This window comes from Hemiscyllium ocellatum, chromosome 24, assembly GCF_020745735.1.
Source record: "Hemiscyllium ocellatum isolate sHemOce1 chromosome 24, sHemOce1.pat.X.cur, whole genome shotgun sequence".
NCBI classification, from domain to species: Eukaryota; Metazoa; Chordata; class Chondrichthyes; order Orectolobiformes; family Hemiscylliidae; genus Hemiscyllium; species Hemiscyllium ocellatum.
Genome location: NC_083424.1, coordinates 29,299,567 through 29,371,655, shown reverse-complemented (window position 1 = coordinate 29,371,655; position 72,089 = coordinate 29,299,567). Strand labels below are relative to the sequence as shown.

General features: G+C 41.2%; 1 protein-coding gene across 1 annotated transcript; it reads right to left on the bottom strand.

The window, feature by feature from the left end:
* Positions 1 to 24,911: 24,911 nt before the first annotated feature.
* On the bottom strand, positions 24,912 to 63,131 carry LOC132827457 (leucine-rich repeat-containing protein 43-like). Its single transcript, XM_060844144.1, has 12 exons — positions 63,045 to 63,131; positions 60,126 to 60,395; positions 59,368 to 59,478; positions 59,041 to 59,180; positions 57,583 to 57,821; positions 51,678 to 51,877; positions 45,144 to 45,279; positions 40,544 to 40,683; positions 39,890 to 39,973; positions 39,272 to 39,496; positions 37,630 to 37,714; positions 24,912 to 25,090 (listed from the first exon to the last, which is right to left on the bottom strand). Exons 1-12 carry the CDS (start codon positions 63,129 to 63,131, stop codon positions 24,912 to 24,914), a joined length of 1,896 nt encoding a protein of 631 aa, XP_060700127.1.
* Positions 63,132 to 72,089: the final 8,958 nt, after the last annotated feature.

Genomic DNA, 72,089 nt, shown 5'->3' with positions numbered 1-72,089 from the left:
AGAGTTAATTGAGCTGATTGTTCAATCTTGGATTGATTACATGTCCCATAGTCTTCAGTATACCCTGGACACCAGGAAGGAGAAGATTTTTTACACTGTGGTAGCGTCCCTATTTCTGAACTACAGAGCCTGAGATCAATACCCACCTGCACTAAAGATATGTTATAATATGTCTGAACAGGCTTTTTTCAAGCTACTGTTTATTGAGCTTCCCGAGTTGCTCATGAGAAGAGGGGGGTGAGCTGCCTTCTTGAATCACTGCAATCCATATGCTGTAGATAGGTCCATAATGCCCTTTGGGATGGAATTATAGGATTTTGATCCAGCAACAGTGAAGGAACAACAGTATATCTCCAAGTCAGGATAGTGAGTGGCTTGGAGAGGAACTTGCAGGTTGTGATATTCCCAGGTGTTTGCAGCTCTTATTCTTTCTGGTGGAGGTGGTTGTGGGTTTGCAATGTGCTGTCTAAAGATCTCTGTGAACTTCTGCAGTGCATCTTGTAGATAGTACACACTGCTGTCACTGAGTATCAGTGATGGAGGGAGTGAATGTGGTACCAGTTAAGCAGGCTGCTTTGTCATAGAATCTCTACAGTGTGGAAGCAGGCCATTCAGCCCATCAAATCCATACTGATCCTCTGAAGAGCATCTCACCCAGACCCATCCCCCTACCCTATCCCTGTAACATTGCATTTCCCATGATTAATCCACCTAGCCTGTACATCCTAGGCACTATGGGCAATTTAGCATCACCAATCCACCTAACGTGTCAGCAGAAAACAGAGCACCCAGAGGAAACCTGCGTAGACACAGAGAGAACATGTAAACTCCACCCAGACAGTTGCCCGAGGCTGGAATCGAACCCAGATCTCCGATGCTGTGAGACAGGAGTGCTAACTACTGAGCCGCTGTGCTACCATGCTGCCTTAAGGTACCGAAAAGCATAGAAGAACAGAAGGACCTTGATGTACAAACTTATACATAAAGTCCTGAAATGATTGGGAGAGCTGGATAAGGTGGTTAAGAAGGGATATGGTGTGCTTTTCTTTATCAACTAAATGCAGTGTATAAGAACACAGTGGATATGTATTAACTACATAAAAAACTGATTCAACCACAGCTAGAGTACTGCAGACAGTTTGGATCACCACCACAAAGGAAGGATGTGACCACAGTGGAGCGGGTACGAAGGAAATTTAGAACAAAGAAGTATAGCACAGGAACAGGCCCCTCAGCCCTCCAAACCTGGGCCGATCATCATGGCCGAAATAAACTCAAATACAAACCTTCTGCCCTTATTCAGTCCCTATCCCTCTATTCTCACCCTTTCCAGATGCCCCTTAAATGTCGCCAATGTGCCTATTTCCACTACATCTTCTGGCAGTGCGTTCTGTGTGAAAAACGTGTTTGCACATCTCCCCTAACCTTTTCCCCCTCACCCTAAACTTGGGCACCCTTGTAATTGAAACTTCAACCCTGGGATAAAGCCTCTGACTATCCATCTTATCTATGCCCCTCATAATTTTGTATACCTCTATCAGATCTCCTCTCAGCCATTGTCTTTCCAATGAGACCAAGCAACATCCTGGTGAACCCGCTCTACACTTTCTCCAAAGATTCCACATCTTTCTGGAAATGTGGTGACCAAAACTGCACATAATACTCCAAAGGTGGACTAACAAGGATTTTATATCGCTGCAACATGGTTTGTCAACTCATGTACTCCATGCCCTGGCCGATGAAGGCAAGCATACTATATGCCTTCTAAATCACCTTTGCCACCTGTGTTGTTACTTTTAGGGAACTGTGGACCTGCCCACCCAGACAGTCTGTATGTTAATGTTCCTAAGTGTTCTGCCATTTACAGTATAATTCACACCTAAGTTTGATCCTCCAAAATGCATCACCTCAGCATTTCTCTGGATAAAACTCCATCCACCATTTCTGTGCCAAGTCACCAATCTATCTATATCCTGTTGTATCATTTCACAATTATCAGCATATCCACCAATCTTCATGTCATACGCAAACTTATAAGGATGTTGCCGAAAATGAAGAATTTTAACTATGAACGGAGATCATTTACTGTTTGAACACAGGAGGCTGTGGCAAGGTTTAATTGAAGAATCTATTTCCTTTAATGATGAGAGATTATGGATTTAAACTAATTGGTAGAAGGATTAGAGCTGAGTTCAGAGGAATTATTTTCTCACAAAAAGCATTGGGAATCTGAAAACTGAAAAGATTGTATAGGCAGAAATCCTCATCACATTTTGTAAAAGAAAATGTTGATAGACCGAGAGTAGGTAAGTGGAATTTGAATGGAATGCTGTTTCGGAGTCAGGATAGCTATAATGAGCCGACTAGACTCCTTTTGTGTCACAATGTTTGTAGGTTTGGCACAGTGAACATACAAAATTGTGATTATTTCCTTTACAAACTATTTAAAGATGTAGTTATCATTTCCTACGTTAAGAAAACTTTTTTCTTTTCCTTTTCATTATATTTGATGAAGCTCTTTAATAATTGAGCTGGATGAGGAATTGACTCTCGGCCAGAAGTTGCTGAGTTTGAATTCTGTCAATGCTCACTTAGCCTTGAATTATTCCTAGAAGCATAAGATCAATAGTCTGTCTCAGGATGTGATATATGTATGAAAACACTTACTGTACTTACCACAATATCACAATCTTCTTGCCTGGGCACCCTTGATCGATTGGCAATGAAACATCAAGCAGTCGTGTACACATTGGAGAAGATGTATGAGGGTATTTTCTCTTTGTTTGCTCATTTGATCAGGTTCAATGTTGTGGTCCTGAATTAAAACCAGTTCCAATAAAAACATTGTTAGCCCATCGTTGAGAGCTTTGAATGCTCCTGGAGTCTACATCAGTCGGGCAATAGGAAAATGCAATGGAGATGTCTTTGTAATCATGCCCCAGATGTTCCACAGTATCTCATATAATGCTTCTGGTCTCAAAGGAGCTGCAAGAGGGCTCAAGCAGAAATAAGTGGAAATGACGTGTATCCTACAGTGAGAGGAAGAAAAATATCATAATGCTAATTGGAAGTGGGAAGAGAAGATTGTATAATCTGAAAACATATATTTAAATGATACACCATAAATGATATAAATAATTACTTTGTAATTGACTTATCAAGCAAATTTCAAATATGTTTAAAAGGTAATCCACTAACAGAACTCATCCAACTGTTAATGCGTTGATCCTGTCTGATTTTGTGAGATCTGCTTCCTTGATCTGATATGACTGATCCTTTGACCACATTGAACCTGATGTTGAAAGCTCATCAAAGGACAGCAGAGGTTAAAGTGCAGATTGTGCACGAGATAAGGTTAATCTTGGCAGCATTTACCCATCTTCTGGACTGCTGGGGTCAGGCAGCGTCAATTTAACATGGGCAGCTTATCAGCTGTTTAACTGAATGAGCAATACCCAGTGGTGAATCTGGGAAATGAGATACAGAGAACGGCCAAAAGGATTGAGAATCTACTAACAGTGAAGATGAGCTGTTGCAAAGATAACATGAAAACAAAACTAAAGATTCTATATCAGAATGTGCATAAGCTAATGAATTGGAAGGGCACGTTGAAATAAATAAATATGATTCGATAGCTATTTAAGAAACATGGCTGCACAATGACAGGATTGGACCTGATGGTTAAGTATATGATATTCAAGGCACAATAGCAAGCTAAATAAAGGCGGAGGGGTAACACTATTAATCAATGATAGCATTGGTTAAATAGTTAGAGATGACCTTAGTTCAGGAGATTAAGTTTGGATGGAGATGATGAATAGTAGGGGAAAGAAATCATCAATGGCAGTGGTGTACTGGCCTTCTAACAGTAACTCCAATATAAACAAAGCATATGTAAATAAATTGCTGCTCACAATGTGGTATCCTTCACAATGAGGAGACAAAACACAAGACTGGGTGACCACTTTGTGGAATACCTCCATTTTGTTTGTAAAAATGACCCCGAGCTTTCAGTTGCTTGTCACTTCAACACACCACTGTGTCCTCATGTCAACATTTCTGTCTCAGGCCTGCTGCAGTGTTCCAGTGAAAATCAACACAAGCTGGAGCAACATCACCAGATCTTGCACTGAGGCACTTTACAGCCTTTAGGACTCAACATCAAATTTAACAATTTCAGAACATGAACACTTCTTTCCTTGTCTATTACCTACCCTCACAACTCCAGCTCCTGCCATGAAATGGGTTACTTTCAGCACAGTCATCCCATTTTCAGCTACTCCTGTTATCACCTATCTAGCTTCTGTTCTTCCCTGGGTGAAAATCAACAACCTCAATCTAACCCCGTCCCATTTGCCAGCATTTGACCCATATCCCTCTAAACCCTTCCTATTCACATACTCATTCAGATGTCTTTGAAATTCTGCAATTTTACCAGCCTCCACCACTTCCTCTGGCAGCTCATTCTATACATGCACCACCCTCTGCGTGAAAAACTTACCCCTGAGGTCCTTTTTAAATCTTTCCCCTCTCACTTTAAACCTATGCGCTCCAGTTTTAGACTCTGCCATCCTCAGAAAAAGACCTTAGTTATTAACCCTATCCATGCCTCATATGATTCTAAAAGGTTATCCATCAGCCTCTGATGTCCCAGGGAAAAAAAGCCCCAACCTATTCAGCCTCTCCCAAGAACTCAAACCTTCCAGCCCTAGCAACACCTTTGTAAATCTTTTCTGTTACATCTCAAGCTTAACAGCATCCTTCCGATAGAAAGGTGACCAAAATCACACACAGCATTCCAAAAGTGGCCTAACCAGTGTCCTGTACAGCCAGAACATGAGCTCCCAACTCCTATACTCAAAGTTCTGACCAATGAAGGCAAGCGTGTTAAAGGTCTTCTTCACCACCCTGTCTATCTGCGACTCCACTTTCAAGTAACCTGCACCCCTACGTCTCTTTATTTGGCAACACTCCCCAGAGGCCTAACATTAACTGTATAAGTCCTGCCCTGGTTTACCTGACCAAAATGCAACATCTCACATTTATCCAAATTAAACTCCTCCAACTCCTCGGCTGATTGGCCCAGCTGATCAAGGACCCATTATACTCTGATTTTATCTTCTTCACTGTCCACTACACTTCCAATTTTGGTGTCATCTGCACTCTTGCTAACCATATCTTCTATATTCACATCCAAATCATGCAGTATTCTGCTGGTCACAGGCCTCCAGACCAAAAAGCTACCCTCTACCATCACCCTCTGCTTCTTACCTTCCAGCCAAATTTGAGTCCAATTGGCGAGCTCCGCCCCCAGCCCCAGGATCTGATGTGATCTAACCTTAATACCCAGTTTACCATGCAGAACCTTGTTGAACGCTTTGCTGAAGTCCATTTGGATAGCATCTACCACTCTGCCTTCATCAATCTATTTTGTCATTTCTTCAAAACTCAATCAAGTTAGTGAGACATGATTTCCCATCCTCAAAGCCATGTTGACCATCTCTAATAAATCCTTGTCTTCCCAAATGCATGTAAATCCTATCTCTCAGAATCCCCTCCAAATCGTGCCCACCAGTGATGTCAACCTCACCAGTCTATAGTTCCCTAGATTTTCCTTACCACCTTTCTTAAATAATGGCACCACATTAGCCAACCTCCAGTCTTCCAGCACCTCATCCATGCCTATCAATGATGCAAGTATCTCAGCAAGGGACCCAGCAATCTCTTCCCTAGCTTCCCACAAATGGAAACACCTGATTAGGTTTTAGGAATTTATCTCCCTTTATATGTTTTAAGACCACCAGCAACTTCTCATCTGTAATAGGAACTCTTTTCAGGACATCACTATTTATTCCCCTAAATTCCTCTGTCCTTATCCACAGAAAGTATTAATGTGAAAAACTCATTTAATATCTTATCCATCTCCTGTGGTTCCACACATCGACAGCCTTGCCGATCTTTAAGGGGCCCTATTCTCTCCCTAGTTACTCTTTTCTCCTTAATGTACTTAAAGAATCTCAGCAGGTTTTGAGAAGATTTGTAGCTCAGGTTGTGGTTCTGCCTGTAGGTTTACTTGCTGAGCTGCAAGGTTTGTTTTCAGAGACTTTGTCACCATATTAGGTGACATCATCAGTGAGCCTCCAGATGAAACACTGGTGCCATGGCCCATTTTCTATTTATGTGTTTAGGTTTCCTTGGTGATGTCATTTCCTATTCCTTACCAAATCTTTTTGGGTTATCCTTAACCCTATTTGCTAAAGTTATCTTATTTCCCCTTTTTGCCCTCCTGATTTCCTTCTTAAATACGCTCCCACTGCTGTAGGGATCCACTAGATCCCAGCTATCTATACCTGACATGTGCTTCCTTCATTTTCTTGAAGAGAGCCTCAATTTCTCCATTCATTCAGCATTCCCTACACTTACCAGCTTTCCCCTTCACACTAACAGGAATGTACTGTCTCTAAACTCTGGTTATCTCATTTCCAAGGCCTTCTACTTCCCAACAGTCCCTTTCTTTGTGAATAATCTCTCCCAATCAATCTCCCTGTTGAATACCATGAAAATTGGCTTTACTCCAATTTAGAACTTTAACTTGTGGACCAGTTTAATCCTTTTCCATAATTTAAAAAAAAACTAATAGAATTATGATCATGTGCCCCACAGTGCTCCCACACTGACACCTCAGTCACTTGTCCTGCCTTATTTCGCAAAAGAAGATCCATATGCTCCAATCAGTTTGCCTTCTGGTTGCCAGCCATTTCAACTCTCCCTCCCACTCCCCCAACAGCATTGTCCACCATCAAAATAAGGCCAGACTCAAACTGGAGGAAGAATACCTTATTTTCCACCTCGGGAGCTTACAATCATATGGCCTTAACACAGAATTCACAAGCTTTCAAATCTCCCAATCTCTCCCTCACCTCATCCCAAGACCAGCCCTCCATCTCCACCCCTGCCCCTTGACCTGACCTACCTGACCTTCCTTCTCACCTTTCTCCTTCATCCTTCCCACTGACCAATTGCTATCTAATGTCATTCCGTCTAGTTTTCCGCCAGCCTCACACCCCTCTCTCTAATTATTCCTCAACCCTTTTCCCCTTCCCCAGTCCTGATGAAAGGTTCCAACCTGAAACATCAACTCCCCTGCCTCTCTGATGCTGCTTAACCTGCTGTGCTTTTCCCAGCTCCACACTTTATCGACTCTGACTTTCCAGCATCTGCAGTCCTCACTATCTCCTTCTCAAGTAAGTATGTCTACACATTGAATAAGAAAGTTTTCTTGTACACACTTAACAGATTCCTCCTCAACAAAGCTCTTAACACTATGACATTCCCAGTCTATGTTTGGAAAGTTAAACTGCCTTCCCATTAAAGCCCTATCATTCTTACAGATGTCTGAGATCCTCTTACATATTTGCTTCTCAGTTTCCCGCTGTCACCTGGGGGATGGAGGGGCCTATAAGACAATACAAACAAGGAGATCATTCCTTTCTTGTTTCCCAGTTTTACCCATGTATCTTCATCGGACAATATCCCAGGAATATCCTCCCTAAATACAGCTGTAATGTTATCGCTCATCAAAAACACCACTCCTTCTTCTTTCCTGCCTCCCTCTCAATCCTTCCTACAGCATCTATACTCCTGGAACATTAAGCTGCCAGTCCTGTCCATCCCTGAGCCACATTTCTGTAATAGCTAAGATATAGTCCCAAAGATCAAGTGAGCTTTCGCCCTTCTGCTCGACAGGAGGTTTCTGTCCCCCCTGAGCTTGCCTTAGGCATACTGTGTGGCAGGTGTACCACCCAATCAAACTCCCCACCTGTCACTGTCCCCAGAGTGGGTCCCCTCCCAGAAGTGAGAGCCCCTTGGGGTTTGCCTCCCTGCCTGAGCAGGTAAGTGAAAAACAATAAGAGCAGCCGAAACCTCCCACTTATTCCACACCTAGGGAGGCACGGTGGCACAGTGGTTAGCACTGCTGCCTCACAGCGCCAGAGACCTGGGTTCAATTCCCGACTCAGGCGACTGACTGTGTGGAGTTTGCACGTTCTCCCCATGTCTGCATGGGTTTCCTCTGGGTGCTCCGGTTTCCCCCCACAGTCCAAAGATGTGCAGGCCAGGTGAATTGGCCATGCTAAATTGTCCGTAGTGTTAGGTAAGGGGTAAATGTAGGGGTATGGGTGGGTTGCGCTTCAGCGGGTCGGTGTGGACTTGTTGGGCCGAAGGGCCTGTTTCCACACTGTAAGTAATCTAATCTAATCTAACCTCTCATGTCTCTGCATAGTGCCAGATTAGAGTCAGGCTCGACAGAGTCTTGCTCTCAATCATACCTGCATGGGCAGCACACTGGCTCAGTGGTTAGCACTGCTGCCTCATAGCGCCAGGGACCCAATTCCGTGGGCGACTGTCCGTGTGGAGTTTTCACATTCACCCCGTATCTGTGTGGGCTTCCTCCGGGTGCTCTGATTTCGTCCCACAGTCCAAAGGTGTGCAGGTCAGGTGAATTGGCCATGGTAAATTGCCCATATTGTTAGTTGCATTAGTCAGATGTGGGTGGGTTACTCTTCAGATGGTTAGTGTGGACTTTTTGGGCCGAAGGGCCTCTTTTCACACTGTAGAGAATCTAACCTAATCTAAGTTCATCTGCCTCATCTGTCAGGCCTCTTGCTTTGAAGTAAATGCAGTTTAATTGATCAGTCTTACCTAATTTTCTATGAGTAAGTGGGGGTGGGGGGGGGGGGTGAGTGCAAAAGAGGCTGAGAGATAACTGGGATGGTGGTGGGAAGGTAGCTGGGAATGCCATAGGTAGATGAAGGTGGGTGTGATGGTGATAGGTCAGAATGGAAAGTGAAGCAGATAGGTGGGAAGGAAGATGGACAGATAGGACAGGTCAACAGGGCGGTCCTGTGTTGGAGGGTTGGATCTGGGATAAGGTGGAGGCAGGGGAGATGAGGAAACTGGTGAAATTGGCATTGATCCCGTGAGGGTAGAGAGTCCCAATGCGGAAGATGAGCTGTTTTTCCACCAGTCGTCAGGTGGCTAGAGTTTGATGGTGGTGGAGGCCCAGGACTTGCATATTCTTGGGAGGGGGAATTCGGTCACAGGGTGGTGGGGTTGTTTAGTGCATATGTCCTGGAGATGTGCTCTGAAACATTCCACAAGTTGATCTCCTGTCTCCCCAATGTAGAGGAGACCACATTGAGAGCAATGGACATAGCAGATGAGACGTTTGGATAAGCAGGAAAATCTCTTACCTCATTTTCAGCCAAGCTCTTGTCTGTCCTGATGATTTGACTTACTCTCCTTATCGATTGCACCTGCTTCAGCCTTTTCTCTTTCTCACAATTGCTTTGGGTGGTTCCCCACTGTCCTTATCAGTTTAAAGCCTCCTGAGTAACATTCGTATATCTCCCTGCAATGATATTGGTCCACTTGCAATTCAAAGGAACTCCTCCCTCTTAAACAGGTAATTTTTAGCCCTAATGAGTTCCCAGTGGTCCAAAAATATGAATCCTTGCCCCCGGCATCAGCTCCTCAGCCACACGTTCATCTGCTCAATCTTCCCAGTCCTACTGTCACTAGAACATGGCAGCAGTTGTAGTCCAGCTATTACTGCCCTCGAGGACCTACTTTTTAATCTCTTGCCTAGTTTCCTATATTCTCTCTGCAGAACCTCATCCTTTTCCCTATCTATGTCATTGGTACCAATGTGCACAATAACCTTCTGATAGTCATTCACCCCTTTCAGAATATTCGGCATCCTCTCTGAGACATCCTTGACTATGGCACCAAACAGGCAACACACCATCCTGATCTCTCACTGGCAGCTGCAAAAACATCTGTTTGTGCCCCAGACTAGAGAGTCCCCTATTCAATTGATTGCTTGGAACCTGACATACCCCTCACTACAGTAGAGACAGTCACAGTTCCAGAAACCTTGCTGTCAGTGCAATACTTCACTGCAAGGCATATCTGTTATCTGTTTGAGATGGGGGTAGCCATAGAAGATTCGTGCACTACTTGGCTACCTCTCCTACCTTTCCTAGCAGTAAACCATCTACCTGACTGTATCCGCCGTGTCTCCACCTTCCTGAAACTGTCGCCCATCACATCCCTTTGCCCTTGTAAACTCTTCATTGAGTGGAGAGAAATCAAAGGCTGCAGGTGCTGGAGATCAGAGCCAAAAAGTGTGGTGCTGGAAAAGCGCAGCCAGTCAGGCAGCATCCAAAGAGCCGGAGAGTCGATGTTTCAAACATAAGCTCTTCATCACATTCCTGATGAAAGGCTTATGCCTGAAATGTCGATTCTCCTGCTCCTCAAATGCTGCCTGACCAGCTGTACTTTCCAGCACCACACGTTTTAAACTCCTTGTTGCCTCTAATTACTGCTCCAGATTGTTTCACATCTGCAGCATTCACACTTCTTTGTTTTATTATATTAATAAATAAAGGGTGTTTGTGATAAAGAAATGGCGTAATCATGGGGGCTTTACTTATGCATAAACCAGAAAATTCAGTTTGACACTGATAGTCTGGACGAGGAGTTAATGAAATGCTTTTGAAATAATTACTTAGAGTAGCATGTTCTGAAACCAATTATAAAGCATGCTATATTTGACTTGGCATTGTGTAATGAGAAAGGATTAATGAATAGCTTGATAGAATTGACCATAGCATGATTGAATTTCACATCTGTTAGGAAGGGGCAAGAGTGCGTCTACAACAAATATTTAAACTTAGATAAGGACATGAAAATTTAGTTAGCTAAAGTGAACTGTTAGGTAGGGGATTCACAGGTTAGCAGGTGTAGGTGGGAATGTGAAATTCAAACCAGTAACATATCACCCACAATCTAATTGAACAACATGGCAGACGTCAGGGCTGAACGATTTACTCTGTCCCTAAATGGCATGTTTGTATGACTCAGAATTTCTCAAGTTGAACCTGATAAAGACGACTCTCAGTGGAATCCTCAGTATTAAACTGTATTTCAAACTCTGTATCTAATCCGTCACCAAGACTATCTACTCCTTTGGAATATTACCCTGTTCAATGTCAAATCTTTGAAGCATGATGAAACATTTCACTGCATGAAAGGAGCTTTATGTAAACCATTGTGATTTTGAATAAGTGACTCTTTAACTGTGCTTTTTTAAAAGTAGAAAACAAGACATTTATTTTGCACAGACCTTCAAAATGAACTTACAAGACTTAATTCCTGTCCTGAACTGTTAACCTTGTACCTGTTGCCCCTTCACCAACCTAACAATCTTATTGTAACATAAAGCAAACATTTTTTCCCAAAACGTAGGATATAGCATTGGTTTATGTTAAGAAGAAGACATTGATGCGTATTTAAAATTCGAATACCTTGAGTGAGATTAATATTTCCGGTGCTGTTTCTGATTACAATGAGTTAGTAATCGGTAACCACAGGCATTACACCACTATACTCTTGAGAACAATGCTGTGCCCTTTATAAATCTGCGATTCTGGCTCCAGTCTTCTGAGACTATGATCATTAAATGGCACCTCTCCATTGGTATTATGCACTATTTATGTAAAGTGAATCTAATTTTGCAGAATAGGAATTTCACAACTGTAAAGTTACTTTCACTGTCCCCACCCAAGAACATGCAAGTACACTGTAACTACCTAGAGATCTTGTACACAGAAGTATTGTTTAAGTCACAGAGATGTGTTTTTTTAAAATTGGGAACTTTGATAGGAAATCAGATTCAAAAGGCATTTTCATTCTGCAGACTTCTAAGAACTTGGGCCTGTTTTAACATTTTGGTAATGTTTTCCTTTTTATGGTAGGCAATCTTTATTTTACACTGATACTAAATGTATCCCCTCACAGTAACAAAATGCTTCCCTTTCCTCCACATTATGAGGGGAAACATTGATAATGTTAGCACATCACAAGATTATGACTGAATTATGCACTTCCTTGTACATTTATATATTTTAACTGCCATATCCACTTTTCAACAGTAGGCTCAAGTCAGTCGTTGATATAAACACATGTTATACAGTAAACATGTTTTCCTTTAAACATTAGTGGGTGGAAGGAACTTATTTTCAAATGTAAATATAGATCTCCAATCTTACAGATTAAGTATGCTTGCTTTTGCAGATTTATTGTAATATATTATCAATGAACAATGAGGAAAATTAAAAGTAACCTATATGTTTTAGATTGATAAATTATTCTTTCATCTTAATTGATGCAGCAGCCAGTAAAAAAGAACAAAGGCTGTAGCCAGACACACAGACATCTTAAACACATTACCTATACCTACATTTACAATGGTGTTTTTAATCTAACAGTGAATGAAATGTGTCAAACATTACCAAAAATGCATTCAGGCCTTACCTGGTCACTTATTTATCTTGGTTTGGTTTGATACACTGTTGCTGTAACCTGATAATCATAAATGAAAATACTTGAGGTAGGAGGTACTGAAAGGTGTCAGTGCTGTTTACTCACACTCCTTATAAAAGGAGCTGTAACGTCAATGTATCATAAGGAAATGCACTAAGTGGCCATTCCTCAGGGATACTGAGAGTGTGTAACTATGGAGACCTGGGATGAAGATACATACACAGAAAAGGTACTGATGAATTAATGAAGAGAGACAAACACTAGGAAATGTAACATTTTAGTCTGGCTAATCATCCACACAAGGAATTAAGATATTCATACATCTTCTGGAGAGGGTGTGGTTTGTGTTTTCCATCAGCAGTAACATACTGATTACAATTTAATCTATTGAAAATCAGTGCTTCTTTTCTCCATTTGTTCCTTTATTGATATTTAATTCCAAATAAAAAATTCCTGAGCTTAATACAGAAACTGTAAATACTTTGGAAAATAAGAGGAGCAGTGAGATCTAAGAACAAATTATTAAAAGTTGCAACAAGGATTAATAAAGCAAATAAAGCACTGAGGTTCATTTCTATCAAGGGTTAGAATTGTATTATCGAAATGTAACACAAATGAAATCTATGATTCTGTTTACTTGAGGATTTCTGATAGGCTTATTTAGGGATCCACATATTTACTGACAAAGTGATCTCCAGATATAGTATGTGCTTAGATTACTACATTGTAGAAACTGTGATCTTATGATTACATACAGTTATCTGGCTCATTCGCACACTGAGCATTTAAAGAAACATCACTCCAAAGGAGATAACAACAGAAATCAGGAGAATCTCTTTAATCAGAGAATGAAAAAAATTTGAACTCACTATCACAAAGAATAGTTGTGGCAAAGAACATAGGTGCATCACCAGGAAGCTGTTTAAGTAGGAGCAAGTTACTGCTAAGGCTGGAATCTGTACTGAAAACAACAAATGCTGGAGGTCACAGAGGGTCAGACAGCATCCATGGAGAGAGAGCAAGCTAATGTTCGATTGTAGATGACTGTTCATCAGAGCTGTATAATTACATGCAGGAGAAAGGCAAAGAAAGATGTGCTGAAGGAGTTAGATGAGAATAGAAGAACATAAGGACTAGGAGCAGGAGTAGGCCGTCTGGCCCTTCGAGCCTGCTCCACTATTTAATAAGATCATGGCTGATCTTTTTGTGGTCTCAGCTCCCCTTACCTGCCCTCTCATCATAACCCTTCATTCATTTACTGTTCAAAACATTATCTATTTTAGCTTTGAAAGCATTTACTGAGGAAGCCTCAACTACTTCACTGGGAATTCCATAGATTCACAACCCTCTGGGTGAAGTTCCTCCTCAATTCAATCCTAAATCATCTCCCCCTAGTTTTGAGGCTATGTCCTCTTGTCCTAGTTTCACCCACCAGTGGAAACATCCTCTTTACATCTATCATATCTATTCCATTTATAATTTTATATGTTTCTATAAGGTCTCCCCTCACTCTTCTAAATTCCGATGAATATAAACCCAGTCTACTCAGTCTCTCCACATAAGCCAATCCCCTCAACCCCGGAATCAACCTAGTGAACCTCCTCTGCACCCCTTCCAGTACCAGTCTATCCTTTTTCAAGTAAGGAGACCAAAACTGTACACAGTACCACAGGTGTGGCCTCACCAGCACCCTTCGCTGCTCGTTGGATGCTGCCTGAACTGCTGTGCTCTTTCACCACCACTGATCCAGAATCTGGTTTCCAGCATCTGCAGTCATTGTTTTTACCTACAACATAACCTTGCTGCTTTTAAGCTCAATCCCTTTAGCAATGAAGAACAAAATTCCATTTGCCTTCCTAATTACCTGTTGTAGCTACAGCCCGTTCTTCTGTGATTCATGCACAAGGACACCGTAATTTTTTTTAACCATTCAAGTAATACTCCTTTTTACTGTTACTCCTACCAAAATGGATGACTTCACATTTATTAACATTGTATTCCACCTGCCCAATCTTTGCCCACTCATTTAAATGATGTCCCTTTGCAAAGTTTCACAGTCCTCTGCACACTTTGCTTTCTCACTCATCTCAGTATCATCTGCAAACTTTGACAAACTACACATGGGCCCAACTTCAAATCATCTATGTAAATTGTGAATAATTGTGGTCCCAACACTGGTCACTGATTTCCAACCTGAAAGGCAATTATTTATCCCCACTCTTTGCTTCCTATTAGTTAACCAATCCTCTATCCATGCACCCCTCTGTCCAGGGGTGAGGTACGTAATTCCTTGAAAGTGGTGTCACAGAGAGGCAGGGTGGTGAAGAAGGCAATTAGCACATTTATATTCGTCGGTCAGAGCTTTGAGTACAGAAGTTGGCGTGTCATGTTCTGCCTGTACAGGACACTGGTAAGGCCACATTTGGAATATTGGATACAATTCTGGTCACCCTACAATTGGAAGGATGTTATTAAACGAAAAAAGGATGGACACAACCACCTGATGAAGGAGCAGTGCTCTGAAAGCTAGTGCTTCCAAATAAACCAGTTGGATTATAACCTGGTGTTGAGGGATCATCAAATTTGTGCCAATTTGTATATTTGCTAAGGATTTAGATGGAGAGGAATTTGTTAAGTGTGTACAAGAAAATTTTCTGATTCGGAATATGGATGTACCTACTAGAGAAGGTGCAAAACTTGACCTACTCTTGGGAAATAAGGCAGGGCAGGTGACTGAGGTGTCAGTAGGAGAGTACTTTGGAGCCAGCAACCATAATTCTATTAGTTTTAAAATAGTGGTGGAAAAGGATAGATCAGATCTAAAAGTTGAAGTTCTAAATTAGAGAAAGACCAATTTTGACAGTATTAGGCAAGAACATTCAAAAGCTGATTGGGGCAGATGTTCGCAGGTGAAAGGATGGCTGAAAAATGGGAAGCCTTCAGAAATGAGACAACGAGAGCCAGAGAAAATATATTCCTGTTAGAGTGAAAGGAAAGGTAGGCTTAGGGAATGCTAGATGACTAAAGAAATTGAGAGTTTGATTATTGAGAAGGAAGCATATCAGGTATAGACAGGATAGATCGAATGAATCCTTAGAAGAGTATAAAGGAAGTAGGATTATACTTAAGAGACAAATCAGGAGTGCAAAAAGGGAACATGTGATAGCGTTGGCAAATAGGGTTAAGGAGAATCCAAAGGGTTTTTACAAATACATTAAGGACAAAAGGGTGACTAGGGAGAGAATAGGCCCCTCAAAGGTCAGCAAGACAGCCTTTGTGTGGAACCGCAGGAGATGGGGGAGATACTAAACAAGTATTTTGCATCAGTATTTACTGTGGAAAAGGTCCTGGAAGATGTAGAATGTGGCAAAATAAGGTGACAGTTTGAAAAATATCCATATTATAGAGGAGGAGGAAGTGCTGAATGTCTTGAAAGGCACAAAAGTGGATTAATCCTCAGGACCTGATGAGGTATACCCTAGAACTCTCTGGAAAGCTAGGAAAGTGATTGCAGGATCTCTTACTGAGATATTTGTATCATCAATAGTTACAGGTGAGGTGCTGGAAGACTGGAGGTTGGCTAATGTGGTGCCACTCTTTAAGAAAGGTGTAAGGACAAGCCAGAATACTATAGACGGTGTGTATAGTAATGAAGGCGTTTGGTATGCTTTCTTTTATTGGTCAGAGTATTGAGTACAGGAGTTGGGAGGTCATGTTCCGGCTGTACTAGACATTGTATAGGCTACTGTTGGAATATTGCTTGCAATTCTGGTCTCCTTCCTATCGGAAAGTTGAAAGGGTTCAGAAAAGATTTACAAGGATGTTGTCAGGGTTGGAGGATTTGAGCTATAGGGAGAGGTTGAACAGGCTGTTTTGCCTGGAGCGTTGGAGGCTGAGGGGTGACCTTATAGAAGTTTATAAAATCATGAGGAGCATGGATAGGATAAATAGACAAGGTATTTTCCCTGAGATGGGGAAGTCCAGAACTAAAGGGCATAGGTTTAGGGTGAGAATGGAAAGAGACCTAAGGGGCAACTTTTTCACACAAAAGGCGGCGTGTATGGAATGCGCTGCCAGAGGAACTGGTGGAGGTTGATACAATTGTAACATTTAAAAGGTATCTGGATGGGTATATGAATAGGAAGGGTTCGGAGGAATATGGGCAGGTGCTGGCAGGTGGGACTAGATTGGGTTGGGGTATCTGGTCGGCGTGGATGAGTTGGACCGTGCTGTTTCTGTGCTGTACATCTCTATGACTCTATGACTTGGCCTCCACAGCACTGCATGGCAATGAGTTCCACCCTTTTTATGACTTCCTCAATAAATTCTCAGTCTACTCTCAATCATCAGTAAAGATATGGAAGGTGTCATCAACAGCACTATCAAGCAGCATGTCCTCAGCAATAATTTGCTCAGTGATGCCCAGCTTGGGTTCCGCCAAGGCCACTCAGCTGCTAATGTTATTACAGCCTTCGAGTCTAACCTTAGCTTCTGCCTCAAAGCTAGTGAACAGCACAAAGAGTTGACTGCCAGCTACTTATTATGGTCAGTTCAATGAAATAATTATTTGTAACTACTTGTTTGTGCTTAAGGGTTTGGGGTGTTGAGTCATCTCCAACAAGCATTCTCTCCAATTAAACATTCAGATTCTCTGTGTTGGAGAGATGTTCTAATCAAGCTGTTCAGAGACACACCTCCAGAGCTGATGAGACTTGAACTCAGGCCAACTGGCTAAAAGGTAGGGTCACTACCACTGCACCACAAGAGCCCTCCTCTTTATTGGATAAGTTAGTTAATATTTAAAAAATGTTAAATGACATTATAAGATTAGCTGCACCCATCAGAATATAAAGGACTGCTCCTTGTAAGAGCTTCCCAGTTACCAGTTCCTGACTTATAAGGAGAAAGTGAGGACTGCAGATGCTGGAGATCAGAGTCGAGAGTGTGATGCTGGAAAAGCACAGGAGGTCAGACAGCATCTGAGGTGCAGAAGAATTGATGTTTCAAGGCATAAGCCATTCCTGATGAAGGGAGTATGCCCAAAACATCGATTCTTCTGCTCCTGGGATGCTGCCTGACCTGCTGTGTTTTTCCAGCACCACACTAGACTTAAAGTTGTTCTAAGACAGAGCTCCAAAGTGGGGATCGGGACCCAAAGCTATCCCCTGGACAGTAAATGCACACCTTGCCTTAATAGGCCTTCACCTCTCCTTCCCACAGCTGACTGAGGCAATGGGTCAGTTCCCAAGCTTCAAATTTGGATCACATGAGGTTAAAATATTTAAGAAACATTGTTTGAATAGTTAGCATTTAACTAAGCTGTAATGTATGTTTTCTCTTAATTTCAGCCTCCCATCACATGAAAGATTATCGTGACCTTCAGCTGAAATATAATCTATTCTGTTTTATCAAGAGTAAGCTCCTTCTTCTGCCACAGATTTTGTCTGGGCATCCTTACCCATTTGACGTCAGTAACTTAGACTAACAACAAGCAGAAAGATTACTAGGAATGAAGCTGCCCAAGGCAACCCAACCAGCACACTGAGTGGACAGAGAGCTCCTTTGCTGAATTCTGAACTTATCCCAGTAATCGCTTCCTTACATGCTTTTGGTTCAACTTAATACTCTCATTAACTTCCTTGGTTAGCCATTCTTTTAGAATCCTTCCACCTTTCTATGTTGTATTTTTGCTGAGGGTCATGAATCACCTCTGTACATGTCTGCTATTGCTTGCTTATTGTCATTCCTGCTAATCTATCCACCTAGTCCACTTTAGCCAGCTCTATCCTCACTTCATTGTAATTCCCTCTGAAGTCAAAGATTCAATTGTTTGTGACAGATGAGTGATGTTTGGAGGTTCCCACATCTTACATTGTTGGGTAGGATAAAGAGGTTGAAAGCAGTGGATACTGGAAAGAAAATGGATTTTGACAACAAGCGGCAATGGTACTAAAGACTTGTGCTCCAGAACTTGCCGCTCCCCTAGCCAAGATGGTCCTTCTAAGGATCAATCCTGTCCACAATAAGATGGTGGCTGTGGTAGTATTTCTCATGCATGAGTGGTCTTGTGAACAAATCTTCAGCTCTCCTAAAACTACAGGTATCCAAGGAGAACAAAGAAGAAAACATTACAGCAAAAAACTGTTATTGTATCTTTAAATACTCAGGACCTCAAAAGCCCAGAATCTGACAGCTTCTGTGAATGTGGTAGTCAGCAGTTAACAAACACTGCAGACAGGTACCAGAACTCAGTGTGCCTGTAAAAGTTCAAAGGCTCCAGGGGTAATGAAAACATTTGTGTAGATCACTGAAAGTCTTATTAGAGTGACAGTAATAAAAATTCAAATAATAAACCCAGGAAAAATATCAAACATCCAAAATAATTTAAATTCTTAAGAGGCAGGTTGAAAACGTTTACACGTAAGGGAAAACTCTAGGATTAGAAGTGAAAGCCTAAAGTACTTTATTTAATAAACTAGCAGTGTTAAAATCACTTGCAAAATAAAATGCATGTTCAATTTTCTAAAAATTAAAAGAATCATTAAATTGGCAATGTAATTTGACTGATTAGAGTGAAGTAGTTGATGGCAGAAGATAGGTTTATGAAGATAATTTTGAGTGGTAAAATAATTTTTGTTTTTCAATTAAAATATTCTTAAAGACTCAATAACAGAGCATAATTTTTTTTTTCTCAACTTAAAATGGTGTGCATATCTGAAAGAAGTTGAAAGGGTGTGAATTGTTCATATTACCATGAAAGGAAAACGGAGCAGATTTTCGGCCTTGCTCCATCTTGGGGAAAAAATTACAGCACTTTTTCAATTAAAGTACTTCAGTTATCTTTAAACATTTGAAAGCCATTATTCCTTCAAAAGGCTTGGTGGTTCAGTGGTTAGCATTGCTGTCTCATAGTGCCAGGGTCTCAGGTTCAATTCCAGCTGTGGGCAACTGTGTGGAATTTACACATTCTCCTCATGTCTGCAAGGGTTTCCTCTAGGTGCTCCCACAATCCAAAGGTGTGCAGGTCAGGTGAATTGGCCGTGTTAAATTGCCCATAGTGGTAGGTGCATTAGTCAAAGGGGAAATGGGTCTGGGTGGGTTACTCTTCAGAGGGTTGGTGTGGACTGGTTGGGCTGAAGGGCCTGTTTCCACACTGTAGGGAATCTAATATAATTCTGAAACATTCAGCATTTTTTTTAGTTGAAATTACAGAAAATTTCTGAAAAGGAAAATGAAAAGATAGAAGGAAAAAAACGTTTACTAAAACAACAAAACTTATTTATGACAAATATTCAGATTTCACTTTGTGAAAGATAATTAAACTTTTTTAAATAGGTTTTTTATTGAAAATTTAACATATTTTTACAAATTTACAAATAAGAAAAAATCCCAAGTATAAACATTAATATACAATTAAATCTTAACTAAATAATAACTCAAATCTATCAAACAGAAAAAAGAGATACCAAGAGAAAAAAAACAAAACTCAACTAACTACTAATCTAACCTACAACTAACCAGAGTGTCTAATTAAGTCTCTTACTTTATTCAGGGGGAGAAAACACAGAAATTGAGTAGTGAGATACATGCTCGGAATGTGTTAACATCAAATCATAACAAAACCCGTATTCATGTGGGATTCCTCTCCCTAGGGGCCCTAGACTAGGCAGGTTCACCATCTCAATTAAATAAAAGTCTTTGTTAGGATGGCCGAAATATCTGTATTTATATAATTCAAGAAGGGCTGACGTATTTTATGGAATAATTCGGTCTTTTGGTGCACCATATTTGTAAGGAAGTCAAGGGGAATATATTCCATAATTAATCTGTGCCAATCTGAAAGTCCAGGGGAGGGGCCCTCAGCCACCCAGTTCACCAAAATATTTTCCCTTGCACAGAAAGGGAGAATAGAAAATAATCTCTTCCCGCGTACATCCAGGGAGGGTAAGTTCGAAAAGCCCAAAAGGAGAGATACTGGATCCACTCTAATTTCCGTTCCTAAGATTTTTGTCAGAGCATTTGCGACTTTAATCCAATATCTAAGGATCTTATGACAGGTCAATAAGCAATGTACAAGAGTGCCCACCTCTATTTTGCATTTGGGACACATTGGAGATGCTCCTGCCTTAAATTTCGCCAATCGGTACTGTGCTATATGGGCCCTATGAAGTATCTTCAACTGAATAGCCTGAGTTCTGTTGCAAATGGAGATTTTTCTGGCATTTTCCCAAATGTCATTCCACATTTTTATAGAGATTTCCAGTCCCAAATCTTGATCCCAAATTTTAAGCAGATTGTCCATATCTCCCGATACTTCATCATGTAATAAATGATAAAGAGTGCTAACAGAAGATACCCCCATTGGCCATAATACTCTACGTTCTCTGTCTGATTTATAAAGACTATCTAATAGCGTAGTCTTCTTCTGTATGTAATCTCGAATTTGGAAGTATCGAAAGAGATCACCATTATGTAATCCAAATTTCTGATGCAGCTGTTCAAAAGACATCAGGACCCTTTCTTTAAACAGATCCCCTAAACATGAGATACCCCTGGATCTCCAGAGTTTAAAATTACATCTGTAAGCCCCGGTTGAAAACCCCATGCTCCCACTATTGGGGCGTGGGGGATGTTTTTATGTGAGTTGCCCTCATTTTGCCGCATTATATTCCAAGCTTTAATTGTATTTAGTATTATAGGGTTTTTACATTGATCTGTGATGATTTTCCTCTTGTCTGAAGACAAGAGGTTAATAAGTGGGCATTTTACTTGAGAAGCCTCGATGTCCAGCCAGATTGATTGCGGGTCAGGTAAGACCCAATCAGCTATGTAACTTAATAGGGAACTTAACTGATATTCCCTAAAATCTGGGATATCCAGTCCTCCCCTTGCCTGTGGAAGCTGGAGCTTCTTCAGTTTAAGAAGGGGCTGTCTATGATTCCAGATAAAATAACCCAACCAGCCATATAATTTACGTAGTGCCATCCTCGGCAGCATCACCGGAAGCATTCTCATAGGGTATAGGAGACGGGAAAGGACATTCATTTTAATTAGTGCTATTCTACCCAGCCAGGAAATTGGAAGGTCTCCCCGTTGCTGGAGGTCCTGCCTTATCCTTTCCAGTAAATGCACAAAGTTAGCCTTGTATAACTGGCCAAATACTGGGGTAATAAAAATGCCTAAATATAAGAAACCCTCCAGGGACCACCGAAAGGGAAAGTGGGATCCGTCCAATAAGTGGGATAGCTAGCAAGACCGCTCATTGGCATAGCCTCCGATTTTGAAAAATTAATTTTATAGCTTGAAAATGCACTAAATGTGTTAATAACTTGGATTAAACAAGGCACAGACATCAAAGGATTACTGAGAAATAGAAGAACATTATCGGGGCCATTATATTAGGGTCAACCCATATAGCTTCTGCTAGTGGCTCAATTATTAGTGTAAATAGCAATGGCGAGAGAGGACATCCCTGACAGCAGCCCCTACCCACACTGAAGCTTTCCGAGCCTAATCCATTGGTAATCACAACTGCTTTGGGATCACTATACAGTGTTGAGACCCATTTGCCAAACCTTTCCAATGTGTAAAATAGATATGACCATTCAACCCTGTCGAATGCCTTTTCCGCCTCTAATGAGACTACTACTCCTGGTATCTTTCCCTGATGGCAGACTTGAATCACATTCAAAATCCTTCTAACATTATTGGATGATCTACAGCCCTTAATAAACCCCGCTTGATCCTCCTTTATGATGTGTGGCAATACCCTTTCTAGCCTCAATGCTAACATTTTAGAGAGGATTTTAAAATCTACATTTAGCAAGGATATTGGTCTGTATGACACACAATCTTCTGGGTCCTTTCCTTTTTGAGAATAAGAGAGATATTCGCCTCTTTCAGCGAAGGTGGGAGATAGCCCTGACTGTATGAATAGTTATACATGTCCATAAGTGGACCAGCCAATATTCCTGTAAACTCTTTATAGAATTCAGCTTGAAAGCCATCTCGGCCTTACTGCTCTGAAGTTGCCTGATTGCATCAAGCATTTCTTGGATTGTTAGGGGAACATTCAGGTCCAATACCTGTTCCGGAGTTAGGTCCGGAAAGGTCAGATTTTCAAAAAAATGACTGTATCCTCCTAGCTCTGTCATCGTAATCCTGTGATTTACATCAATCAGAATAAAATTTTCTAAAGATTGCATTAATCCTTTTATGATCATGAGTCAGAATACCCATACTTTCCCTGATAGACATGATAGTTTGAGAGGCCTTTTATTTCTTTGCGAGAAATGCTAAGTATCCAACAGGTTTATCGCCAAATTCATATAAGCTTTGTTTTGCAAATCATATTTCCCTCTTAGCCATTTGGGTAAGCGTGGTGTTCAGAGCTGTCCTAAGGCCGTAATCCTTTGCAGTTTGACAATAGAAGGTCTGTCAGCGAATGCTGTTTCAGCCGCTTTTAAGCGAGCTTCGAGCAGACGCTGTTGTTCTCCATTTAATTTTTTTCTGGGTCGCTGAATATGAGATGATCAAACCTCACGTGTAAGCTTTGATGGTCTCCCACATCATTGATGAGTTGCTAGCCGTACCTGAATTAATTTCTAAAAAAGTTTTAAATTCTTGAGAAAGGTACTTTACAAATTTACTATCTTTCATCAGGAAAGAATCCATACATCAATGCTGGGGGATGTCCCATTATTCCTCGCCTTGATTTCCATATATACAGCAGCGTGATCGGAAATTGCTATACTACCTATTTTACAGGATGATATGGAATTTTAAAAAATCAAGGGAGCAAAAAACATTTCGATTCTGGTATGGCATTTATGTGGATTGGGGTAAAAAGAAAAATCTCTGCTCTGTGGATGAAGGCATCTCCATACATCTACTAATCCTAATTCTTTGTTCAAATCCATCAATTGTCTGGATCTGGGAGATACTCCTGCAGTACTCTTGGGAATGCTATCTATTTCCGGATCCATAATACAATTAAAGTCTCCCCCTATAATTGTACAATGAGCACCGAGAGCCATCAATTTTGAGAAGGCTTCCGTTAATTTAAAAGGATATGTTGGGGGGGGCAATACAAATTTAAAATCCCATATTCCTCTCCATTTATAAGGGCTTTAATCAGAATATATCGTCCAGATTCGTCTTTTATCTGGTTTAGGATTTTGAAAGAGAAATTCTTCCGAATAAATAAACATATATAACTATAAAATTACACAATCTCAACAAGTAATAATTAAATATAGTAATACAAAGTAACAGGGGAAAACAACCCCGCTCCTAAAGACAGAGATAAAACAGGATAAGGTAACCATGTCCCCCCACCTACATTAACTACACCCCCCTGCCTATATATATTAAAAAAAGAGGGGGGGAAAGAAAATCGCTATGTTGAGAACAAATAAATAAACCTCTCTCTTCACTCCCCAAAGATAATGTTAAACAGGAAGGTAATGAAAGGGATTAATGTAAAAAAGGGGGGGGATGTAAACCGGAATGGGGGGAGAGCAAAACAACATCAATTATCTCTTACAATTTATCTAAGAGAGTCCAAAAAATTCCTTGGCCTTCTCCAGCGATCCAAAGTTATACATGGGCCCTTCATGGTTAAGTTCTGGATTAGTGGTGCTGGAAGAGCACAGCAGTTCAGGCAGCATCCGAGGAGCAGTAAAATCGACATTTCGGGCAAAAGCCCTTCATCAGGAATAAAGCCAGAATCTGGTTTCCAGCATCTGCAGTCATTGTTTTTACCGCGTTGATTTTAACCCTACTGCGAATCCTCTTGCAAGGATGCCTGCCTTGAAGAAGTTTTCCTCCTCTCTCTACAAGCTTTATTCCTGATGAAGGGCTTTTGCCCGAAACGTCGATTTTACTGCTCCTCGGATGCTGCCTGAACTGCTGTGCTCTTCCAGCACCACTAATCCAGAATCTGGTTTCCAGTGTCTGCAGTCATTGTTTTTACCTTCATGGTTAAAGTGTAGCGTCGCTGGGTAGTGCAAGGATTACTGAATATTTAAGTCCCTTAAACATTTCTTTGCTTCATCAAACACTTTCTTCTTTCGGACCACAACTGGAGAAAAGTCCTGGAATAACATAATCTTGCATCCTTTATAAATCATAGCTTTGGGATCTTTCCCAAGATTTCTGGAAATTTCTAAGAGTATCTGCCTCTCCTTGTAGCTCTGCAACCGGAACAGGGCCAGGTGGGGGCGCTGGTTTGAGCCGGGCCCGCGTATTACAACCCGGTCGGCCCATTCCACCCTTACCTGGCCTGATCCAACCTCTAGATTTAAAAGCTGTGGAAGCCACTGTTCGAGAAACGCTGTAAGCTGGCCTTCCTCTTCACGTTTGGGAAGGCACAGTAAACGAATATTTTTTCGACTGCCTCAATTCTCGAGGTCGTCAATATGATTCTCTAAAGTCCGGACTCGCTGCTCGAGAGTCCGGACCCGATCCACAGCCGATTCTGTGATGGCCTCGGAGGTCGTGGTCTTCAGCTCCACCCCTCCGATGCGTCACTTGATTTCTTCGATGTCTCGGTCGTGCTTTTGTAACGTGGCCGAGAGTGAATTCCATCGGCTCCCGGACTCTTCAATGAAGGCATCAATCTTCGCATCAAGTTTGGAGATTATTTTCGCGAGGATCGCCACAGTAGGTAAGTCCCCCGGGGCGGCTGCGGGCGCCTCTGCTGCGGCTGGGGAGGGTGGGGGAGGGGCACCTGCCTGCTGAGAACTGCGGGCTCCCTTCCCTTTAGTCATTTTGACAGGAGATTAGATTGTTTAAATTCAGTACTGAGCAACTAATTACATTAAGTAAAAACTATTTTAAGTGAATTGGTGAGTGTGGAGGAGGTGGGTGGCCCACTTTGCCCAAGTCTTGGGAGGAGCACTGTAGACTCAGACTCGCTGGGTCGCCGCCATCTTGGATCCCCCATAAATTAGACTTTTAAACTAAGCTTGCTTGGGAAGACTCAACATTTAATGCTTTTGAAGTGATTGTGTAATTTAAAACCCTGAACAGCAAACCTAGTCACATTTACAGAATATATTTAACAATTGCAACATTTTTCAATAAATAACTTAAATAAGAATAGCAGTGGCAATTAACTACAATGTCAATGAGAAAAATACTACACTTCTTAGCAGATTTAAAATCACAAATACCTCAGACAGGATATTAAACTGGATTATATGGTAAAGACAATTCATGCAAAACAGAATTTATTTAGGATTTATTTATTTACTATTTAGGATTATCAAAGCAGCCCAGCAAAGAATAAGTGAACACATAGATCCAACAACAGTTCATGTTTTAAAACACCAGAATGTAAGAGAAGGGACAAACACATTTGACAATATTATAAGAACATGGAGAGAGGATGGCCTGGCGGTATTATCATTGGACTGTTAATCCAGAGACCCAGGTAATGTTCTGGTGACCTGGGTTTGAATCCTGCCACAACAGGATGGTTGAATTTGTTTTTAATAAAATTTGAACTTAAGAGTCAAGGCCATGATGATGTCCACACTAATGATGACCATAAATTAAATGTCAGGAAAAACCCACCTGATGTCCATTAGGGAAAGAAACTGCCAGTCTGATCTGGTCTGGCCCACAGCAATGTGGTTGACTCTTAACTGAACAATAAATGCTGGCCTTGCCATTGACACACTCACTCCTTTAATGATTCTTTTTAAAATTACAATTACTTTTCATTACTTTCAAGATCATGGTAGATAGTGCACTCTGGAAAAAAGGACATGATGGGAACAGAAAGCCATTCTATCTCAAGAAATTCAACAGTTCACCAGTCTCCTAATGTACAAAAATATCTTATGATAGACTATCACAAAATGTCTTCAAACCCTTTGATGCTAAAGCACACAGGTTTGGATGTGGAATTAAGAGAAACACACAAGAGAAAACAATGTCCATCCAATCCTGCCAACCCAATTTCTGTAAGAAAGATCTGCAAAAGTCAAAAACAAGCTTTGAACTACAGAGTTAATAATGATTACATAGACAAACAAGTTAATGCCTTATTGCAGATATCATTCTAGGAAAATATTTGCCTTTATAGGATGGTGTTCAACAAATGGGAGATTTAAGTCAACCTTTACTGGGAGTAATAGGTGACTCATCTGAAGCAAATGTGACAGGGATCATATAGGTTAATGATCGTTCAACTATTTCAAACTTGATACACAGGTGAATGTTACAGCATTGTTTAAAAACATGCATTGGCTGAAGAGAATGAAACTCCAACCCACCAAAAGTGAACTGCTTGATGTAGGCAGCGAATCACTCAAAAATCAAACAATTACAGAGGGTGCTTTTAAAGCAGAAATCAATATGTCGAACCGACCAATGCCGTCAGAAAACAAAACTTTTCACTTCTGAACAGAAAACCATACATGGCACTTAAGATACTATAATATATTGAAAAAACACAAAGTTCAGAGGCTAAATACCAGTGATCAGTTTAACGCTACTCAACAAGGGTAGCTCTCAGAAGGAAATTCACTGAACCTAAAAGAAAAGATGCACTACTCAAGATTAAGTGTACAGTTAACTTTCTCAGACTAACAGATCAGATTGTCCCTCAACCATAGACAAATCTTTAAAGTCTGATCATTGAATATCCTTGACTCCACAGTCACCACATTTTTGCAATAGCTCTACATCAGTCTACTCAAAAATAGCACAGTCAGCAATACTGTCTGTGTATAAAATCATAGTTATCTGAAAGCATAAGTGAGAATGAAACAATCACATACAACTGAACTAGCTGTTTTTACAAAATAAGAACATTACACAAGGATGCCATTCAGCCCATTTATGCCTGTGCTTACTCTGCTCATCTTCCACTGCACTTCCAAGCAGTGCTTTCCAGACTGTTGTGTAGAGTACAGGAGTGTGAGGTGCTCCTAGTGTGATCACTGAAGGCAGGCAGATTGGACTAAAGGGTGTGGCACCTAGGAGCAGGTGGGTCTGACACAGTATCGAAACCAAAAGCACAATAAGAAAAACATGAGTGGCAGCAGGAAATGGATCCCAGGGTTTGCAACTAAAGCTCTACAGGTGATCAATGAAGGAAGAAGGCAGCTGATAAATGCGCTACAATTGGATGTGAGTTATTGTCAAGATGTCAAAACCAGTGGCACAACAGAAGCACGAGTGGCAGCAAAGAAAATACTAGCTCCTGGCAGATTGGCAAATCCACTTCAAGATTTCAGACACTTCAGTCTTTCGCCATGGCATTGAGGTCATAACACCATGGCTGCAGTCCCTGGCATAGTGGCTATAACACCATCGCGGCAGTCCCTGGCATAATGGCTATAACGCCATAGCAGCAGTCCCTGGCATAGTGGCCATAATGCCATAGCAGCATTCCCAGGCATAGTGGCTATTACACCATGGCGGCAGTCCCTGGCATAGTGGCTATAATACTATAACTGCAGTCCCTGGCGTAGTGGCTATAACACCATAGCGGTAGTCTCTTGCATAGTGGCCATAACACGATAGCGGCAGTCCGTGGTGTAGTGACCATAACACCATAGTAGCAGTCTCTGGCGTAGTGGCCGTAACACCATAGCATCATTCCCTGGCATAGTGGCCATAATGCTATGGCGGCACTCCCTGGCATAGTGGCTATAACAACATAGCGGCCGTCCCTGACGTAGTGGCTATTTTGCCATAGTGGCAGTCCCTGGCATAGTGGCTATAACACCATAGCGGCAGTCCCTGGCGTAGTGGCTATAATGCCATGGCTGCAGTCCCTGGCGTAGTGGCTATAACAGCATGGCTGCAGACCCTGGCATAGTGGGTATAAAACCATGGCTGCAGTCCCATCCCACCACACCTTGGTATTCTAGGCAACATTCCTGAAGAAGGGCTCATGCCTGAAACGTCGATTCTCCTGCTCCTTGGATGCTGCCTGACCTGCTGCACTTTTCCAGCAACACATTTTCAACCCTAGGCAACAGCCATGTTGCCTTCATGTTTGCACTGGCCCTGCAGGCAAGTTAGCTGCCTTGTTCTGGATGGCATTGAGCTTCTTGAGGGTTGTTGGAGCTGCATTTACCCAGCACCCAGGCAAGTGGAGAGTACAGTCGCTTCTGATGTAATGCAATCATTTCCTTCTTGTGCAATCTCTCTTTATAAGAAAACCTTGCAATAAACACGCCATTTAAACGAATGGGGCCGGAATCATGGTTTAGCCCATTCGGCTAAGGAAAGTTTGCATTCTATAAACAACGGTTGAAATTCTTCATCATGTTAAAGCCAATTTGCATTGAAGAAACACATGTTACAGCAGAACCGACTGTATTCCATCATCGTCACAACTTGTGCTTTAGCCTACAACCCGTTCAGCTGTTTTAACTCAGTGATCACAGTAGGAGGATCTCACAGCTGAAAATGTGTTGCTGGTCAAAGCACAGCAGGCCAGGCACCATCTCAGGAATAGAGAATTCGACGTTTCGAGCGGGGCTCAAGGGCCCCTCCAACCGCCAGCAAGACAGAACCCCACTGGTTCTCACCTACCACCCCACCAACCTCCGCATACAACGTATCATCCGCCGTCATTTCCGCCACCTCCAAACGGACCCCACCACCAAGGATATATTTCCCTCCCCTCCCCTATCAGCGTTCCGCAAGGACCACTCCCTTCGTGACTCCCTCGTCAGATCCACACCCCCCACCAACCCAACCTCCACCCCCGGCACCTTCCCCTGCAACCGCAGGAAATGTAAAACTTGCGCCCACACCTCCACACTCACTTCCCTCCAAGGCCCCAAGGGATCCTTCCATATCCGCCACAAGTTCACCTGTACCTCCACACACATCATCTATTGCATCCGCTGCACCCGATGTGGCCTCCTCTATATTGGTGAGACAGGCCGCTTACTTGCGGAACGCTTCAGAGAACACCTCAGGGACGCCCGGACCAACCAACCCAACCACCCCGTGGCTCAACACTTTAACTCTCCCTCCCACTCCACCGAGGACATGCAGGTCCTTGGACTCCTCCACCAGCAGAACATAACAACACGACGGCTGGAGGAGGAGCGCCTCATCTTCCGCCTAGGAACCCTCCAACCACAAGGTATGAATTCAGATTTCTCCAGTTTCCTCATTTCCCCTCCCCCCACCTTGTCTCAGTCGGTTCCCTCAACTCAGCACCGCCCTCCTAACCTGCAATCTTCTTCCTGACCTCTCCGCCCCCACCCCACTCCGGCCTATCACCCTCACCTTGTCCTCCTTCCACCTATCCCACCTCCATCGCCCCTCCCCAAGTCCCTCCTCCCTACCTTTTATCTTAGCCTGCTTGGCTACTCTCTCTCATTCCTGATGAAGGGCTTATGCTCGAAACATCGAATTCTCTATTCCTGAGATGCTGCCTAACCTGCTGTGCTTTGACCAGCAACACATTTTCAGCTGTGATCTCCAGCATCTGCAGACCTCATTTTTTACAGGAGGATCTCACACCCCACTGCACTCGAGGCAGCTGGAGCTAAATAATAGTCTTTGGAGATTAAAGCATTAGTAAAAGGTGGAGGAGGCAGAGAAATGGAAAAGTAGAGGCAGGGAGTGGGAGTGGGAGTGGGAGTGGGAGTGGGAGTGGGAGTGGTTGTGGGTGCAGGAGCAGAGTGTCTGCAATGTCTCGGTACAGTAAACACATGGAAAACTGAATGAGTTTAATGATATATCTATACAGGAGTTGATTATTTTTCCTTCCAATAATTTATGTGTAGGGAGATGAGCTGCGCTCCTTTACAGTTCTGCCCTGTCTAATGTTCTCACAGTACAAACTAGTTCAGTGTGTCTTGATGCAGATCTTGTAAATCTCCCCTTATGATCTCACAGTATTTTGCAAAGCTCTTGTGCATCTTAATTTGGTGGTACTTGTGGGGATGGCTGTACTTACACAGAGCATTATCTGCTGACTATATCAGTTTCTCTTCACAACTTTGTCTCTTTTATATCTAAAAGGCATACTTCTGTTTCAGAGACTGACAAGTTTTCAATGTAATACCGCTCCATTATCCCTCTGTTAAGCTGTAGGGTGGGGCTCCGGGGATAATGTTGGGAAGTGAACTTGTAATTCAAAGTGGGGTGTGGGAAGTTCAGTGTTGATGGCTTGCAGGGAAGGCAGGGAAGAAAGCAACATGCAAATTCATGGTTTACCAGATGGTACCTGTGACTCCGCACTATCTCCCATACCCACCATAAATACCTGATGGAAATGCAAATGGTTGTGAACACACCTGGAGCAAACAATGTAAGTGTTTTATTTTTTTCTAAGCATGAACTCTTACTTGTGAGCAATGTGAGGCCCTTCAAGAGAAATTTGCATGAATGAAGCACTTAATTCAAATCATCTATAATCATAGTCCCCTGCAAGTGAAACCCCACAGTGTCCAACTGATGGGATATCAATCCTGGTCCCAAGTAATCTTCCCATGTCATTGGTTATTGCTTCTTGATCACCGTCACCTCTGAGAAGCAGAAGTAATCACGGGTGGTCTTACAAGTCTCACCTGCAGGCTATAATTCACAAAGACAATTCAAGACCTGACAGACTATTCAAGGTCACAGAGCTGATGTCCTCTCACCTTTAATTGTAAGTATTCACCACCATGATTTTGTATGCATTGCTGCCTTTCTGGGGAGTTGGGGGAACATAGTATTGGTAACCCTACTGCATTTACAATCATCCTCTGTCTTGACATAACACACCTTGTGTTACATTGGAATAAGGTTCCTATGCTAAAGTTCCATGTAGAAATATTCAGCATTCCCTCTAACTTTTTTATTGGCTGCATGGGACTCCAAGGCCAGTGTGCAGCAGCGACTTCCAGAACCAGGAGACAATACCACAATGCCAGTTGCAGTGCATGAACATACATATACACATACGCACACACACAGACACAGATACACACACACATACATACACACACACACACACGCACACACAAAGACAGTCACACAGACAGACAGACACACAGCTTCAAGAGAATGTTGGAAGCATTTCTCCTTGTAGGGCCGAATGGAGACAATGCTAAAATGTCATGTATGAGTGATGCAAATGTTGACTGCTCCAATTACTAAAGACTTGTCCTGTTTTATATATTCCCTATATAGTTTCATTGGATGAATGTAGCTGGCGTCATTGTCACTGTGGTACAGTGATGGTACATTGAAATTGAGGAAGAATAAATGCATCAGCAAGCCCAGGACCAGCTGCAACATCCACTGGCTGCCAAACAACCTCTACGTCAAGGCATTACAGCTGGAGGCATCCTAGGATGTGGGGAGTGTACTGGAGGCCCAGAATCTATCATACTCAATGCCAATTCCTCCGGTTGAGGGATGCACAGTATTGCCACATATGACTATAAGGAGCAGAAGTAGGCCATTTGGCCCATTGGGTCTTCTGATTGTTAATTCATTCGAGGCACGTGGATGTCACTGGCTGAGCCAACATTTATTACCTGTCCTTAGTTGTCTTTGAGAAGGTGCCTTCTTGACCACTACAGTCCACATTCATAAGTTTATATGTTCATAAGATATAGGAGCAAAATTAAGCCATTTGGCACATCAAGTCTACTCCTTCATTCGATCATGGCTGATATGCTTCTCACCCTCATTTTCCTGCCTTCTCCCCATAACTTTTCAACCCATTACTAATTAATAATCTGCCTAACTCATCCTTATAGTTACTCACTGTTCCAGTATCCTCTGCACTTTGGGGTAGCAAATTTCAGAGTCACAACCCTTTGGGAGAAGTAATTTCTCCTTAACTTTGTTTTAAGTTTGCTACCCCTTTCCTGAGACTATGACTTGTCATCCTAGAATGCCCCACAAGAGGAAGCATCCACTCCATGTTTATTTTATCATCTTGAATACCTCAATTTGATCTCCTCAAATTCTCCTAAATTCCACAATTTCTCATCATATGACAAATCCCTCATTTTTGGGATCAATATAGTGAACCTACTCTGAACTGCCTCCAATATCACTGCATCTTTCTTGTAATAAGGGGACCAAAACTGTGCACGATACTCCAGACACGGTCTCACCAATGCCTTGTATAGTTGCAACAATACTTCCTTACCTTTATATTCTGTTCCCTTAGGTGTAAAAGCCAACATTTCATTCACTGTCTTTATTATCTGCTGAACCTGCATGCTAGTTTTCTGTGACTCATGAACGAGGACACCCAGATCCCTCTGCCCCAGAGAACCTCAAACTCTCTCCCCACATAGTCATTAGGGAGGGAGTTACAGGAGTTTGACCCAGTAACACTGAAGGATTGGTAATGTCTGGATGGTTAGTTATTTGGAGGGGAACTTGCAGGTAATAGTGTTCCCATGTGTCTGCCACCCTTGTCCTTCTAGATGTCAGTGGTCATGGAATTGGGTCCATGGGTTTCCTGCCTCACTTCCATAGCCCTGGATACCTTACTGAGTAAAAATCTGGCTATCTTGATCTTGAATACTCTTAACAATCCAACCTAGACAACTTTGTCATAATTTTATGACAACTCTTTGTCATAAAGAATTCCACAGATTTACTACCCTCTGAGAAAAGAAATTCCTTCATATCTCCTTCTTAAACTGGCAATCCCTTACTCTAAGATGATGCCTTCTGGTCGTAGACTATCCCACAAGGGGAAATAACCTCTCGGCATCTACCATGTCAGGCCCTCTAAGAATATTGTATGTTTCAATACAACTCTCTCTCATTCTAATGAATACAATCCTGACCTACTCAACTTCTGCACAGGAGCCAATCCCTCCATACCTAGTATCTGCCCAGTGAATCTTTTCTGGACAGTCTCCAATGGTACTATATAAGACCATAAGACATAGGAGTGGAAGCAAGGCCATTCAGTCCATCGAGTCCACTCTGCCAGTCAATCATGGTTGATGAACATTTCAACGCCACTTGCCTGCACTCTTCCTGTATCCCTTAATTCCTTGCGAGATTAAGAAATTATCAATCTCTGCCTTGAAGATATTCAATGTCCTAGCCTCCACTGCGCCCTGTGGCGATGAATTCCACAGGCCCACCAGTCTCTGGCTGAAGAAATGTCTCCTCATTTCCATTTTAAATTGACCCCCTCTAATTCTAAGGCTGTGCCCACGGATCCTAGTCTCCCCACCTGACGGAATCAAATTCCCACCCCTTCTAAGCCATACATTATCTTGTAAGTTTCTATTAGATCTCCTCTTAACCTTCTAAACTCTAATGAATACAATCCCAGGATCCTCAGTCATTCATCATATGTTAGACCTACTATTCCAGGGATCATCAGTGTGAATCTCCACTGGACACGCTCCAGTGCCAGTATGTCCTTCCTGAGGTGTGGGGCCCAAAACTGGACACTGTATTCTACATGGGGCCTAACCAGAGCTTTATAAAGTCTCAGTAGCACATCGCTGCTTTTACATTCCAATCCTCTTGAGATAAATGACAACATTAGATTTTCTTTCTTAACCATCTTTTCTTTCCTTAGATAGGAGGACCAAAACTGTTCATAGTATTCCAGGTGTGATCTAATTAGTACCATGTGTAGTTTTACCAGGACCACCTGCTTCTTCTATTTCATTCCCTTTGAAATAAAGGCCAACATTTCATTTGATTTCTCTTTCACCCACTGAGCTTGAATGCTAGCTTGTTGTGATTTATGCATAAGGAATCCAAAATCCCTTTCTGCTGTCACTTTCTGCAGTCTTCCTAATTTAAGTAATATTCAGCTCTGATATATTTTCCAGGTGGACAAGCAGGAGGCTGGAAGAACACAGCAAGCCAGGCAGCATCAGGAGGTGGAGAAATCAAAGTTTTAGGTGTAACCTTTCTTCAGGGCTCCTGCCAAAATGTATAACCTCACATTATATTCCATGTGCCAAGTTTTTGTCCATTCACTTAACTTATTTATATCGCTCTGCAGACTGCACCCTCCATTTCAAAATGTCAGCAAGACAGGCATAGCAGCCCAGATTTACTCACTATAATCCCATTTGATCCTTTCGGCTGCTTTCTCATTAGAGAGAGGTAACTCAGGCTGTTCAGTCAACTGAGCTAACCAAACCTTGTCTTCAATTATGGGTCAAGTGACACAAATGTAAACTTCCACATTCTGGTTAAGTGGCCAGAAACACAAACTTTGAATCTCAAAATAAATATAAATCTCAAAAAAAATTAAACAACAGAATAGGCAAGTTGAAAATAATGACAATTATTTTTAATGCTGAATTTCAAAATTTAAATGCATTCCAATGGTTGCATTTTATGCATCACTGAATAGACTGAACATAGTATTCTTCATGTATATTTCATTTTCTGCATCAGCTCGTGTCAACCACTGTTGCAGGTGTAACTTAAACTCAACAAAGAGATGCTTTGGTGTGATATCCATTGAAATCCTTGAATCCATGTCTCTTTTACCTTTTGCTTTCTCTGAAAGATAATCCAAAAAGTACAAATTGCTCCACAGGAATTTTCAAAGAATTGCGAAAGCTGTGTAATTAATGAGTACCAGTAGCCTAGAACCATTGGTAATTTGGTTTTCTGGAGTCATGTAAATCTCTTTACTTTTCTGCATTGTATTCCACTATTAAGGGAACAAGTGTGTCCTACTTGTGACAATTTCAGTTTGTGAGAGAATCGGTCAGTTTGTGAGATCTGCCTCTGTTATCAGTGCAAATAAAACTGTGACAAAAAAAGAGTCTGATTCATTGGTAACTATCAAATTTGCTGGAAAATAAGAATACTTAAGAATGCAAACACACACTATCGCAATAAATTAATCATTTGTTCTTTCCATTCTAATGATCTGATCTCTCATGACTCGGGTGGCACGATTGCTCAGTGGTTAACACTGCTGCCTCACAGCATCAACCACCTAGATTTGATTCCAGCCCCAGGCAATTGTCTGTGTGGAGTTTGCATATTCTCCCTGTGTCTGCGTACATTTCCTCCGGGTGCTCCTGTTTCCTCCCAAAATCCAAAGATGTGCAGGTCAGCTGGATTGGCCACGCTAAATTGCCCACAGTGCCCGGGGATGTGCAGGCTAGGTAGATTAGCCATGAGACATGCAGGGTTACAGGGAAGGGGGTGAGTCTGGGTGGAATGCTTTTTAAAGTGGATTGAATGGCTTCCTTCCACACTGTAGGAATTCTATGATTGGAAGAATGTATTGCTCATTTCTTTTGCATTGCAAATTTCAACCTTGACGTTGTTATTTGTGAATTAGTGAGGGTTGTTTTAAATGGGCTCTCACCATTCTCCTCAGTTATTTCCAAGATTATTCAAGAGATTTTGCTTGTGGGGGATTTATAGCTTTTGTTGGTCCAGTTTTGTATTGAGGTGATTTTCAAGTCTCCATGTAAGGAGATGTCACTTGCTGATGTCCAACCCTGACTGGCCAACATCAGCAGATACAACGTCTGAGCTCAGGCTTCACCCATCCCTTTCTGATTCTCACACCACATTCCCCAACCCCAACTCACTGACCTAACATTGCCATCTGCAACTTCACCTCCAAGCCACGCACTCTAGCTTGGAACTGTATCACCATTCTATCATTGTCACTGGGTAAAAGTCCTGGATCTCCCTTCCTAACACCACTGAATCCCGCAAATTGTCATATCCCAAGTGGACAACAGCTGTGTATTTCAGGAATGCAGCTCACCATCAGCTTCTCAAGAGTGGTTAGGGATGGACATTAAACACCCACATTCCTTGAAAGCATATTTAAAAAACCCTTCCCCAATTAATATTTAGCTCAGATATTAACCCAGTTATTTAGTCCATAAGCATATGAAATTCTGAGAAGAATTCCATTTAATTTGATACTTCTGTTCCTACATCTTTTTACTCTATTCTGTTGCTGTGTGTATTTTTTGTATGTTGGTTATCAGTGACACAGGTTCTTATGCTGTGTTCTCGGAAAAGCAGGTGAAAATGCAGGGGCAGCAGTGGTTCGCACTGCTGCCTCACAGCGCCAGAGACCCGGGTTCAATTCCCACCTCAGGCAACTGTCTGTGTGGCGTTTGCACATCCTCCCCATAACTGTGTGGGTTTCCTCCGGGTGCTCTGGTTTCCTCCCACAGTCCAAAGATGTGCAGGTTAGGTGAATTGGCCATACTAAATTGCCCGTAGTGTTAGGTGCAGGGGTAAATGTAGGGGAATGAGTCCGGGTGGGTTGCGCTTCGGCGGGTCGGTGCGGACTTGTTAGGCCGAAGGCCTGCTTCCACACTGGAAGTAATCTAAGTATAATCTAAGTAATGGATCTCTATGGCACATATGTAACGTTGTTTCACAGGAACGCAATGTCTTCAAAGATGTGCTGCTATTGGGAGTGAAGTAAAGCCCAAGTCCCAGACTACAAACAGAGGAGCTGCACTGGGTGAGAGAAATGTCTCTTCCATTGATTTTGCCTATTAATTAGCTCTTTTCTACATTTTTGACAAATCATTTGTTCAATTCTTGGTGTTTTTGTGCTTCTTATGATAATCATTTCATGTGTATAAATACAAGTGCAGCTAAGCCAGCCAACTGAAACAGCATCAGAATCACTATGTAAAACATAATTTTGTGGTTTGATTAGTTCAAATTGTAAAGTATGAATTAGGTTTCATCTGTAGGGTTTTCCTTGATCTGTATTTCATCAAATTAGTATGGTTAAGTTCCTAATTTGTAACTTGAAAAATTGTACATGGGAAAGAAAGGATCCTTCTTTTGCCAAAGACAGGTTTCAAGTGCCTCCTGTGCACTAACAAGAATTCTACTGCTTTCAGATATTGTTGACTTAAATTAGGGTCTTTTCAACTTCATTTTGGGAATTAAGAATTCTTGAGTTTTTGATACTCTCATGGGATACTTCAGTTTCTTCTTTGGACCACATAGCCACCTCATTGGCAGCTTCTCTGTGCCGACCTAGTTTATTGCTTTGTTCATGTCATGTCTTTGTCAAATTCAGTGACAGATGTTGCATCAGATGCTGAAGGCTAATGACCATTTTGAATTCCCTGAATGTTAGTATCATCTGTTTCATTTATCCATGATGTTAGCATCATTATTGCAGTTATTTAGTAACTCACAATACTTAGAATATGGTGAGAATTCATTGTAATTGATCAAACACTGGGTACAAAGCCTCAGGCTATGTGAAGCATAGTAGGTTGGCACATGACTTTCTAAGACAATTACTGCACTTACTGCTGTCTGGTGTTTTCAATTTCGCACTTGTTCTTGATTTCGAAACAGCACTGTTTTTCTTATCATCTTTTCCTCTTATAGTTTCCTAATGGAGAATTGAAATATTACACTGTAACATGTAGTAGCAAGGGACAGCCATTCAACATGTAGGCCATTGGCCCAACAATCCTGCACTGCCAGTCAATGGCTGATCTGAATGGCACTTTGCTGCTTGCCACCATCATCCCAGGTTCCCTTTTCAATCAGAAATCCATTCAGTTTTGATTATATTCAATGACACAGCCTCCATTGCTTGCTATGGAAGAGAATTATAAAGATTAATGTAGAAACATAGACGTAGAAAATAGAGGCATAAGTAGCCCATTGAGCCTGCTCCACCATTCAACATGATCATGACTGATCCTCTATCTTAACATCTTCCCCTCTATCTTACCATCTTATTCCCACTATCTCTCCATACTTCTTGACATCTTTAGCCCCCAGAAATCTATTTCTTTCTTAAATATATTCAGTGATTTGGCATCCACAACATTATGCTGTTGAGAACTCCACAGGTTCACTAGCTTCTGAGTGAAGACATTTCTTCTCATCTCAGTCCAAGATGGCCCACTCAATATTCTGAGACAATGACCCCTTTAGTCTAAAGATCTCAACCAGGGGAAGTAACACCCCTGCATCCAGTCCATCCAGTTCTGTCAGAATTTTACACATTTTCAATGAGATCTCCTCTCTTTCTTCTAACCTTCAATGAATACATGCACAGCTGGTCCAATCTCTCCTTATATATCAAAATTGCCATCCCAGGAATCAGTCTAGTGAACTTTCGATGTATTTCCTCTGGCAAGTATACCTTCTCACAAGCAAAGTGACCAAACTACACATATACCCTGAGATTAGTCTCACCAAGCCTCTATAGCTGCAGCAAGACTTCCTTACTCCTGTACAGCCATAGAGTCATAGAGACGTACAACACAGAAACAGACCATTAAGTCAACATGTACATGTTTACCAGATCTCCTAAATTAATCTAGTCCCATTTTCTAGCACTTGACCCATATTCCTCCAAACCCTTCCTATTCCTGTACCCATCCAGATGCATTTTATATATTGTAATTGTACCAGATTCCACCTCCTTCTCTGGCAGCTCATTCCATACATGCACCATCCTCTGTGTGAAAAAGTTCCCCCTTAGGTCCCTTTAAAATCTTTCCCCTCTCATCTTGAACCTATGTCCTCTAGTTTTGGACTCCCCTACTCTGAGGAAAAAACCTTGGTATTTTATCCTATCTATGCCTTTCATGATTTTATAAGCATCTATAAGGTTGCCCCTCAGCCTCTGACATTGCAGGGAAAATAGCCTCAAGTTATTCAGCTTCTCCTTATAGCTCAAACTCTCCAACCCTAGCAACATCCCTGTATATCTTTTCTGAACCCTTTTAAGTTTAACAACATCTTTCCCATAGCAGGGAGACCAGAGTGAATGCGATATTCCAAAAGTCGCCTAACCAATATCCTGTACAGCTACAACATGATTTCCCAACACCTATACTCAATGCACCGACTAATAAAGGGAAGCATACGAAACGCCTTCTTCATTATCGTGTTCTACCTGTTATTTAAGTTGTCCATATTTGTAGATTACCTTTATCTCTGGTGTTGGAGACTTGAGTTTTTCCTCAATCTTGGGAACTCCTAAATCACAAACCATCTGGTAGTTATGATTTCCTGTTACAATGGAGTACAAATCCATATGGTAACTTCCTAGTATTTTCCGAATGGGTGGATCACTTCGAAATGAAACAGGTGACTTCCTCTTTTCCTTTGTGCTGTCTTGCCCTTTTGCATTTTTAGCACTGCCTTTGCCTCCCTAATTCCTCCAGAGACAAAAAAATACATTATAGCTAAATCAATATTTACAAACATCAAGAAACAACAAGCATTTGTACATCGCTATTTAATGATTGGCCATTTCAGGTTGGCATAAAACCTATTGGTCTGATACCAGTGAGTCTGCAACTGATATCTCTGACTACATTCAAAATAACTTAAATATTGTGTCCCATATTAAAGGCATGAAAGAGCAATATTTACCTATATTTGGAGGATTTCTAAATGAGAAAAACTTATAGCAAAATGTGTTAATGGGAAGGACTGAAGGAGTAGGTGATCTTCTCTAAGATATGACACCTACTGTAAGGTATAAGAGCACCCTTTAATTTTCTCTGCAGTGCATACTACAGTTTTCTGCATTTATTACTACCACCTTTCCAGGATCTTGGACCTTCTCTTTCATGGAAGCTTCTGGGATTTTGTCATCTTCTGTCTCGATAGGCCATGACAGGATCTATGAAAACATACAAGACTTTAATCCTCAAAATAAAATGATTATTTAACAAACGTTCAGTCTGAGGTGTTAGAGCATACCAACCAAACACATAATATTTAAACACATATCGGAACTAGAACATAAGAAACAGACTTGACCATTTTGCAAAGGGGTGAAAAGGGGTGCGAATTGGTTGGGCCATCACTGGCATGGAGAAATTAACTGTCAATCTTAATTCTCAGACAAGGCTGGTAGATTCTGATTGGACAAATTCTGCTTCAATGCCATGGGAATGCTGTGACCAATCAGAATTTTCATTCTTTTCATTCTTGCTGCTAAAATGAGCAACTTCTGATTTTCCAGCAATCTACTTCAACTGTCAGTTTTGACTCCACTCACTCAATCTAGTTCTATCCTGCAAACTCTTTATGTCTACCCAACATGCTTTCATATATACCTTGGTGCATATTGAGCTACCATGCCTTTTCACTCTTTGATTATGTTTGCAGAAATCAAAATATATTGTAAAACAATGTTCCAAATTTTGTGATCATAACAGAATTATAAACTGATAGACAAAAAGCCTACCTTTTCTTCTATTACAGTTACTGTCAGACCATTTTGTAGCAATTGCTTGAGAGCATACAAGTCTTTCACAGTGTGAACCTTGGTATAGTTGTATACTATAGGATCTCCCCATGGTTTTTGAGGTACCTTGTGAGGGAATACTGAAGAGAAACAAAATCAATTTAAAGAAATTGTGGTTCATTTTCCTTTCTGTAAGAACCTTGTTTCCTATCGCCTTGCACAATAGAATTGTAGAAATTAGTGTTGGGCATCAGCCATTGGCAGTAGATCAACATCATTTGAGATGAACAAGGAAGGAAAAATCACAAGGTAAAGCTCAAGACCAGAAGAGAGTAGACAACTAAAAATGGATGACATTTGAAGAGAATAAGATAGAAAAAGATAGATTGATGTGATGGGATGGGAGGGATTCTGGATGATGTCGGGATAGAGTTAATTGTCACAAAGAAAGAGTGTTGGATTGTTTAGGAAGAACCAGCATGGTCTTCTAAAGGGGAAATTGTGTTTGACTAACTTGCTGGAAAGTTTGTTGAAAGGATGACAGATAGGGTTGATGAGGGATCACTGTTGTCCTGCACAACTGTAACATGACCTGCCAACTCTTGTACTCAATTTCCCGTCCAATGAAGGAAAGCATGCCATATGCCTTCTTGACCACTCTATCGGCCTGCATTGCCACCTTCAGGGTACAATGGACCTGAACACCCAGATCTCTTTTTATATCAATTTTCCCCAGGACTTTTCCATTTACCATATAGTTCGCTCTTGAATTGGATCTTCCAAAATGCATCACCTTATATTTTTCCCAGATTAAACTCCATCTGCCATTTCCCTGCCCAATTCCCCAATCTATCTATATTCTGCTGCATTCTCTGACAGTCCATCAATCTTAGTGTCATCTGCAAACTTGTTAATCAGACCACCTATACCTTCCTCCAGATCATTTATGTATATCACAGGCAACAGTAGTCCCAATACAGATCCCTGTGGAACACCACTGGTGATTGTTCTCCATTTTGAGAAACTCCCTTCCACTACTACTCTCTGTCTCCTGCTGCCCAGCCAGTTCTCTATCCATCTAGCTAGTACACCCTGGACCCCATGCGACTTCATTTTCTCCATCAGCATACCATTGGGAACTTTACCAAACACCTTACTGAAGTCCATGTATATGACATTTATAGCCCTTCCCCCATCAATCAACTTTGTCACTTCCTCAAAGAATTCTATTAAGTTGGTAAGACATGACCTTCCCTACACCATGCCTTGTTGCCTATCACTGGTAAGCCCATTTTCTTCCAAATGTAAATAGATCCTATTCCTCAGTATCTTCTCCCACAGCTTCCCTATCACTGATGTCAGGTTCATCAGTCTATAATTGTATGGATTATTCCTGCCACCTTTCTTAAACAAGGGGATAAAATTATCAATTCTCCAGTCCTCCAGCACCTCGCTCATGTTCAAGGATGCTGCAAAGATATCTGTTAAGGACCCATTTATTTCCTCTCTCGCTTCCTCAGTAACCTGGGATAGATCCCATCCGGACCAGGGGACTTGACCACCTTAATGCCTTTTAGAGTACCCAACACATCCTCCCTCCTTATGCCGACTTGACCGAGTGTAATCAAACATCTGTCCCTAACCTCAACATCCGTCATGTCCCTCTCCTCAGTGAATACTGATGCAAAGTACTCATTAAGAATCTCAACCATTTTCTCTGATCCCAGCATAACTTTCCTCCTTTGTCTTTGAGTGGGCCAACCCTTTCTCTAGTTACCCTCTTGCTCTTTATACATAAAAAAAGGCTGTGGGATTTTCCTTAATCCTTGTTTGCTAAATATATTTTGTGACCAGTCTTAGCTCTCTTAATTCCTCATTTCAGATTGGTCCTACTTTCCTGATATTCTTTCAAAACGTCATCTGTTTTCAGGCACCTAGACCTTATGTATGCTTCCTTTTTCCTCTTAGCTAGTCTCACAATTTCACCTGTCATCCATGGTTCCCTAATCTTGCCATTTCTATCCCTCATTTTCACAGGGACATGTCTGTCTTGCACTCTAATCAACCTCTCTTTAAAAGCCTCCCACATATCAAATGTGGATTTACCTTCAAACAGCTGCTCCCAATCCACATTACCCAACTCCTGCTAAATTTTGCTTTAGTTGGCCTTCCCTCAATTTAGCACTCTTCCTTTAGGACCACTTTTGTCTTTGTCCATGAATATTCTAAAACTTATGGAATTGTGATCACTATTACCAAAGTAATCCCCTATTGAAACCTCAACCACCTGGCCGGGCTCATTCCCCAACACCAGGTCCAGTATGGCCCCTTCCTGAATTGGACTATTTACATACTGCTCTATGAAACTGCCCTGGATGCTCCTTACAAATTCTACTCCATTTAGACCTCTAACACAAAGTGAATCCCAGTCAATCTGGGAAAACTAAAATCTCCTATCACTACCGCCCTGTTACTCCTACATCTTTTCATAATCTGTCTACATATTTGTACCTCTATCTCATGCTCACTGTTGGGAGGCCCCTACACTGATCCTATTTCTGAGCTCTGTCCATATGGCCTCATTGCGCAAGTCCTCCATAGTGTCCTCCTACAGTACAGCTGTGATATCATCTCTGACCAGTATTGCAACTCCTGCACCCTTTTTACCTCCTACTCTATCCTGCCTGAAGCATCTATATCCTGGGATATTTATATGCAAATCATACCCTTCCCTCAATCAAGTCTCAGTAATAGCAATAACATCATACTCCCAGGTACCAATCCAAGCCCTAAATTCATCTGCATTGCCTACTACACTTCTCACAATAAAACAAATGCACCTCAGACCATCTGTCCCTTTGCATTCATCATCAGCTCCCTGTCTACTCTTTCCCTTAGTCAAGCTGACCTCATTATCTAGTTCCTTACAGGCTTTAGTTACTATCTCCTTACTGTCCACTAACCTCTTCATTTGGCTCCCATCCACCTGCCACATTAGTTTAAACCCTCCCCAACAGCATTAGCAAAAACACCCCCTAGGATATTGGTTCCAGTTTGGCCCAGGTGTAGACCATCCAATTTGTAATGGTCCCACCTCCCCAGAACCGGTCCCAATGTCCCAAAAATCTGAACCCCTCCCTTCTGCACCATCTCTCAAGCCACGCATTAATCCTGCTTATTGTTTTATTTGTAATCTGACTAGCATGTGGCACTTGTAGCAGTCTTGAGACTACTACCTCTGAGGTTCTACTCTTTAACTTGGCTCCTACCTAAGCCAAGGTAGCTTAGCTAGTTACCTGAAGAAGGAGCATGCTCTGAAAGCTTACACTTCCAAATAAACCTGTTGGACTATAACCTGGTGTTGTGTGATTTTTAACTAACTTAAATTTTAATGCACATAGAACAAAAAACAAGAGTATGCAAAGACTGAACCATAACTTGGCTTTTGAGAAAAGAAAATCTGTAACTTTGCCAGTACAAACACTATGGATCAAATGGCCGTCCGCACTGTAAATTTCTATCAATTTAAATACATAATTCATCACAAAGTTACTACATTGAAAGTGAAGCTGGATAAACATATAACAAGAAAAGGAATAAAGAGGAATGCTGACAGCACTGGATATGGCAGGATGTAAAGAGATTCAAGAGGAGTTGAATGTTGGCGTGAGTTGGATGGGTTGAACAGACTGTTTATATGCTACAGTTGTTATGCGACAGTTCCTTGTAAACAAGCTTTGCAGCTTTGTACTAAAAGGTGACAGCAATGGTCTGGATTTTACAGCTTCTGGCAGGTGAGGGAGGTGGAACAGGAAGTGAGTGGCCTGTTTGTTCTTGCACCCACCATCTCAACACAAGTCAAATATCCGACAGTGTACCGGACAGAGGCCAACCAGCCCTGGCAACGTGGGGGCTCAGCAGTAAATAGATGTTTAATTTTGGACATCTAGAAGGAGAGGGTTAGGCTGTGAATCAGACTAACAATAATTTAGAGACCCCCTCCTAGCCCTCTCATTCTCTTTATTTGTTAAGGAACCTTAAAAACCAAAATCTAACAGCATCCATCGGGTGCGAGCTTCACCAGGAGATGCCAGTGCCTTGAGTAGCCATGGTCCCAGTTGGAGGCCTATTTAATCTGCCTTTATGCCATCGCCTCATACTGGGGCAACTTACTGTAAGAGGTTTTCTTGTGTGCCTAACAAAGGAATGGAGTGGGCAATATTGGGTTTCAATTGGATTTTCAACGAAGGTCAATTATTTGTCATTTGCTGGTAAAAAATGGAGTTTGGCTTCCAATTCCACCACCCGCTCACCTACTGTAATGTTGGAAAAATGATGTGATTACATCAGATTGCTGACTCATCATCATGCTGAATATTACAGAAGTGCAGGGTGGGTTTTGACAGGGCTCTGGGGCAGGGGTTGTGGATGGGGTCCTCCCTGATTTGCAGCCAGCTCCCTGAGTGACTCAAGCGACGCATAACATTTCTGGCTTTTCGAAGACACTATTTCTTAAATAACACCAAAGTACAATATTTAAATAAAATGAGCAGCAAAACATGGATTAAATCTTTCTGTATTATAACAAGGTTTATTTTACCACGCCAGTTTTCCTCATTGTCACTGGGAGCACTATTAATGCCAGTATTATCAAGAACTGTATCAGGGAGTGCTTGAGATGAAGGTGAGTCTTTCTCACTTAATTTAGCATTGGCGGACTTTTCACGTTCCACATCCTAAGAAAATATTTTACAAAAATGTTAGCATTAATTTGAAAATGAAAGGGAGAAGCTAACCATCTAGATGCACTGTAAACACAAATTACAACTCTTCTGTCTGGGTCATTATTCTTTAGTCCTGTCTTTTGAAAGAGATACATTGTTAATAAATTTCCATCTTTGAAATTATTTAAACTTCAGATACAAAGTAGAAAGCTATTGCTCATTGAAGCATTTTTGGATGCTGCCTGACCTGCTGCGATTTTTCAGCAACACATCTTCAGCTCTGATCTCCAGCATCTGCAGTCCTCACTTTCTCCTCGATGCATTTTTAAACCCCCACAATTGAGCGAAAGACTTTTAATTTTGGGTCCATAATCTCAATCAAGATCATTTTTCTTTGTGAGGAAACTGAGATTCAATGGCAGCCAATGGGAGTCTCAAATGTTTCATACTCAAGAGGCGAAAATGTTCCTGTCTTCATCAACCGGCAGCTTGCAACTCTCCTTTTGCGCTTCATTTCCACAATGGTTTCATCAAACATAAGTGTCATGATGATGTGAATTAATTAGGGGGAATTTTGTCAAATGTTGTAAACAAATGAAGAAATATTTGACACGCATTTTAATGATGGAAATACCTTTCTCTACATACCATAATAGGGAGGTGATGATCGAATGGTATTATAATTCTCTATTCCTGAGATGCTGCCTGGCCTGCTGTGCTTTGACCAGCAACACATTTTCAGCTATTAATCCAGAGACCCAGGTAATCTTCTGGGACTTGGATTTAAATCCCACCATGGCAGATGGTGGAATTAAAATTCTCAAAATAAGAATGTAGTGGTGACCATGCAACCATTGCATCTGGGTCAGTAATGTCCTTTAAGGATGGAAACTGCTACCCTTGCCTGGTCTGGCCTATATGTGATTCCAGTGCTACAATAATGTGGTTGACTCTTAACCACCCTCTGAGGGTGGTTAAGGGTTGGGAAATAAATGCTGGCCTGGAATTAGGGCCATTGGTCACAGCGTTTAGATTGACCTTTTGTTTTGAGAAAATAGAATCATAGGAATCCAGAAATTAGAGTCATAGTGTCATAGAGATGTACAGCATGGAAACAGACCCTTCGGTCCAACCTGTCCATGCCGACCAGATAACCCAACCCAATCTAGTCCCACCTGCCAGCACCCGGCCCATATCCCTCCAAATCCTTCCTATTCATATACCCATCCAAATGCCTCTTAAATGTTACAATTGTACCAGCCTCCATCACGTCCTCTGGCAGCTCATTCCATTCACATACCACTCTCTGCATGAAAAGGTTGCCCCTTAGGTCTCTTTTATGTTTTCCCCTCTCACCCTAACCTATGCCCTCTAATTCTGGACTCCCCGACCCCAGGGAAAATACTTTGTCTATTTATCCTATCCATGCCCCTCATAATTTTGTAAACCTCTATAAGGTCACTCCTAAGCCTACGACGATCCAGGAAAAGCAGCCCCCGCCTGTTCAGACTCTCCCAATAGCTCAAATCCTCCAACCCTGGCAACATCCTTGTAAATCTTTTGTGAACCCTTTCAAGTTTCACAACATCTTTCCGATAGGAAGGAGAACAGAATTGCATACAATATTCCAACAGTGGCATAACCACTGTCCTGTACTCATTACTCTGACCAAGAAAGGAAAGCATACTAAATGCCTTCTTCACTATCCTATCTACCTGCGACTCCACTTTCAAGGAGCTGTGAACCTGCACTCCAAGGTCTCTTTGTTCAGCAACACTCCCTAGCACCTTACCATTAAGTGTATAAGTCCTGCTTAGATTTGCTTTCCCAAAATACAGCACCTCGCATTTATCTGAATTAAAATCCATCTGCCACTTCTCAGCCCATTGGCCCGTCTGGTCAAGATCCCATTGTAATCTGAGGTAACCTTCTTCGCAGTCCACTACACCTCCAATTTTGATGTCATCTGCAAACTTACTAACTGTACCTCTTATGCTCGCATCCAAATGACAAAACGTAGAGTACCCAGCACCGATCCTTGTGGTACTCCACTGGTCACAGGCCTCCAGTCTGAAAAACAACCCTCCACCACCACCCTCTGTCTTCTACCTTTGAGTCAGTTCTGTATCCAAGTGGCTAGTTCTCCCTGTATTCCATGAGAGCTAACCTTGCTAATCAGTCTCCCATGGGGAACCTTGTTGAACGCCTTACTGAAGTCCATGTAGAACATATCTACTGCTCTGCCCTCATCAATCCTCTTTGTTACTTCTTCAAAAAACTCAATCAAGTTTGTGAAATAGCAAATTTAGAATTTAATAAAAGGCACTGATGAGAGTTTAAGCAGCAAACAAACCAACCATATCAATATTGTAAGAGGTTAGAAAGATGGAAATTGTTAGTGATGGTACAGACTTTTAGTTGGAAGCTCATTTTAGAGCTTATTCAGCACCAAGGTTACAACCAGCTTGATTTAGTTTCAGACACTTGCTAGGGAGAGGGATGGAGGGGTGGCTTGAGAATGGAATTTGTGATTGGAACAGCAAACAGGCATCTTTCTGCCTAATAGTTAATTGGAACACAATGTCTGAGTCAAATATATCAAATGCAGGAGACAGATTGAGGAAAATGGGCTGTGATAGTTTACATTTGTCACAGAAAATGAGGACATCAAGGGTGACCTTAGTAAGAATTGTTTTAGAATATTAAGTGGGAGAGGAAACTGATTGGAGGAATTCAAACGAAGTGAGTGCAGATATGGGAGCTGATAACATATTCAAGGACTGGGACGGGGAAGGAGACGAGATAAGATTATAGTTTGTCAGAACAAAGGGGCTATGAGAGGGTTCTTTTGAGGAGAGGGGAGAAGATTTGAAGGAGGGAGGAATGGTTTGGAGCCTTTCTTTTCATTTTCTCATGGGATGGGGGCGGTACTGGCTGGTCAACCTTTATTGCACGTTACTAATTGCCCTGGAGAAAATGCTAGTGAGCCTCTGACCTGCTCTTGTAGCTGCATCATTTATATGGCTAATCCAGTTCAGTTTCTGGTCAATGTTCACCACCTAGGATGTTGATGGTGTGGTATTCAGTAATGATAATGGCATTGAAAGTCACAGAACAATGGTTAGATTATCTTGTTGGAGCTCACTGTTGTTTGGAATATCTGTGGCACAAATATTACTTGCCACTAAGTCTGGATGTTGTCCAGCTCATGCTGATTTGGACACAAACTTCTTCAGTTCTGAGGAGTACCCAATCGTGCTGAATCATCAGTGAACTACCCCACCTTGACCTCATGGTGGATGTCATTGGTGAAGCAGCTGAAGATGTTTGGGCCTAGGACACTGCCCTGACTAACTTGAGATGTCCCGGAGTTGAGATGACTGACCTCCAACACCATGACATTTTCATTTTTACTGGGTACGACTCCAACCAGTGGAGGGTTTCCCCCTGATGTCCATGGATTTGAGTTTTGTTTGGGTTTTTTAAATGTTTTAACTCAATTGCCTAGAGGAGTGGCTGGTTCTGGAGCAAAGGTCTTCAGCCAGAATTTGTCAGAGCCCATAACCTTTACAGTATCCAGTGCCTTCTGCCATTCCTTGGCATTACGTGGAGTGAATTGAATTGGCCGGATACTGGTGTCTGTAATGATGGAGACCTCTGGAGGAGGCCGTGATGAAGTATTTGCTTCTGGATGTAGATGGATGTAAACTCTATAGCCTTGACTGTTGCATTGATGTATTGAGCTTCCCCTATCATTGAGAATGGCCATTGTGGAGCCGTCTCCCGTTTTTAGCTGTTCGATTGTTCAACATCATTTATGCCTAGCTATTGCAAGGCTGGAAAGCTTCAGTGCAATCTGCTGGTGGTGAGGTCACTCCACCTCATCTAATGCCCACTGCTTCTGCTGTAGAATACAAGCAGTTGTGTGCTGAAGCTTCACCAGGTTGACATCTCATTTTTAGGTAAGACTAGTGCTGCTCCTGGCTTGCCCTCCTGCATTCCTCATTGAACTGGGGCTCATCCTCTGGCTTAATGGGAATGGTTGAGTGGGGGATATACCAGATGAGAATTGTAGTTGAATACAATTCTGCTGCTGATGAGCCCACAGCATGCCATGGATGCCCAGTTTTGAAATGTTAGATCTCTTCAAAGTGTGCTGGTGGTAATGCCACCCAGCACAATGGAGGGTATCCTCAATGTGAAAACAGGATTTTGTTTGCACAAGTCTGTGTGGTGGTCACTCCTATTGATACAATCACGGATTGATACACCTGCGAAAGGTAAATTGACGAGGATGAGAGCGAGTAGATTTTGGAGTTTGTGAAGGCACTATTTAATGAAGAAGTTTTTGTGGTGTCTAAGGCCAACACTCCTTTTGCAACCAAGACTTCCAAAATGGATTTAAAAACTGGCATCTACCAACAATATAGAAAATTGCTCAAGCATATTCAGTCCATTAAAAACAGGACAAATCTCAACTCAGTAGATTACCAATCGTTAACTCTCAATCATTGGAAAAGTGATGGGAAGTGTCATCCACAGTGTAAGCAAGCAGCATTAATTCATGAGTAACCTGCCCACCAATGCTCATATTGTGTTCTGTCTGGGTCATTCAATTCCAAACCTCATTACAGTCTTGGCAGAAACATGAATTCCAAAAGTGAAGCAATGGCATCAAGGCATCATTCGACTGAGTGTGGCATCAAGATGCCCAAACAAAACGGAAGCCAATGGGAATCATGGGTAAATCTCTCCACTGGAGGGAGTCATATCTGGTACAAAGTAAGATGGCCTGTTTGTCACAGGCCAATCATTTCCAATCAGTGACATCATTGCAGGAATTCCTCATAATATCCTAGAGCTAACCACATTCAGTTACATCATCAATCCTTCCGCCATAAGGTCAGGGGTGGGGGATGTTAACTGATGATTGCACAATTTTCAGTAACATTCACAAATCCTCAGGAACAGTGTGTGTGCCTACGTACTGCAAGACTGAGCTGGACAATGTTCAGGCTTGAGCTGATAAATGGCACATAAAAATTCATTCCACACAAGGTAATAACCATCTCCAAGCAAGAGAGATCTAACCATTTCTCCTTACTATTCAATGACATTAATAACACAGAATCCCTCATCATCCTCGATGGCGACCACTATCCAGAAATATTCCTGTACGAGTGATGTTAACTATCATAGCTACAACAGCAGGTCAGAGGCTGGGAATTCTGTAACAATTCTGGGATTGCTGTCATTTCCTGGCTTCCCAAAGTCTATTTATCAATTATAAGGCATTCCAGGAATGTGACAGAACACTCTGTATTTGTCTGGATGAATGCAACTCCAAAAACACAGAAGGAGCTAAATGCAATTCAAGGCAAAGCAGCCGAATTGATTACTTGATCCTATCCTCTGCATTAAACATTCAACCAGCACACAGTGGTAGCTATGTGTAACATTTCAAAATGCAATGCAGCAACTTACCAAGATTCCCTCGATGAGGGTGGAACCTTTATCACCTAAAAGACTAAGGACAGTGGATGCGTAGGAATACCTCCACATTTCCCTCCAACAATAATTAAAGGCAAAAGTGTTTAAGTGGTACTCAGATTATAAAATATATTATGTAATTGTAAAATTTTTCTGTATACATCTGCATTACTAAAACAAGAAATTAATGGGATATACATACAATTAATTGAATCTTGCCAAGAACAGTGTCCTAATTTGACCAAGATTACAATTTTCACTGCAATATATTCAACCAAGTTATAAAACAAAGAGCTGTGGTTGCTGGAAGTCTGAAACAAAACCAGAAATTGCTGAAACTTCGAGAAGGGTCACTTGAAAATCTTGAAAATTTAACTCTGCTTTCTCACCACAGATGCTGCCAGACCTACTGAGCATATCCAGCAATTTTTGTTTTTGTTTTATTTAATATAGTTCTTTGTTCTCAGTATTTTATATGAGACCATTATTACCTTCAGTCAATATAGAGTCAGAGTCATAAAGGTGTACAGCATGGAAACAAACTCTTCAATCTAACTTGTCCATGCCGACCAAATATCCTAAAATTATCTAGTCCCATTTGCCAGCACCTGGCCATATCCCTCTAAACCCTTCCTATTCATTTACCCATCCAGATGCCTTTTAAATGTTGTAATTGTGCCAGCCTCCACCACTTCCTCTGGCAACTCATTCCATATACGCACCACTCTGCATCAAAAAGTTGCCCCTTACGTTCCTTTTAAATCTTTCTCCTCTCACTCTATACCTATGCCCTCTCGTTTAAATATGACAGTGGATGAGAACCAAACTGTTCTTCTGGACACCTTATCTAGAATTCGAAAAGAACAGATGAAAATTGAAAGAGATGTTTGGTTCCTCCAAAGCAGCAGTCTGTCACTCACCTTGTTTTCTTCGTTGCCTGGTTCATTTAGTTCATTTACTTTGTCAGCACTTTTGGGACTTCCCAGGAACTCATAGGTCACAAAGTAACTGTTATTGACAACTGGAAATTCTGGTGGATGATCCAGGGGGTCGATGGGGTTGGGAATACCTGTAACTTTTCCAATTTCTATTGTTACCTTGGTTTCAGGAGCAATAAAATCTGAAGTAAGACACACAACAGTTGGAAAATAAATAAAGTAAAATGCATTTTCCCAGTTTAAAGACTGAACTCACTATACCTTACATTATTGTAAAAACCACAAATTAAAACAAATGGTTGAATGAATTAGAGAAGTAAAACTGAATAATTCTCAGGTGACTGAGGTAACATTGGGGGAGCACTTTGGGACCAGCGACCCTAATAGCACATGAAGGAATAAATGTAGATTAATTTTTCTACTGCAACTACATTTGGATTTGATCCAAACACTATAACAAAAATATCAATTTGTTTCGTTTCTTCAGATGAAAATTGAACTGTTGAGCATTTCAAATACTTGCATATACAGTACATTTATATACAGTAGCAGTATAAAAATAATTAATGTCTCAGGATGTAATCTGACAGTTTCTGTCTCTCATATTTTTCTTTTCGTCTTGAGTTTTATTTAATCTGTGATACTTCAAGTACCCACCCTTGTAATGAATATGTGCTCTGTTACAGGTTTGTTACGTGCAATAAATGAGCTTCTCCTTTCTAGTCAGGGCAGGCAAGGGCAAAGCAGAGAACAAGGTAAGACTGATAAATTAAACTGCATTTATTTCAATGCAAGAAGCCTAACAGGGAAGGCAGATGAACTCAGGGCATGGTTAGGAACATGGGACTGGGATATCATAGCAATTACAGAAACGTGGCTCAGGGATGGACAGGACTGGCAGCTTAATGTTCCAGGATACAAATGCTATGCAAAGGACAGAAAGTGAGGCAAGAGAGGAGGGGGAGTGGCATTTTTGACAAGGGATAACATTACAGCTGTGCTGAGGGAAGATATTGCCAGAAATACATCCAGGGAAGCTATTTGGGTGGAACTGAGGAATAAGAAAGGAATAATCACCTTATTAGAATTGTATTATAGATCCCCTAATAGTCAGAGTGAAATGGAGAAACAAATTTGTAAGAAGATCTCAGTTATCTCTAAGAATAATAGGGTGGTTATGATTGGGGATTTTAACTTTCCAAACATAGACTGGGGCTGCCATAGTGTTAAGGGTTCAGATGGAGAGGAATTTGTTAAGTGTGTACAAGAAAGGTTTATGATTCAGTATGTGGATGTGCCTACTAGAGAAGGTACAAATCTTGACCTGCTCTTGGGAAATAATGCAGGGCAGTGACTGAGGTGTCAGTGGGGGAGCACTTTGGAGCCAGCGACCATAATTTTATTAGTTTTAAAATAGTGATGGAAAAGGATAGACCATATCTAAAAGTTGAAGTTCTAAATTAGAGACAGGCCAATTTTGAAGATATTAGGCAAGAAATTTCAAAAGCTGACTGGGGTCAGATGTTCACAGGTAAAGGGGTGGCTGGAAAATGGGAAGCCTTCAGAAATGAGATAACGAGAGTCCAGAGAAAGTATATTTCTGTTAGGGTGAAAGGAAAGACTGGTGATTATAGGGAACACTGGATGACTAAAGAAATTGAGGGTTTGGTTAAGAAAAAGAAGGAAGCGTATGTCAGGTATAGACAGGAGAGACTGAGTGAATCCTTAGAAGAGTATAAAGGCAGTAGGAGTAAACTTAAGAGGGAAATCAGGAGAGCAAAAAGGGGACATGTGATAGTGTTGGCAAATAGAGTTAAGGAGAATCCAAAGAGTTTTTACAAATACATTAAGGACAAAAGGTTAACTAGGGAGAAAATATGGCCACTCAAAGATCAGCAAGGCAGTTTTGTTTCGAGCCACAGGAGATGGGGGAAATACTAAATGAGTATTTGGCATCAGTGTATACTGTGAAAAAGGACATGGAAGATATAGAATGTGAGGAAATAGATGGTGACATCTTGAAAAATGTCCAGATTACAGAGGTGGTGGTGCTGGGTGTCTTGAAACGCAGAAAAGTAGATACATTCCCAGGACCTGATCAGGTATACCCTAGAACTCTGTGGGAATCTAGGGAAGTGATTGCTAGGCCTCCTAGTGAGATATTTGTATCATCGATAGTCATAGGTGGGGTGCTGGAAGATGGAGGTTGGTTAATATGGTGCCACTCTTTAAGAAAGGTGATAAGGACAAGCCAGGGTACTATAGATGGTGAGCCTGACTTCGGTGGTGGGCAAGTTGTTGGAAGGAATCCTGAGGGACAGGATGTACATGTATTTGGAAAGGCAAGGACTGATTAGGGATAGTCAACATGGCTTTGTGCATGGAAAATCATGTCTCACAAACTTGATTGAGTTTTTTGAAGAAATAACAAAGAGGAATGATGAGGGCAGAGCAGTAGATGTGATCTATATGGACTTTTGTAAAGCATTTGACAAGGTTCCCCATGGGAGACTGATTAGCAAGGTTAGATCTCACGGAATGCAGGGAGAACTAGCCATTTGGATACAGAACAGGCTCAAAGGTAGAAGACAGAGGGTGGTGGTGGAGAGTTGTTTTTCAGACTGGAGGCCTGTGACCAGTGGAGTGCCACAAGGATCGGTGCCGGGTCCAGTACTTTTCATTATTTGTGTTAAGGATTTGGATGTCCGTGCAAGAGGTCTAGTTAGTAAGTTTGCAGATAACACCAAAATTGGAGGTGTAGTGGACAGCAAAGAGGGTTACCTCAGATTACAATGAGATCTTGATCAGATGGGCCAATGGGCTTAGAAGTGGCAGATAGAGTTCAATTTAAATAAATGTGAGGTGCTGCATTTTGGGAAAGCAAATCTCAGCAGAACTTATATACTTAACAGTAAGGGCTTAGGGAGTGTTGCTGAACAAAGACACCTCAGAATGCAGATTCCTAGCTTCTTGAAAGTGGAGTTGCAGGTAGATAGGGTAGTGAAGAAGGCATTTGGTATAATTTCCTTTATTGGTCAAAGTATTGAGTGCAGGAATTGGGAAGTCATTTGCAGTTGTACAGGACATTGGTTAGGCCATTGTTGGAATATTGCGTGCAACTCTGGTCTCCTTCCTATTGGAAGGATGTTGTGAAACTTGAAAGAGTTCAGAAAAATATTTACAAGGATGATGTCAGGGTTGGAGGATTTGAGCTATAGGGAGAAGCTGAACAGGCTGGAGCTGTTTTCCCTGGGGCGTCGGAGGCTGAGAGGTGACTTTATAGAGGTTTATAAAATCATGAGGGGCATGGATAGGATAAATCGACAAAGTCTTTTCCCTGGGGTGGGGGGAGTCAGAATTCGAGGGCATAGGTTTAGGGTGAGAGGGGAAAGATATTAAAGAGACCGAAGGGGCAATGCAGAGGGTGGTACATGTATGGAATGAGCTGCCAGAGTAAGTGGTGGAGGCTTTTACAATTGCAACATTTGAAAGGCATCTGGTATATGAATAGGAAGGGTTTGGAGGGATATGGGCCGGGTGCTGGCAGGTGGGACTAGATTGGGTTGGGATAGTTGGTCAGCATGGACGAGTTGGACTGAAGGGTCTGTTTCTGTGCTGTACATTTCTATGACTCTCTCCTGTGGACAGTTGCTGAATAGACCTTTTAAGCCTCATTGTGATATAAATGTGTGCCTACCTATTCTGTGCAGATCCTTGGGCAGAATTTCTTGAGTTATTTCCTGCAGGAATGGCTTTATTGAGCCATGGCACTAGCATCCCTCTCCCAGGTACCATGAACAATCAGGGAAGCTGGCGGTTGGGACCATCCTTTGGATTTGTAAATAAAGGCTTCATTTAAAGGAACTGATTCAGGTATCTGAATGACTGCAGGAATTCTTGCTGAGATGAACTAGCAAATGCCCAGGCAAAATAAACCCCCTCCTTACTCTGCCATCTCTTACCATTCCAAGTTCTTGATCTTGATCCTGAACTTTGCCAGCCTCACAAATCAGACTTGGCTGAAATGATTGTGGGCTTTAAGCAGCAGCAGTGTGGTCACCAATATTTGACTCAATGCCCATAAAGAATCAATGACCTCATTATGTCAAGCAAGGTGAATGGTCTCCCCATCTGTCTTGCTTGTTCCTTTCTCTCCAGCATCCTTCTTAAATCTAATCACCGAATTCAATGCTCACACTCAACTGCAATCTATTGCTCCTTTACACCCATTCCTCATAGTATTCCTTCTCAATGTTTCCTATCTATTCTCCATGCTCATTCCACCTCTCTTGCGCACAACTCTCTGCCTTTCACACTGAAAGTGAAGATAGCCAACAACTTCAGGGAGAAGCAGATAAACAGAGTTATAGCTGCAGCCACTGACTCATTAGACCATGCAACGATAAGAAATAGGAACAGGTGTAAGCCATTCAGCCCCTCGAGCCTGCTCCGCCGTTCAATAGGATCGTTTACCACACCCACTTCACAGCCAACATAACCCTTGAATCCCCTACTAATCAAAGTCTATCTATCTCAGTCTTAAATGTACACAAGGACTCTGCCCCCACAGCTCTCTGAGGCAAGGAGTTCCAAACACTCACAACCCCCTGAGAGAATAAATTCCTCTTCATCTCAGACTTAAATTGAGACTCCTTTAATCTGAGATGATGCCCTCTGCACTAGACTCTCCCATGAAGAGAAACATTCTCTCAGCTTTTGCCTTGTCAAACGCCATAAGAATCCTATATTTTTCGATGAGGTCACCTCCCATTCTTCTAAACTCCAGTGAGCAGAGTTCCAACTTGTTTAGTCTTTGCTCATAATAAAATCCCTCCATATCAGGGATCATCCGAGTAAACCCTCTCTGAACTGCCTCCAAATAAATTATATCTTTCCTTAAATAAGGAGATCAAACTGCTCACAGTACTCCAGATGTGGTCTCACCAGCACCTTGTACAGTTGCAGTAAGACTTCCCAATTCCTGTACTCCAATCCCTTAAACAAGGGTCAACATTCCATTAGCTTTCCTGACTACTTGGTGCACTGTGCTAGCTTTCTGTGTTTCATGTACAAGTATCCCATGTCCCTTTGTGTTACAGCTTTCTGGAGTTTTTCTCCATTTAAATAATATTATGTTTCTTTGTTCTCCCTTCCAAATGAACAGCTTCACATTTTCCTACTTAATACTCCAATTTACCAACTTTTTGCCTATTTACTTAACCTATTAATATCTTTGTAAATTGTTGGTATCCCTTCCACAACCTGCTTTTTCACCTACTTTTGTGTTGTCTGGAGGCTTGGCTATAGAACATTCACTTCCTTGCTCCAAGTCATTAATGTATTGTAAACAGTTGTGGTCCCAACAGTGATCCTGGTGAAACCTCATTGGTCACAGGTCACCAACTTTTATCCCCACTCGCTGTTTCCTACCAATAGGCCAATTCCCTATTCTTGCCAGTATACTACCTCAAACACTGTGGGTTCTTATTTTATGATTTAACATTTTGAGAGGTATCTTGTCGAATACCTTCTGGAAGTCCCAATACAACACATCTGCTGGGTCTCCTCAATCCACTCTGGTAGAGATTTCTTTGAAAACCTCTAACAAATTAGTTAGACACAATTTCCCTTTCATAAATCCATGCTGACTCTGCTTGATTAAATAACATTTTTTCAAATGTGCTGTTATTGCATCCTCAATAATTGATTCCAATACTAATCCATCAATAGATGTTAGGCTAATCGGCCTAGAGTTACCCACTTTTTGCCTCCCTCTCTCTTGAATAGGGGGCGTCACATTAGCAGTTTTCCAATCCTTTGATACTTCTCCAAATTCAATGATGTTTGGAAACTTACAATCAAGGTTTCATATACTTAAAATGCTTACCTTGATGTGAAGCAATACCCTTAAAATGATGTCTTTCATCAAGGGATATCAAAACGTCATCTAGCGAAACAAGGTTCTGCAGAATGTCTATTGTAAAACCCCGGTAATACGGAAAAAGAGCCAATGGATTTCCAAGGAGAATAAAGTTCTTCAGGTTTGGCAGGGAAGAGAGAGAAGTTACAATATCCCGCAGATTGATAAAGTCATTGAAACTCAAGTCGAGGGATATTAAATTAGGCCTATTTTACAAAAAGATCAAGAAGGTATTAGTACTGAAAAATGCTGAAAGCATCCAGATCCTCTTAACAAGTGCTAACATATATAAAATATCAAGGAACACACTGAAATAACTCAACAGAGGCCGGGATCCCATCGCCAAGCCACCCTTTATTTCCATGCGAAGAGTCCTTGACACTATTCCAACTCCCTCAGAACCAGCTCTTAGAGTGAACAGAACCTCAGATACTTCTGTTCTTATCTGTCAGCCAAGACTCCCTGATTGGACCAGATTAACAGTCCCCATCAAGGGACTCATATTAGATTAGATTCCCTACAGTGTGGAAACAGGCCCTTCGGCCCAACCAGTCCACCAACCCTCTGAAGAGTAACTCACCCAGACCCATTTCCCTCTGACTAATGTACCTAACACTGTGGGCAATTTAGCATGGCCAATTCACCTGACCTGCATATCTTTGGACTGTGGGAGGAAACCGGAGCACCCGGAGGAAACCCACACATACATGGGAGAATGTGCAAACTCCACACGGACAGTCGCCTGAGGCTGGAATTGAACCTGGGACCCTGGTGCTGTGAGGCAGCAGTGCTAACCACTGCGCCACTGTGCTGCCCCTTCGATGAGGTCCACCTGGCTGACCACATTACAATTACCACACACATTAAGTAATCCTCACACAAATCTTACAGATGAAATCTGAACCTTTTTTACTGGTGAGTTTACATTTATTTTCTGTGGTTGGATTCAGACAGATCATTCTGGCCCCTTTTCCCACACTGCTCTCATGTTCTGGTGCTTCCTCTTCTTTCCAAATGCTGTTGTTGTGCTGCCCTCCCACTAGTACTCTCCCTCGCAGGCCAGCTCTACAACCACTCACTGTGCTTAACTGGAAAGTGAAATTGGAGGTGGCCTGGTAACTGGATGGCTCCTGCAAGAATGTGCTGGAGGGGGGCCCTGCTAATACAAGGGGGCCAGAAATGGTCCTGACCCATGAAAATGCCAAGAAGATTTTCACCCATCTCACCAACTTGCAGAGTCTCAGACCATTAAGTGCTTCACCCCAGCTGCCCACAAAGATCAGTTGTATATGGCCCTTGATCTCTCCACACAGTTCTTCAGAAGGCCATTGAATGGATGGCAACCTGTTCCTGTCATATGTAAAGAGTAGTACATCCCACCTTCTTTTATTACAAATCAAGCAGAACCAGACTTAGTACACTTACCAGAACATGCTTGAGAGATATCTGCTGTCAGAGGGCAGTGAAAGCTTGTTGTATGACAACCCAAGGTATTGCAACATTGGTGGTGGACTGGAGCTCAGTTGTTGCAAAGAGGAAATCTCATTGGAGCAGAGCTCAAGAATCTTAAACAGGGTAAAAGAACAAAGACTGTATTCCAAACGTGGCACTCGCTGATGTTAAATTTCATTTTCCACAAATAGAGCAAAATAATTGTTCATAAAGCTATTGCTTACAAAAACTAAAAACAGCACTCACACAAAATTATTATTATAAGAGAGAATTTGTGAATGTTCCACTCTTCAGTTTTACCTTTAGCTTTCTCGGAAGATTTGCTGAGTTTAACGAGGTGATTTTATTGACACTTAATATAAGTTCTTCCAGATTCTGAAATTTCAACATTTGCTTGTCAACCTCACAGATCTACAGAAGAAAAAATAAAAGCATGATGTACAATTGTTTATTCATTATAATTAGTGTTGAATTGGGGAGGCTGCGTTACTCTTGCTAATTATTTGCATACTTATATTTAGAAGTCTGACAACTTTGTGGCTGCATTCAAGCTTGCTATTAGCTGCTCAAATAAAAGCAAATTACAGCAGAACCTCAATTATCTGAAAGAGATGGACGGGGAGCATTTTGTCCGAATAATTGATCATTTGGTTAATTGATCTGATTGTAAACAAGTAGTAATTTACGAGTGCTGGTTATTGAACATTTCACGGTTATTTGGCAATACACTCCATCATGCTGTTTAACCGATAACTGAATGCTGAGTTGCCTAAACCTAATGCCATTTTTACAGGACCTTGAGATTTTGTTCAGATAATCTGAAATTCAGATATTTGGTGTTCAGATAATTGAGGTTGTACTGTACTGTGGATGCTGGAGATCTGAAATAAAAACAGAAAGTGCAGGAGAGATTCAGCAGATCTGCCGGAATTGGTGCAGTTTCTCTGGAGCTGTGATGACAATGAAAGATTAGTTCATTCCATTTTGAGCTATTTATTAAAGTAAAATAAGCAGATATTCCCAGTGCCCACATAAACAGAATAAAGTAACTTGCTCACCTGCTTATTAACAAGTCTTAAAGATTGTAAATAGGAACAAAGGAAGTGCTCATTTATGAGAGATGGTGAAGTGATTGCCAGTTCCTTTAGATGTTGGGTCTCTGGGGTCACATTTTCTGTTTTCCACGGTGATTGCTCACACGTCAGGTACTCTTTCAAGGCCTCAGGCTCTTCCTCATTTACATCTTTGCCCTTTATCTTTTCCTTCTGTCCATGACCCTTCAGTAATTTGAAACTTTTAGCCTTTTTTGTTGAATGCCTTGAACTGTTCTACAAATGAAATCCAGTAAAGATTTGTAACATGATATTCCTTATGTTGATCTTGATATTGTTACAGTAAATGTTTAGGATATTACATGTGTGTAAGAGCTTGGAGCTGACTTTGTACATGCATTAAAAATTTGATGAATTTTTTAGAGAATTAATGAATAAATATAATCTTGGCCAGCAGTATGATTACAAGCTCTTGAAACAGTCCCTTCTCTGCTACAATGCGGATCTTCTAACATAGATTTGGTACTGAATCTTCCTGTGTACTGGGCAAGATCTGACCTGCACACTTTCACAACTCAAACTGCACACTCAACTCACTTATGACTTCACATGCCATTTTTGCCTTTTCACACCAGGGTTGTCAGTGGGTCACAGTGGCGTGTGTAAGGAGGTCAAGTTCAGAGGCAAGCTGGTTAGAAAGCCAACCTCTGCCCTTCTAACAGTGTTTAAAGGCCACCTAAACCTCATCCCTCTATTTCCTTGCCTATTCACAACTCCCTTCCGTTCAAATTGTCCTCCATAAATTCTCTATGCCTCCTTGGATTCCCTATGCTATTTCTATGCCTCCATCATAAGACTCTGTCATGCTGCTTCTGTGGTGCTCATGTATCCTCCATGTCCTCTCAGGTTACCTATGACACTTCTATTCCCTCAGATAGCTTCAATACTAACTCATACAATATCATTAAGTGGGATGGTCTGTTAGGTTTCCAGATATGATAACTTATTTGGTATTCTGTTTTCTGTTCCTTGTGTTTCATTCAATAATCTTGTCAATAAATTCTGTTTTGTTTAACACTAAGTGGTTTGACTAGCTGACTCTCTCTTGGAATACCCACTTTACACCTGCTAAAAACAACGAGAAAAGCTAGGGACTGGGCTACCTTCTTGAAAGTTTTTGAGGGGGTCTGGACTGGTCCATAACAGACGAATGAAATGCCTGCTGCGTTGAGATCTTTGAAGCACTGTGCAGCACTAATGCTGCCCACTTATGTCTCAGTAATAAGACTATTCACTGCAGAGGAAAGGATAAATGCCTGATTCGATTTCAAAACAGAATATCTGTCAATTGATGACAAAGTTAGCTAGATTTTTCAAATGTCAAAGCTGAGCTTATTTTCTTATCAGTTAGAGCCATTTACATCACAGTTGAAAAGATGACAGCACTGGCTGCTATGGTATTTTGATAATACTTTCATTGGGAAAGCATTGTAGTGCATGTGAAAACATACAGTAGGCTGGTCAAAGTAAGAGCCAAATTAATTTTAATGGGCAAATCCTTATGATGAGTCACTGCATTAAAAGTATATCTAGGTTGCAATACATGGGGAAGGTAGTGGTATTATCACTGGATTTGTTGTCCAAACATGCAGACTATGATCTGTGGTTCAAATCTAGCCAACAGCAGGTGATGGAATCTGAACTCACTCCAAATCTGGAATTGAAAGTGATCCCATCTGGTTTACAAATGTCTTTTAGGGAAGGAAAACTACTTTTCTTACCTGAGCTAGCTTACATGTGACACCAGATAACAGCAATCGGATTTAGGTGCAAATGCAAAAAAAAGTTTCAAAAAGTAAATTGAACCATGCAGATGTCTTAGCATTGATTAAGGCACTGAGAACAAGAATGACAAACCTCAGCCCTCTGGATCCTACAATGTCCTCCTGACAAACATATGGGGCTAGTACCAAAATTGTTTCACAAACTAGTCAAACAACAGCTTGACATAGACATACACATGGAATCATATCTTACAGACAATGTCCTAGACACCACCACCATCATCTCTAGATATGCCCTGTCCCACCGACCTGATGGACCCACAAAGATGGTGACAGTGATATACAGTCAGGAGGGAATTGTTAACTTGGAAATATATCACTGTCCCTTCATGTCACTGGGTCAAAATCCTGGAATTCCCTCTAATAACATTGTGGGTGAACCTACACTGAATGGATTTCAGCAGTTCAGGAAGACATTCACCACCACCTTCACAAGGGCAAGTAGGGACGAACAATAAATGCTGGTCCAACCATCTATGCCCAAGCCCCTTAATGATTTTTATAAGGTCAGCATAATAATATTGGCATTTGAAGATATGAAAATATTATTATACTTATTTTCAGAATGTCCCAGACTCTAGACGAGACTTCTGTTTCCTTCATGAATTCTCAAACCTAATGTGCTTTTAATGGGCTTCCAAAATCCCTGCACCATCGATGTAAACAGTTTTCATTCCCCATTTACATCGGGACTCAACATCATGAGGGTAAGTGCACTTTTTACACACTAGGGACTCCCAAACGTGAAAAAGGACAGAGCGACCGCACAGGGTCATGAATGCAGAGGTGGATTAGATTTCGTCAAAACAAACTTAAGTGCTGGCCATCTCTGCACTTCAGCGTGCCTCTGGAGGTTACATCTCCACATCTCTGCATTTCACACTTTGATCTTTTGTTATCTTACACCTGGCATTGTTGCAGTTTAAAAATACACACGTTTTATTTTCTGTCATTAGGATAAAACTAAAGCACCTAGCTGGCTACACAATGAAATTGTGCCAAGTATAATCTAATTGTACTTGAACAATTTTTCAGCTTAGTTTTAAAATATTTTGACTAGAATAGATTGGTTATTCCTTACCCAACTCCCAGTACCACAGGGAAAGTCATTCAAACACAGTGACTGAATCTGTTGCTGGAAAGCTTTGAAAGCTGTAACAGTGTTCATTTCTAAATGAACTTCGAGAAGCTGATTTTCTGGGTGTTAATGTCATGCAATGACCATATGATCTCAAGTGTAGAGCTCCAGATATGGTAGATATAGATACAGTATGTGGATATACACAGGTCAGCAAGAATAAATCTGTAATTAAAAGAATTGCTTTTCCAAATATGCCCAAGTGCCATATTGTTTGTGAGTGAGGTTTAGTAACAAATCATTCACTCAGCTTGATAATGCAGTTGCTAAGGGGTACATTCTCAGTTGCCAAGCAACAACAATAGCTGCAGTTTTAAGATAGAAGAGTATCATTGCCATTTTAAGAGACAATGATTTTTTTTCCCATGTCCTAGAACTGCAATGACATCTTTGATGGTCTGTGTATGTATGTGAATAGCTTTGATTCAATAACTTTAATAAAACAAAATAAACTTCTGTTCATAATACCAAGGATAAATTGTTCATGAAAAATCTAACTATATTTAATTGTTGAAATGATCTGGATTATTATAATAATTATTATAATAATAGGCCAGGGCATTTCTATTTCATTAGCATTGCTTTATATTTATTCAGTTCACAAAGGAATCTAGAAATGTTAATTCAACTCAAACCCTTTCAGTTACTATTGAGGGGCAACTAATCAGCAATGAAATAAACTAGTGCCAGCAAAAAGTAAACATTTTACATATTTTTTTAAACATTAGAATCATTGAACAGCATTCAAAATAAGTTCCAACACCATTCCTTCTGTAGCGGAACCATTGAGGTTTACATAGTATAGAGGTGGCCATTCAACCCATCTTCTGAATGCCAAATCTTTACTCAAGCAATTAAGGTAAATCTTACTCCTTCTCAGCTTTTACCCAATTTTCCCTTGCAATTTTCTACCAGCTTTTCTCCTCATACTGACAACTTGTCATCCCTCATAACTAATTCTCAAGGTAGAGGGAATAGTTTTTTTTTCATTCACCACATCAAGTTCTTCACAATTTTAAGTATGTTTGTTAAATTGTTTCTGAACCTTCAATGTTGCGGTGGAGATTGTTCCAGTGCCTCAAATTGCTTCTCAGCCCTCAAGTTTCTCATCCATAGTGTAATCTTGATGAATCTGGTCCATTCATTTCCTCTGGTTTAATGTCATTATATGAGTCACCTAAAACTGGACACAGTACTAGGCGGAGAGAAAGTGAAGACTGCAGATGCTGGAGATCAGAATTGAGAATGTGGTGCTGGAAAAGTACAGCAGGTCAGGCAGCATCTGAGGAGCAGGAAAATCGGTGTTTCAGGCATAAGCCCTCCATCAGGAATGAGGTGTTCCTGACGAAAGGTTTATGCCTGAAACGTTGACTCTCCTCCTCAGATGCTGCCTGACCTACTGTGCTTTTCCAACGCCACACTCTCGACACTGTTCTAAACGGGGCCTAATCAAGGCCGTATGTAAATTCAGCAAAGGTTTCATTCTTGCACTTAGAATTCAAAGCCCTTGTGTCCTGTTTTATGACTTTATCTGCCTAGATACACTTTTAGTCAATTTGCACTCTTGCATCTTTCTTTTCTTTCAATGCTCCAACATTGAGTGTATGTACCCACTGCTTTTCTTCTCTCCCAAAGTTAATAATTTCACATTTATCCATTTGAAATTGTATTGGCCATCAATTAGTTTATTCTGTTAATCTTTATATAAACCTTAAGTTATCTTGAGCTTTCTTTATGAAACCTTAAGTTATCTTGAGAACGTGACTTAAACGACAGTCTGGGATTTACAAATTAATGAATCGAAACCTGCAACCCATTCTAAAAGTTGAAAGACTTAACAGCAATCTAGGTTTGTTCAATATATTATTTCAGTTGTATGACACTGTAACTTTTTGTTATAAATTCTGTGTTTTATGGTCCTGCTCCACAGCTACCTGATGAAGGAGCAGCACTCCAAAAGCTAGTGCTTCCAAATAAACCTGTTGGAATATAACCTGGTGCTATTTGATTTTTAACTTTGTCCACTCCAGTCCAACACCGGCTCCTCCACATCATACCACCAGGAAGATAGTCCTCCATATTATTTGCCAAACCCCCTTCTTCTGTGTGATTGGCAAAGTTTGAGATTGTGTTCTTTGTAACCATGGCCAAGTCTTCTATCTATTTACTGATGACATATATAGTCACAGTGCAGACACATGGACTGTGCCGCGTCCAATTGTTTCACCAGTTAGGTTAAAACCTATTTAACTCTCTGAACAGTCTATACACATATGAAAGACCTGAACCTTATTCAGACTGAGCTGATTTGTGTCAAGTCACTACCGCACATGGAGGTGCCAGGCAATGACCATCCTCAGCACCTTATTGTGTCTAAATACCTCCCTTGACATTCAACAGTATTGCCATCAGTGAATTTCCCAGCATCAACATCCTGGTCAGAAAAGTCACTGGACCAGTCAAATCGAACAGGTCAAAGCTTACAAAGTGTATGGCAAGTGACTCACTTCCTAATACTTTTCCAGCACTTAAAAAGTACAAGTCAGGGCTACAATGGGTTACTCTCCATTTGACTAACTGGGTGTAATGTCAACACCACTCAAAAAGGTCAACACCTTCCAGGACATGCAATTCATTTGAATAACACCATATCAACACCTTCATCATTCATTCTCTATACCACTGATGCACAGTGGCAGCAGTATATACCAACTACGAGGTGTAGTGCTGTAACTCATTAAAAGTTTCTCATGAGTACCTTCAAAACCCACACATTCTACCACCTAGAAGAACTAGCATAACCACCTGTGAGTTTCTGTCCATTTCACACCACTTCCTGATTTGGAACTATATCAATATTTGTCCTCTGGCGCCAGGTCAAAATTCTTAAACTCTCCACCTTCATCAAATAGGCAGAAACAGTTTAATAAGCTCACCAGCGACTAATCCAAAGCGAATAACATGAACAAATTTTAAATAAGGTTTTCCCTGGCATCCTCAAAATTGCTGTTGCAGTCCCCATTCCTAAATAAGAGTGTACAGGTTTTGAATAATATCAATTAACACAAACATTTTGATAATCACAGGGTCACATCTTATCTGAAGCTTTAACAACCGTGATAACCCAGGTATTAAAATGAACACAAATAGCTAGGGAGGCAGAGTTCAAATCATGACTATGCAACAATTGGAAAATGTGAAGACTGTTTATTACCAAACAGGATAGGTTTGCTTGCTGAGCTGGAAGGCTCGTTTTCAGATGTTTCATCACGATGCTAGGTAACATCATCAGTGGGTCTCCGGATGAAGCACTGGTGGTGTAGCCCACTTTCTATTTATGTGTTTGGGTTTGCTTGGGTTGGTGATGTCGTTTCTTCTGGTGATGTCAGTTTCTATGGTGGTGTCATTTCCTATTCTTTTTTTGGCGGGTGGTAAATGGGATCCAAATCAATGTATTTGTTGATAGGCTTCCGCTTGGAATGTCATGCTTCTAGGAATTCTCATGCATGTCTCTGTTTGGCTTGTCTGAAGATGGTTGTGTTGACCGAGTTGAAATGGTGTCCTTCCTCATCTATATGTAAGGATACTAGTGACAGTGGGTCATGTCTTTTTGTGGCTAGTTTTCCACCTGTTTGTCCAATATAATGTTTGTCACAGTTCTTGCAAAGTATTTCATAAAAATCAGGTTTGCTTGTTGTCTGTATAGGGTCTTTCAAGTTCATTAGCTGCTGTTCTAGTGTGTTGGTGGGTTTGTGGGCTACTATGATGCCAAGGGTCTGCATAGTCTGGCTGTCATTTCCAAAATGTCTTTAATGTAGGGGAGAGTGGCGAGGGTTTCTGGGTGTGTTTTGTCTGCTAGTTTGGGTTTGTTGCTGAGAAATCGGCGGACTGTTTTCATTGGGTACCCATTCTTTTTGAATACACGGTATTGGTGATTTTTCCTCTGCCCTGCGTAGTTTCTCTGTGCTGCAGTGTGTGTTGGCTTGTTGAAATAATGTTCTGTTGCAGCTTCATTTGTGGGTGTTGGGATAATTGCTTCTGTAGTTCAATATTTGGTCCGTTTGTATTGTTTTCCTGTAGACACTGGCTTGAAGTTCCCCATTGGCTGTTTGCTCAAGTGTGACATCTAGGAATGGCAGTTTGTTGTTGTTTTCCTCCTCTTTAGTGAATTTTATGATAGTAAGGGTATTATTGATGGTCTTGAAGATTTCCTCTAATTTGTTTCATTTAGTGATGACTAAGGTGTTTGTGTTGGATGGTTGGCAGAGCTGTTTGTTCGAGTCTTTGCATTACTGCCTCTGCTAAGAACCCTGATATTGGAGCTCCCATGGGTGTTCCAGTGGTTTGTCTGTAGGTTTTATTGTTGAAGGTGAAATGGGTGGGAAGGCATAGGTCCACTAGCTTGAAAATATTGACCTTGTTGATTAGGGTGGTGGTGGTGTTTGGTGTATGTGTCTTTGGTTCTTCTAATAGTGCAGTCAGTGTTTCCTTGGCCAGGTTGATGTCGATGGATGTGAACAGAGCTGTTACATCGAAGGAGACCATTATTTCATCCTCTTCTATCTTAGTGTCATTGATGGGTCTTCAGAAATTCTTGGGTGGAGTGGATGGAGTGGTGTGAGTCTTCTACTAAGTGTTTTAGCCTTTAGTGTAGTCCTTGGCCAATCTGTAAGTTGGTGTTCCAGGTAGCAAGACTATGGGTGTGAGGGGGGCTCCTGGTTTGTAAATTTTGGGTAATCCGTAGAAGTGTGGTGTGTTGGATCCATCTGGTTTCATTTTTTGGAAGTCGGTCTTATTTATTTCTCAAAATTTCTGAAGATTTTTGAGTTCGGTTCTCTAGTTGTGTGGGTGGGTCTATTACCATTTGTTGGTAAGCGTTGGTATCTGCAAGTAGTGTGTTCACTTTCTCAATATAGTCTTTTTGATTTAAAATGACTGTCAAGCATCCTTTGTCTGCAGGTAGGATAACAATGTTTTTATCTTATTTTAGTCTTTCTAGTGCTTTCCTTTCTTGTGTATTGATTGTTTTTCCTTCTTTTTCCTGCCTAATGTTGGTATGACTGTGTGTCTGATGGTTTGCTGGGTTTCTTCTGTGAGTTGGTTGTCTTTCAGTGTTGTTTCTAATGCTGCTAAGAAATCTTTCTTGTCCGCATCCTGCAAGTTGTAATTTAAGCCTCTTAACAAGACAGCTTTTTCAATGTCTGTTAACAGTTGGTCAAATAAGTTTTTCATCCATGCTTCTATGTTGTCAGTATGAGTTTGTCTAGTTTTTTCTGCAGGTCCAGTTTTTTTCATTTTCTGTGTTTGTCTATGGCTTGTTGTACTGTGTCTGTCTATTCATGGTCTGTTGCATTAGTGAGTAAAGATTTTCGCTGCAAAATTTCCTGGTTGTATTTACAGAGTGTGTAGTGGGCATCATTACTAATTTCTCCAAGCGTTCTGCGGCCGTTTTGCTCTGCTATTCTTTTAGCTAGTGGGGTGTTAAGGGGAAGTTTGTATTTAAGACATTTAGGTAGAACATATTTCCTTAGGCATTTGTGCAGGACGTCCAGCTGCTCGCGGGTGGTGCTCTGCCAGATGGCATTGGTTTCCCACTTTTGGGCCAGTTTTTAGTGCATTTTAGGTATTGCTGATTTTTGAGAAGATTTGTAGCTCAGGTTGAGGTTCTGGATGTAGGTTTGCTCCCTGAGCTGGAAGGTTCATTTTAAATCATTTTGTCACCATACTAAGTAACATCTTCAGTGAGCCTCTAGATGAAACACTGGTGGTGTAGCCCACTTTCTATTTATGTGTTTGAGTTTGCTTGGGTTGGGGATGTCATTTCCTCTGATGGTGTCAATTCCTGTTCTTTTTTTGGAGAGTGGTAAATGGGATCCAAGTCAATGTATTTGATGATAGACATCCGGTTGGAATGCCATGCTTCTAGGAATTCTCATGCGTGTGCCTGTTTGGCTTGTCCGAGGTTGGGTATGTTGTCCCAGTCAAAGGGGTGTCCTTCCTCATCTGTATGTAAAGTACTAGTGAGAGTGGGTCATGTCTTTTCGTGGCTATATCTTGTTGTCTGCCTAGGGTCTTTAGAGGCTTTAAAGACCCTAAATAGACAACAAGCAAAATTAATGTTATTTGCAAAATACCTTACAAGAACTGTCACAAACACTACATTGGACAAACAGGCAAAAAAACAGCCACCAGGGTACATGAACATCAACTAGCCACAAAAAGACATGACCCACTCTCTCTACTCTCTCTAGTATCCTTACATACAGATAAGGAAGGACAACACATTAATCCTCAGACAAGCCAAACAGAGACACGCAGGACAATTCCTAGAAGCAGAGCATTCCAACCAGAACTCTATCAATAAACACATTAACTTGGATCCCATTTACCAGCCCCTGAGAAAAAGAACAGGAAATGACACCACCAGAGGAAATGACATCACCAATCCAAGGAAACCCAAACACATATATAGAAAGTGGGCTACACCACCAGTGCTTCACCTGGAGGCTTACTGAAGATGTTACCTAGTACGATAACGATACATCTGAAAACAAGCCTTCCAGCTCAGCGAGCAAACCTACATCCAGAACCTCAACCTGAACTACAAATCTTCTCAAGACTCACTAGGACAGTGTGTGACTGTCAATCAAACAGCCATTTTTCCATTTCCAATACATTTTCATTAATAAATACAATGTTTCAAAGAAAATGACAATTCAAATATTTAAATGTGCCTATCGTGGCTCATTTTAACGTACTGGAGATTATTCTCCTGTCTGGGAGGACTTTCAATAAATAACTCTCGAGGCTAGTGCCAGTGTGGACTGGGTTGAAAGGAATGTTATTCTGAACTTTTTTATTTCTTTGTTTTCTAATTTGTCCCTATGATCTGTAATGCCGGACTTCTTATTTCTTTATTTTTCAAAATTCTTTTCCTAAGAATTTGTACTTAAGAATCTGTACCTATGTACCTCTGTACCTGAGGTAACACCATAAGTGGTGACTTGCAAACTTTTTACTGCACTCTTTTGAGTACATGCAACAATAAAGCTAATTCTAATTCTAATTCAAAAATTTATAAAATAGATTTATATATAATATAAATATCGCACACTGTAAATTGCCCAGTTTATTGGATGATAAAATGAAGAAAAAAGCATTCAGACAATGCAGTGCACTCTAACCTTGTCTATGTTATGATGCATTTACACCTATTACTCACCTGTAATGTAATATTTCAAGTTGAACAGCAGAGGGAGAAGTGTACTTCAGATTATAAAGTATTGCATGCAAACTAGATATAGTACCAAGATTTTGGGGAAAAAAATTTGAAAACAATTATAGAAAGAGCATGAATAAATGTTCCCAAAGCAAAATCACACAAATATCAATGAGGGAAATGACCAGACAATCAAATTTGGTGGTGTTGATGTTTTGGCTAGGAGACCAGTAGTACTCCTCTGACCTTTGTGAAGTAGTTTTATGAGAGCTTTTACATCCATCAAGGAAGGTAGAGGGAGCCTTGGATTAGCATCTCACTGGAAACAGAAAACCTCTGAAAATGTCAGGTGAGCAAAGTCCTGGTGGATAGGATAAGCCCAGCTACAGTACAACCAAGAAAGTTTTCCTACACATTAAACATATAAAAGTTGGCCAGCTTCTCATTCTCCTTGTCATGATGAAATGTATCCTGGTTCTTGTCATGCTAATATTCTGCCATAAACCTTCCAATTAGTTTCTTATCCACGCTTTAAGGTTTCTTCCTAATTATATAGAGTCACAGAGTTATACAACATGGAAACAGACCTGTTGGTCCAACTTGTCCATGCCAACCAGATATCCTAAACTGATCTAGTCCCATTTGCTTGCATTTGGCCCATATCCCTGCAAACCCCTCCTAATCATGTACCTGTCCATATGTTTTAATTGTACACGTCTCCACCATCTCCTCTGAAAGCTCGTTCCATACACACACCATCCCGTCTCCATGAAAAAGTTGTCCTTAGGGTTCCATGTAAATTTTTCCTGTCCTACCTTAAACCTATAGCTTTGGACTCCCCTACCCTTGGTAAAAGACCTTATTTATGCCCCTCCTGATTTTATCAACCTCTAGTTGATAATGCTCCAGGGAAAAAAAGTCTCAGCCTGTCCAACCTCTTCCTATATCTCAAACCTTCCAATCTTGGTAACATCCTTGGTTTTGGCAAACAGTCTCCAATGTGGTATCTTGTGATTCATACTGAGTCATAACAAACCAGAAACCTGAAACACAAGGAAATTTCTGTAGAGACTGTTTGAATCTGAAATAAAAACAGAAACTTCTAGAGAAACACAGCAGGTCTGGCAGCTTTTTATGCTGGATTTTTGGGTCCAATGTGACTCATTTTGAAACTGGGTTTCTCCAGCATTTTTAAATATCACAGGAGAGTCCAAGCTACGATTTTTTAAAATTATTAATGCTAGCGAAATATTCAGTTTAAATTGATCATTACAGATGATATTTCTCAGTGTTAGAAATGAATCGATATTCACTTACAACAGGCTAACATCTAAAGATGTTTTCAGGTGTCTCAGATGCCTGATTTCAATTGTAGAAACATATCTCCCTGAAGGGTTTGATTTTGGAATATTGGTTCAAATATGTTCAGATTATAAAAATAGCCTGCGATGCTCATTTGGACCAAGAAGTTGTTTCAGATCCGATTTACTAAAACAGAGATCATTGCCAAACTAGCGAAGAGGAAGTCGGGTATTAACAGGTCTTTCAGCTGTCGGATTTTCTGATTTTTGATTAAAGAAAGTGAAAGTTGCCATAGTCCCAAAGACAGAGAGAACTGGTGATAAGTTTAACTGAGGGTCACTACACTTCAGGTGAGGTTGAGAAGATAGGGCCTTCCTGGTGACCTCAGTCAGTATGGGAACCCACATTGTAAATGAGCTGTCCAGCTAATTGTGCAAACTGACCCCCATTGTTGCTGACAATTTAAC

Coding starts and splice junctions, on each gene's coding strand:
- LOC132827457 (XM_060844144.1), bottom strand. CDS start 63,131: ATGAACACTGTTACAGCTTTCAAAGCTTTCCAGCAACAGATTCAGTCA. Junction 51,878..57,582: donor GGGTATTGCTTCACATCAAG/GTAAGCATTTTA, acceptor GTCTTACTTCAG/ATTTTATTGCTCCTGAAACC. Junction 39,974..40,543: donor TAACTGTAATAGAAGAAAAG/GTAGGCTTTTTG, acceptor ATGTTTTCATAG/ATCCTGTCATGGCCTATCGA.